A 72,089-nucleotide genomic window follows, 5' to 3' on the forward strand; every position below is an offset into this window, starting at 1 on the left:
AATCACCAGGACAACATGATCCTGGACTGTGCCAGGGGCACATGTGCCAGAGAGCAAGAGCAAAATCAGAGGGTTCAGCAGCAGCTCCCTGCATCCCAGTGGAGTCCTCCTGGTCTCTGACTATTCAACTTCTCAAAGCATACAAAGGAGCTTACTGGGGTGTAATGGCAGGATCACAGACTGTAGGTAACTGTTTCAGAAGGGAATGGTACAGGCTCTCTTCCAGTAGGTGGTTTTCCATGACTGTGGGCAATCAGAAGGAAAATAATTCGTAAACCACAGTTATTGAGATGATGTATATTTGTTTTCTAGCTCCTGGTAGACAGCTTGAGCATGAAAAACCTTGTGCCAAGGCAGCAGATGGATGGATCATCATAAAAGTTGGGGCATGTCAGGCGAGTTCCCCATTGGCTTTACACTACGCACAGTTTTGTCCTTTATTTTCACTTTCACTTTTCCCAGTTCATGGTATTGGCAATAATCATGTCAAAATGCTCAAGTGCAAGTTGCCATCCCAGGGAGCTTGCTTTTCCTTTGGAACTGTAAAATAAGATATTATTAAAAGCCCAACCTGTACTGCTGCCTGACAGTGCCACTAAATAGAGATATTAACTAATTTGTATGCATTTAAAAACCTGTTCAGTGTTTTTCCCAAAGCTCATATCAAATCTTTTGGGGGACATGTTGGGAGAATTTGACAATAATGACTATATATTAGAGAAAATGCATAGCAACAGTATTGAATATGTTAGGGAATTTGTACTTTTTTTTTTCTTCTTCTTCTTCTTTTTTTCTTTTTTTTTTTTTTTTCTTTTTGGGAAAGGAGGTATCTACAGTACATTGCTTTGCTTTATATTCTCCCCAAAGCATCAATTGGGAAGAAGTTTCACAGAACATGCATTTAAGGAATAGAAATGAGAACTATTGCTTTATAATGCAGGCATGAAGGTAAAGAGATAACTGATCTAATTTCTGTACAGAAATGTGTAACTAGAGGAAAAAAAAAAAAAAGGAGGATTTGGAGAGTTTGGTTTAGAAAGACGTTTTTTCCTGCAGGAAAAGTTGAAGATTTGTGCTGGGCTCTGTGTTGTAGCCAAAGAATTTTTTTGGGAAAGCAGGAGTCCACTGAGCTGCAACCTGGATAATCTGTCCATGAACAGCCAGAAGTTAACTGTAACTCTGATAAAACAAGCTTTAAATTGCCAAGGGGTTCAGTGTCCCTGGTTTTCAGTCTTGCAGAAAGATCAGGAACAAGGCTCTAAATGCCATTGGAGGCTTGTCATGTAGTTTTTATTTGTAAGATAATTGTGAGCTGGAGTCTAGTTTTGGACATTTGTACTCAATGTTAACATCTCTCATTTTATTGTTGACCTCTTTTAGATATGAGGTTTTGCATGGATTAAACTAGGATATAACAGTTGTTTAGTCTTCTGTTCAAAATAAGTGTATTTAAAGAAAATAAGCTGTATTTAAATGAAGGACAGTAAGGGGTGTATACCCAGAGGGGCTGTCACTTCAGGTAAGTGTGAAGGTAAGTTCTGTAGCAAGCTAAAAGCTAACACTGAGAGCTGGTTTCTTCATGTGTTAGTTTTGCTCACCACTCAGTATAATCAGGAATCCAGGAACTGTTCAACCTGACTCAGAAGAACAAAAGCTCTTTTGAAGCATGCTGTATAAGAATGCTGATAGCTTTTTCAGGATTTATTATATATCCTGTAATATAAAGGGAAAGAATGACTCCAACCTGCATTCAGCACGTAACAGTAAACACTAATGTTGTTATTTACCATCTTCCAAAAATATATACATTCAGTAATGACATGTAGGCCTGGATGACTGAGTTAATCTTTACACCTGGATTTATGAACCTGTTAACAAGTCTTCCTATTGTCTCTGAAGGAGGGGGCCATAAACACTGTAATTTAATCATAAAGCTTTTGACCTTAGCACTATCTATGGGACTCCTTGTTGCTTGCTGAGGGTGTACAGGAGTACGCTTAAAAGTCAGTATTGCAAAAATATGTTTGCTATGAATTAACATTTGAGTGAATTTTGGCAGCTACTTTATGTCTGGTTTTGTCTGTTCCCTGGTACAAAACTTTATCTGGAATATCTGAGAGGAGTTACATTCATACTCTAAACACAAAAGTATTCAGTGAAACAGAAATACATATGTCGTGGTTTGAAGGGAAGTGAGTTTTTTTGGAAGTAGTGGTCAAACCAATTAGTCTTTAGATCTGAATATTGGCACCTTTGTTGGCCACTAAGAGGTGGACACGCCTCTGAGGACACGAGGGGTTAAAAGCCGGATTTCCCAGCAGGACTCTCTCTTTTTCCTGCTCTGCTTTCGGAGAGGGAGCGTCTTCTCCTCTCCCCTGTCCGGGCCTGGCTAGGCCGGGTGGGGGAGGGGAGCAAGGTGGGCCTGGCTTAGCAAGGTGGGCCTCGGGGTGGGGAACAGAGGGAGCTGGAGTGGAGCTGGTCCAGCTTCCATCTAGAATGGAGGGGTGGAGGGAGAACTTTGGAGGTGCCTTCCGTCCCCCTCCCTGTCCCATCCCGTTCCCCCCCCCTTTCCCCCCCCCGGTCCCGTCTCTCTCCTCCCCCCACAGAGAGAAGGTGCCGAGTTGGAGCTGCTTGTGAGAACTGCAGTGTCTGCGATCGCCTGTGCCTGACCTTGGTGGTGGGAGATAAAGCTTTTAACTCTTTCTAAGGCAGAAGAGAGTTATCCCTGGACGCTGTATTCTCATGGTTGGTGGTTTTGGGAGAGAGAGGACAGCCTGGGACCGAGAGGGTGATGTGAGATGAAAAGAAGCCCCTTCGATTGCCGGAATGAAGAGGAGTGGCTTATGAAGCTGGACTTTTCTTGCATAATGATAGCCATAGACGGACCCTGGACCCTCCTGACTATAAATAAGACTGTGTTTGGGTGGATGTTTTTGGCTCAAACCCAGAGACGTTTTGGCCTGCTTCGTGGAGCCCCCGGCCCCAGGGGTAAATGGGGGGGACCTGAGTCCCAAAATGAGAAGATGGCTGGTTTTTGGTACTTGGCCAAAACATCCTTAAAAAGAGCCCTGTTGCAGTGCAGGTCCATGGACGGCAGTGAGAGTGCCGGACATGGAAAGGAGGGTGTCACCCTGGCAGACCCTTCCAGGCAGTGCCATGGGTGACGTGGGAACACGGGATGGTGGACCTGTGTTTCCTGTGGGGGGGGGGTCTGTGGTGCGAGGGAGACTCCTCTCATCCTGGATGAAATGTGGATTGTCTGAATTTTAAAGGATGATGGTTTGGATTAGGAACCCAGGGTTGTTGAGGGATTAAGCAAGTAGATGAAGGTAATGTGCCGGAGTCAACTGAGTGAGCATGTATGGAATGGAATTGGGGGGAGGAGAAGCAGTGTTTTGGGAGGTTTTCTCTTCTGCTTTTGGGTGGTTGGGTTTTTCTTTCCTTTTCTATTGTCCATTGTTATGTAATATAATAAATTGTCTGTCTGTTTCAAGAAGTAGGCCTGCTCTGCTCTGTTCTTGACCACATCTCACAGCAGTTCATTAGGTAAAATATATCCTCATGGGTGCATTGGCGTTTTGTCTAATGTCAACCCATGACATTTTTGGTTCCCTGGACCGGGAAATCGAGATTTTGTAAGATGAAAACTGTGAGATGGGATCAAAGAGGAACAAGAGCAAAGCATGAAATAGGTGATAACATAAATGTATGAATGTAATGTTGGTGTTAGTTTATAAATATGTGTCCTCAGAGGGCGAGGGGTGGAGTGTCGTGGTTTGAAGGGAAGTGAGTTTTTTTGGAAGTAGTGGTCAAACCAATTAGTCTTTAGATCTGAATATTGGCACCTTTGTTGGCCACTAAGAGGTGGACACGCCTCTGAGGACACGAGGGGTTAAAAGCCGGATTTCCCAGCAGGACTCTCTCTTTTTCCTGCTCTGCTTTCGGAGAGGGAGCGTCTTCTCCTCTCCCCTGTCCGGGCCTGGCTAGGCCGGGTGGGGGAGGGGAGCAAGGTGGGCCTGGCTTAGCAAGGTGGGCCTCGGGGTGGGGAACAGAGGGAGCTGGAGTGGAGCTGGTCCAGCTTCCATCTAGAATGGAGGGGTGGAGGGAGAACTTTGGAGGTGCCTTCCGTCCCCCTCCCTGTCCCATCCCGTTCCCCCCCCCTTTCCCCCCCCCGGTCCCGTCTCTCTCCTCCCCCCACAGAGAGAAGGTGCCGAGTTGGAGCTGCTTGTGAGAACTGCAGTGTCTGCGATCGCCTGTGCCTGACCTTGGTGGTGGGAGATAAAGCTTTTAACTCTTTCTAAGGCAGAAGAGAGTTATCCCTGGACGCTGTATTCTCATGGTTGGTGGTTTTGGGAGAGAGAGGACAGCCTGGGACCGAGAGGGTGATGTGAGATGAAAAGAAGCCCCTTCGATTGCCGGAATGAAGAGGAGTGGCTTATGAAGCTGGACTTTTCTTGCATAATGATAGCCATAGACGGACCCTGGACCCTCCTGACTATAAATAAGACTGTGTTTGGGTGGATGTTTTTGGCTCAAACCCAGAGACGTTTTGGCCTGCTTCGTGGAGCCCCCGGCCCCAGGGGTAAATGGGGGGGACCTGAGTCCCAAAATGAGAAGATGGCTGGTTTTTGGTACTTGGCCAAAACATCCTTAAAAAGAGCCCTGTTGCAGTGCAGGTCCATGGACGGCAGTGAGAGTGCCGGACATGGAAAGGAGGGTGTCACCCTGGCAGACCCTTCCAGGCAGTGCCATGGGTGACGTGGGAACACGGGATGGTGGACCTGTGTTTCCTGTGGGGGGGGGGTCTGTGGTGCGAGGGAGACTCCTCTCATCCTGGATGAAATGTGGATTGTCTGAATTTTAAAGGATGATGGTTTGGATTAGGAACCCAGGGTTGTTGAGGGATTAAGCAAGTAGATGAAGGTAATGTGCCGGAGTCAACTGAGTGAGCATGTATGGAATGGAATTGGGGGGAGGAGAAGCAGTGTTTTGGGAGGTTTTCTCTTCTGCTTTTGGGTGGTTGGGTTTTTCTTTCCTTTTCTATTGTCCATTGTTATGTAATATAATAAATTGTCTGTCTGTTTCAAGAAGTAGGCCTGCTCTGCTCTGTTCTTGACCACATCTCACAGCAGTTCATTAGGTAAAATATATCCTCATGGGTGCATTGGCGTTTTGTCTAATGTCAACCCATGACAACATATAAGCTACACAGTTATTTTTGCTCTCACAGCCAGGGGTTGGAAGCAGTTCCAATCATGACCAATAATAGCTGAGCAAACCTCAGTCTGGAACATTAAGAATTTCTTTGCACTCTTAGTAGATAATTATAAATTTACTTATTGAAATGATTGATAAATTAAACAGTTGCATAGATGTTTGCAGAATGGTGTTTGCAACTAGAGTTTTGCAGAACAAAATAATTCTTTTGGCAGTGATAGAAAACAAAATACATTCGAGAAAACTACAATTGGTCTCAGACATTCTGCAGATGGAAAGAGACTATTACACCATGGGATGTGTTATTTACTGAGAATCAGTTTTTCCAGCTCCAGTTGTGGACAAAAGAGAAAATTTAAACTGATCAAAAATTACAGAGCTGTAACTGTGAGGTTTAAACTGCAAGTAGGTGGAAGCTCAGAAATGAAAAAGCCATTTCCACATGGCTGAATTGAGATAATGACTAGGGATGAGATCCCTTTGACACAACCTTGGTCCAAGCAAGGAATTGCTTAGAGGGGGTTGAAAGAGCCAAATTTATGGAGTGCATAGGGAGAAGGAGAAGACAAAAGGGTAAAGTTAACTGCACTGTTTCAGACCTCAGCAAAACCTCTGGATGTCAAGGAGATGCATTGTGAAAGCTTTGGTCATACCCTCTTCTGCCAGATATTTCTATTATCTCCGGTTTCAAGAGATTTAAAAAGGAAACTTTGGAAATGTTGTGTTAGCTAACACTGCTGACCAAGATTTGTGGGATTTTTTGGTCAAAAATATGGTGAACTTTAAAAGTAAACTTTGAAGGGGGTTTTATAGATCTGTTTGATTTCCACATGAGTTCAAAGATTGGCCATCAGGGACAGATCATGACTACAACAGCAAAGCAGCAAACACTGCCTCTTACCTTGTCTCAGAGGGGTAGGATGTTCATGTTTGGAGCAGAAGGCCTCCTAAGACTGCTCTATGTTCATCTCTTTCAGGACACCACTGTTCCTGAGCCCTTGCAATATTAGAGTATTTATCTTTAAGAAGATCTGATAGAGCAGGATAGTACTCTCATTCTCATTTTACAGGTGGTGGAATCAGGAAGAGAATGTACTGTGGAAGAAGCATGTTTGAGGCAGAAAGGTGAGTCTCATTATTTCACAGTTTGCCCACATGGAACACATGTTCCAGGAGGTAAGTCGTTTGGGGGCTCAGATTAATATACTGATTTAAAATGTGTTTTCCAAAAGAAATGGACATTATTTATTTTCATTACTTTCCAGATGTGCTGGTTCACAGTGAGTAGTTTGGACAGCTTTATGGACTGCTTCTTCTCCAACCCTGCTATACTCTTCCATGAAAATATGCCACCTCTTCCACACTTAACGTCTCTCTCTTCTATCACCTCTTAATGCTTCTCTGCCATTTTTATCTGCACTGAAAATGTTGGTTACATTTATTCCTCTACTAATTACTCCACTTGCAAAAATTTAATTGTGAGCCTTTCCTTAAGTATCTTGGCTCACATGCTTTCAACTTGAGTCCTCACAAAATTACAGGGCTCCTTTCTCCTCAGTCACATGTTTCAGCTGCTTTTTACTCTCACCTCTGTTATTTGTGGACCTTTCCCCTCCAGTTCCTCCCTCTGCTCACTGGGGATGCTTTCTCTTTTGTCTTTGTGAGATGCTGTCACACAGCTCTAGCAAGCCATGTGTGAGAGAGATTCATTGCAAACTAATGATAGTCCCTGTGTTTATTTGAGTTGCTGTCATGTTTAGTCTCCATCAAGGTAGGGTGAGTGGCTGCATCACTGCCTCTCACTTATGAGCTTGTGTTAAATGTTATTTTCAGCATGTGTTATAAAACATCACATGGTGAAGATAAGCCATTTTGTTAGTTCTGAAACTTGAAACCCCTGTCACCAGACACGAGAAAGAAGCCCACATAGGTTGTGTAAATGACTTTGTTATAGCCAACCTAGATGCTGAACCCACAGATTTGTGCCATTGTTAACTGCTTAAGCAGAAGTTCCTGGCAGGAAATTTCACACTGACAGCACAGCATAGCTTGGTTTATTATGAAGTCAGGTGGTAACAGCATCCAGTTTTGTCCAGCAAGCACCCACAGCTCTTCCCTCTCCTGCATATTAAAACGTACTCCTGCTGTAGACAGCAGCTCATGGACAAAAGCCATATTGACTGATGTCCTAATGCATTATTGAGCAGCTGGACAGGGTCATCCCTGGGTACAGCTTAGATATTGGGTGTGGCAATAGTAAGGAGAAGGGGAACTTGGGAAGATTTCATTGGAGTCAAGATCCAGCTTAAAGTAGACAGCTCATAATGATGGTGCTTGTCTAAAGAATCAGATAGTCATGAGAATATGTCAAAGGATATATCAAGGTAGCTGTGGAGCTGCTTTGTCTTCAGTGGCTCATGAGGGAAGGGGACAGACAACACAGCTAAATTAGAGCAAGGAAGCTGTGGTGCAACACATTAATTTCTTTGTAGCTCTCTCTGAACAGAGTAAATAACTCTAACATCATGTTTAGGGAAATAATAATCTTTATTGTTGCTCCAGGACTTCTCTGATGCTGAATGATTTCAAGGTGTCGATGTAGCCTACTCAACTCACTGGGACACTTTGGTTTCACTCCTCAACCTTCTGACATCTTGCCCAGTTTAGATGTTCCTCAGTATTAAGAGGATCCTCCCCATAAAGATGAAAGGATTGGCAGTACAAAACATCTCTTGGGGAATGGCATTACCCTCCAGCAAGTAAAAACTTCCTTGGCAGAACATCAGGAAGCAGACTGAAATTTGGCAATCCTCTATACTTCAGAGAAAAAGCCTTCTGTCCACCTCACGTGTGGGACAGGTAAGGTTTGTATCCATCCTAGCACGCCGTGTTTCAGAAAACCCCTCCTGTGACTCAGGATTGCATCAGTCAGGGAAAGGGCTCCCCAGAGAAGGGGCAGCTGATGGAGAATTGCTTTGCCAACTTGTCCATTTTTGGGGAGGAAGTGGGATGAGCTGCTGGTTTAATGTTGTGTTGTTTCCATGTCAGGCAGGTCCAGCAGAGGGGCCTTTCACACAGAGGAGAGGCAGCCTTGGTGTGCAGCTCCCAACAGGCAGGTGCGAGTGCTCCTGCAGCAGGAAACAGCAGTCTCACCAGAACCCACTTACGGTATCCAGTAAGTAAACACAGCCATGGGTTTATTGCATTAAATTTGCCACGCAGGAGACATTTCCCGTTTTTATTTGTGGCTGGGCCAGTCATCTGATGCAGAATTGTTATGTCTGTTAACAAAACGTTCCTCTGTTGTTACTCCACCTTCCCAGTCATAGGATGTTTCAACAACTGCTATAAAATATGCTCACACTGATGAAATGCAACAGCAGTGATATGATCTTGGAAGAACCAATTATACAAAACCTTGAAGTGTTTTAGAATTACATTTATGCAGCACCTAGAATTGACCCTTTATAACAAAACAAAACCTCTATTTGTGGCTCTGATGTCTTGTTTGATTGTTAAGTTAGATTCCTACACATGGAAAATTAAAACCCCATGAATTAAAATTGTTCATTTGTGCAACCAAGGCCTCAGTGAATAAGAGAAGCTTATGACCTCATTTTTGACTGCTAAACCCCACTCCCTGCAGCCAGCCCCACTATGGGTGCCTTACCATCCTCAGATTTCATTTATATGTCCCAAAGTCATGCTTCACAACAACTGTAGCCAGATATTCTCTGTGCAGAACCATGACCAAGTCTTCCTTGCTTATGACTTGCCTTTATTAGACATTCACCCATTAACATTTTTTTAAAAACTTGGTTATTTTCTTTAATGCAGAGGCATATCTGAGTAGTGAAAAAAAAATTAATGTATTTTCAGATATTTCCAGCATGGTTGAAGGTTTGATATAGCTAATTTTAGGTGCAGAGTGAGAAATGAAAGTTCTGCAAGGTGACTTCTACTGTGGAGCAACCCTGGCTGTTGATATCCAGATGTGATTTCCACTGGCTTTGTCTGTCCCTGTGCAATGTGTATTTTGATCTGATGCTTGTGATTAATTTTCTAAGATTTCTATATACTGATGCATAAACAGCAGTAAGCATTTGTTATGGGTTAACACAGTTTGGTTTTTAGTTGAAAAAGAATAGGGACTATTGCCCTGTCAGGACCTTGGATTTCTTTAGAAAAGCCAAGGACCTATCAAGGGTCAGATCTTGACTACTGGCATGTGGTTTGATCACGGAGAAAACAGAACTGAACTGTTATAAATGCCAATCCAATAGTCCAATTAAAATATAATTTAGTTTATTAAAAGATCAAATTACAGAATTTCGGTAAAAACCCTCAGAGCAGTTACGTTGATGATTGACCCACGGAATCGTCAAGGGTGAACTGGGACGCAGTATCTGGCACACTGCTGTCCCCCCAAAGTTCACAAATTTGCCTGGTTCGGGGCTCGGGTTTTATACACTTTATTTTGCCCCTGGCATAAGATTTCCCCACAGTCTCTTTGTTCCCGGGACTGGTTATTCAAATTCATAGTCGTCTCCAGTCGGCTGAAAAGATTTTACTCTGGTACTGCGAGGTGTCAATTTCGGGCTTCCTGTGGGTGAATGGAAACTGAAATTTATGAATGGAAAGGCATTCTTCTCTAGGGATCTGGGCGATGATGGGGCTCTGATGGCTCTGCTGCCCACAGGAGGAGAACTGATTTCTTATCCTAATGTGTCCTTCTTTCAGATGCCAATCTCCTCATCTCCAGTTCTCAGCACCTTATTGTGTCCCCCAGAATAGCAGTTACTGGGTGGTGCTGCCTAGGAATGCTAATTCCATGGCTGGCTGGAATTTAAGTTACAATTTATTTTATATTTTACCAAACCATGATTTTATTATGTTATTATCCCCCAAAAACACAAATTAACCTGCTACATTTATTACAGAACTTTTGGTAATACCCATATAAAACTGAGGCTTTGTTCGAGCCCTCCCTTTTTTCTCCTGGTGAGCCACCAGGTAACATTGTGGGCAGCAGCAGGGCCCGGCTTAGGCCCACTCTGCCTTGGGCAGCCGGGCTGGGCCTGGCCAGGTCTCCAGGAGCAGTTGCCATGGGGAGCGGGCTGGCTGGCTGAGCCCCTTTTCTCCCCGGCTGCTGGCGGGAGAGACAGGTGGCTCTGGCTTGGCAGGGCTGCCAGAGTGCTGGAGGCCGCGGCAGAGGGGGCCAGGCCACGGCCAGGCCCGGTAGCAGCCGGCAGCGAGGAAGGAGAGCTTGCAGACTATGATGGCAGTCCCAAGCCGAGCTATCATAGATCAGATCACAGAATCACAGAATCAGTGTTTTGGGTTGAAAAATGTAACCAAAAATGTTCATTCTATTTTCATCTGTTGAAACCCATTGGGAGATATTGTTCTTCTCTCCTGCTCCATCCATCCTACTCCTGCACCCATCCTCCTCCGTGGGACATCACCTGTGAATGGGCCATTCAAGGCCTCTCACATGACTGACAACATTACTTCATTCTATAGTGAGATGCTCCACTCAGTGGGAGGAGCCAAAGCCTTTCCACCAGGATAAAACCAGCAATTCCAAACACTAATGCAGCTGGTTTTCCACTGAATCCTTGGAGGAAGACCAGACCCATCTCGTCAGCACTGTCTCAGGGTTATTGATTCCCTGAGATTCTCCTTGGGGTTGCTGTTCCCCAAGGTAATAAGGGTTCTCCCAAGGTTGCTGTTCCCTGGGAGTTTCCTCGGGGTAGATGTTCCCAGAGGTAATAAGGTTTTCAGTCTTCTCTTCGCCCTAGGTGTTTCACACCGAAGCCAGAGACGACAAGTTGAGTCCAGTAGTTCGTGTTATCAAGGCTGTTTATTCTTAATTATCTATCAGTTCTTGTCCAGCTTTGCAAGGCGTCCCCAGCAAAGCAAGACACGCGGCTGGACTGGGGCGGATCAGAGAGCCCCGCACCTTAAGTACGGTACCCTTGACCCAACCACTGTCCGAGACGTATTTTTTATTTACAAAATTTTACCAATACCTACTACCTATACTAACATGTCAGTTCTACTCTAAGCCAATCTCTAAAATCCAACTCAGCACAAGATGGGGGACGAGGGCAAGAACAAGGAGGACAGGGGCCACTCCCCAATTCCTCCATCTTGCCTCTTCAGCCCCATATACTAAGAATCCTAATTTCTATATTTATATTCTATAATAAACCAGCTACTACTTATTTTAAATTCTTAGGGTTTGTGATTCTTCCTGCATGTGAGTGTTCACTCCCATGGACAGGAGTCAGAGTCAGTGTCCTCCTGGGATCTGTGTGGGTCTAACTGACCCCCCTGTACAGATCCTAGACCCCCCTGTCCAGTCTTCAAACCCTCCAGGGCGGCCAGAGGGATATCCTGGACTCCAACACACTGGACCCTTTTCTTTTTTCTACAGAATCATCTCTACTTCACAGAACAACATCTGTTATTCCAGGAGGACCTATTTAGACTGCTTCCAACCCTGACAACAGGGTGTCAGGTTGTATCTCTGACTCTGTCAGGGTTTTCTAGGACTTTTGTTTGTTTGCTTGTTTGTTTTTTGTACTACTTCATTTGTATTTTTTTAATATTCCTAGTAAACAACTGTTATTCCTATTCCCATATTTTTGCCTGAAAGCTCCTAATTGCAAAATTGTAATAATTTAGAGGGAGGGGGTTTTTACATTCTCCATTCCAAGGGAAACTCCAGTTTTCCCTGACAGATACCTGTCATTCCAAACCAAGACAAACAGAATCACAGAATTAGTAGGTTGGAAGAGACCTTCAAGATCATCAAGTCCAACCCATGCCCTAACACGTCAACTAAACCATGGCACTAAGCGACACATCCAGTCTTTTTTAAAACACATCCAGGGATGGCCACTCCACCACATCCCCGGGCAGGCCATTCCAGTACTTTATTACTCTCTCTGTGAAAAACTTCTTCCTAATATCCAACTTATATTTCCCTTGATGCAGCTTGAGACTGTGTCCTCTGGTTCTGTCAGTTGTTGCCTGGAGAAAGAGATTGACCCCCATCTGACTACAACCACCCTTCAGGAAGTTGTAGAGTACGATAAGGTCACCTCTGAGTCTCCTTTTCTCCAGGCTGAACCCCAGCTCCCTCAGACATTCCTCATAAGGTTTGTGTTCCAAGCCCCTCACCAGCCTCATTGCCCTCCTCTGGATGTGCTCAAATGCCTCAACGTCCTTCTTAAACTGAGGGGCCCAGAACTGGACACAGTACTCAAGGTGCGGCCTCACCAATGCCGTGTACAAGGGAAGAATGACCTCCCTGCTCCTGCTGGCCACACTGTTCCTGATACAGGCCAGGAGGCCATTGGCCTTCTTGGCCACCAGGGCACACTGCTGGCTCATGTCCAGCCAGCTGTTGACCAGTACCCCCAGGTCCTTATCTGCCTGGGCACTGTCCAGCCACACCGTCCCCAGCCTATAGCGCTGCAGGGGATTTTTGTGGCCAAAATGCAGGACTCGGCACTTGGACTTATTAAACTTCATCCCATTGGACTCTTCCCATCCATCCAACCATTCCAGGTCTCTCTGCAGAGCCCTCCTACCTTCCAACAGATCAACACATGCTCCCAGCTTAGTGTCATCTGCAAATTTACTAATGAAAGATTCAATCCCCTCATCCATGTCATCAATGAAGATATTGAATAAAACAGGCCCCAGCACAGATGCCTGAGGGACACCACTGGTCACTGGCCACCAGCTGGATGCAGCACCGTTCACTACCACTCTCTGGGCTCTACAATCCAGCCAGTTCCTAACCCAGCAGAGTGTACCTGTCCAAGCCTCGGGCTACCAGCTTTTCCAGGAGTATGCTGTGGGAGACAGTGTCAAAGGCCTTGCTGAAGTCCAAATAGACAACATCCACAGCCTTTCCTGCATCCACCAGGCTTGGTCATAAAAGGAGATCAGGTTGGTCAAATATGACCTACCCCTCCTAAACCCATGCTGGCTGGGTCTGATACCCTGCCCATCCTGTGAGTGCTGCATGATAATACTCAATATAAACTGTTCCATGACCTTACCAGGGACTGAGGTCAGGCTAACTGGCTTATAATTACCAGGATCCTCCTTCCTACCCTCTTTGTGGATTGGTGTCACATTGGCCAGCTTCCAGTCATCTGGAACCTCACCAGTGAGCCAGGACTGTTGGTAAATGATGGATAGTGGCTTTGCAAGCTCATCTGCAAGCTCCCTCATCACCCTGGGATGGATCCCATCTGGGCCCTGTAAGAGTCCGTCTGAAAATCCCTCATTTCTGCCTCACGACTGTCAGAGGCTGAGACCCCCATGGACTCTGAGCCACAGCACAGGCCAAGTTTTCCCTGCACCTGTTGTCACTGGACCAAGACGCCCTCCTCAGGGACCCATGCATGAAACAATGGGGACTGTTACGGTTTCTGGCCATGTTTGCTAAGGGGTGTTTCTGTACTGACCGTACTTGGTAAGACCTGAGCTGCACCGCTCCCCCTATTGTGAAAGAACACCTGCGATACCCACGAAACCGACCCCCCTTCCTGGCATCTTGCCTCTCGCTTCGAAAAGAACTATAACAACCCCACCAGAAGAGCAGGCTTCTGAGGCCTCCCCTTCGGACGACGGCTCCATTGACCTACGTGCCACGGAGACTGCGAAGGTGGTCTGTTGGCAACGACGTCACGAGGACTCCCGTCTGTCAGTTGGTAGCTATACCCTTTCTTTACCCCCCTTTCTCTCCCTCTCTCTCTCCCTCTCTTCTTTCCCCTTCTTTTCTATCGCATAACTGTGTATATCAATAAAGATACAATTGATTTCACTTGAATTAAGTTATCACTGCCTCTTTTGCACTCTGAAATCAAAACGAACCATCACGACCATCCTTTGGCTCGTGACATTAAATTGGCGTCACCGTGACAGGGTCCTGATTGACAGAGGGGTTGCAGGTTGTCTATAGTCTGTACTAGGAAGAGGAAGATTTGCCTCAGCCGCACCTAGCCCGTCACTTCGGTGAACGAAGCTAGAAAGCAAGGGGGGCTTTTCTGATTCTTCGCACACTGTAGACACCTAGGTGAAAGCATCCCTATACTCTATTGAGGTGTATCTGTCTTCAGGATTTCACAAAAGATCTCCTAGTGCAAAAAGAGAAACTGTTTTTTGTGTGTGAACTGTCTTGTTGAGAGAAGGGACACCTTGACGTAACTAAACAGTGCCTCAGCAGACAGGATTTGTCCCTTCACCCACCCCAGGGAAAGAGGTGAAAACAGCGTAGCTGTGTCAAACATTAACTCCCTGTTGTGGTTTTTGATCACCTCCACAAAATGACTGATGATAATACACATAAAACCGCATTTTATGCACTGTTAGCAAAACACAATTGCAAGCCATCTACTGGTGGCGAAACTTGGGCTAAAGAGCATTGGTTTGATCTTGAAAGTGTGATGAATAGGATTTCCTCTTTACAAAGTGAACTCAAATATAAAATTGGCAAAGACAAAGCAGTAATTTGCTCTGTCCTGGGAGCGTGTCTCACAGCTGCAATTGATGATCGCCATAAGCGATATGAGGAAGACAAAGCTGTGATAGACTCCCTCCAAAATTTAGTAAAAATATTACAAAGCCAGCTAAATGAAGAACGCAATGAAAATCACATACTGAGAAATGCTTTAAGAGATGAATATTGCAAAAATCAAATGAATTCTGACTCCTTAAAGGAGACAGAACAAACTGACACACTTGACACCAAACAAATTTACCCACACAAAGAATTGGAAACAGTCAAAAATTGTGGTGAATACTGCTGTCCTCATTTGAGGCCTTTAATTAAAACAGAATTCAATTACATTGGAGATGACGATTACGAGCCACATATTACATCCAAAGAAACCCCTTTTACAGCCACAGAGTTAGTTAGACTGAAAAAAGAATACAGCAGGCTTCCACATGAGACGGAGACAGAATATGTCTTCCGTGTGTCCCTCACAGGAGGAGACCAAATCAAATTAACTGAACAGGAAGCCAGTGGGTATTGGGGCCATGGAGTCTTTTTAACAACAGGAGACAAACGTAATGCATGGTCCATAACCCAACGGGCTGCCTTTTGGGCTGGCGGAATTAATGCCTTGGAAAGGGGTGATCCTGTAGCTATTCCCAGCACCCCTGATAACATACTGGAGAGTGTACAAAAAGCCGCCTGCCTTCAAATGATACATGAAAGGAAATTAATTCCTGGATATGACTCTCCTATGCAATTGCCCGTGAAGCCCGAAATTATGACCCCTTTAATCCGTGGGCTTCCAGAGTTCTTAAAACCAACTGCAATTGCTTTACAAAAGACTATTACTGCACTAAGTCCTGTAGAAAGACTTGAGAGATTTCTTGGCAACCCCAGCGAAAGAAATTCATCTAATGACCAAAATTCCAGCCCGAATTCAACTTCTTCCCATGCCACAACCGCTCAAACCAATCCAGCTACTAATGATCGTAAAGTCTGGGTTTGGAGCGAAATTGCAGTTGAATTGATAAACTACTGTAGACAATATGGGCCAGTTTCCACATCACAAGACACCTCACAGAAAATCAAAGGCATTAGAAATGTTAAAACTGCTAAAAATGAAAACTCAGACAAAGGGAAAAACATCTCTACACGTCAACACTGGTGGCTGTTAGGCATTAAAAGGGGGGTGCCCAAAGATGTCATGGATGGCTTGCCGCTAGACAAATTGCAGAAAATAATCTCAAACTGGCATTTTAAAAAACCAAGTTTGCCAGCTCTAGCTATTGGCAAGAAAACACAACCTAACACACATTCTTCTTCTGATGATCTGGGCAGTGAGCCCAGAAATAACCAAACAATTCAAAGCACTGCACCCCCCGCCACACAGCAAGCAAACGACAAGTCACATCAAAACCCCCCCACTCAAGACCTAATTGACTTCAGCTGTGAACCAAAAAAGGTTTTTCACTAAGACCATTACTTAAAGGTGAGCGAAGTAATGGTTTTTGGATTTACCTCAGAATGCTCACAAAAACAGAAAAAGGAGACCTAATAATCACAGCCATCACAGGTCCCAAAAGAGCACCCATAAGTTACCTAGTTGACACTGGTGCTCAAATCTCTGCTTTAACAATTAGAGATGCACAAAAATGTGGAGTTGTGCCAACAAAAAAGAAATACTGTGTCTTAAATGCACTTGGAATATCTGAAGTTATGAGAGCAGCTCTAGTAAGAATTCTCCTGCCAGGAGATGAAAACATGCTCTCTATAGACATAGTGATAGGAGACATTCCATACAGTCTCCTAGGGCTAAATGCCATCACTGGTAAACAATGGTTTGACACCGAGGGGAATCTCTGGTCTTTTGGCACACCAATGCTCAACATTAGATTACTTCAAACAGCACCACCACTACCACACAGCAAAGTGACAAATGTCAAACAATACCCACTTGCGTTAGGAGCCAAAGAAGGAATAAAACCAGTGATACAAGATCTAAAAGAGCAAGGAGTTATAGTACACACACACTCTCCCTATAACTCACCAGTCTGGCCGGTCAGAAAGCCAAACGGCAAATGGAGACTCACAATTGATTTCCGCAGACTGAACTCAAACACAGAGCCCCTAACAGCAGCAGTTCCAAATTTAGCTGAATTAATAATATTAATTCAGGAAAAAGCTCACACAATCATGGCAACAATAGATGTCAAAGACATGTTTTTCATGATACCTTTACAACCAGGTGACAGAGATCGATTTGCTTTCACCTGGGAAGGTCAACAATACACATTCACCAGACTCCCCCAAGGGTACCGACACTCTCCCACCCTTGCACACCATGCTCTAGCCCAAGAATTAGAAAAAATACACATACCTGACAATATAGGTGTTTATCAATACATTGATGACATTCTTGTAGGTGGAGAGGAGGTAGAAGAAGTGGGAAACGCTCAGCAGAAAATAATTTCCCACTTAGAAAGCCTTGACTTAAAAATCCCACCTGAGAAAATTCAAAAACCTTCCAAGGAGGTAAAATTCCTGGGCATTTGGTGGAAAGCAGGTATGACCTGTATTCCACATGACACTTTAACCTCTCTGGATCAGATTAAAATGCCACAATCCAGGAAAGAACTGCAACAAGCTTTAGGGTTACTAGTGTTTTGGAGAAAACACATCCCAGATTTTTCAATAATTGCCAGACCCCTTTACAACTTGCTGAGAAAGGGAAAAAATTGGGAATGGGGTGATTCCCAAGAAGAGGCTTTAAAATTATTAATTTTTGAAGCAACAGCACACCAGGCACTTGGTCCCATTCACCCCACAGATCCTTTCCAAGTAGAATGGGGTTTTGCTAACTCAGGACTGTCAGTGCACATCTGGCAAAGAGGTCCTGAGGGACCCACAAGGCCTGTTGGTTTCTTTTCCTGTGGTTTCAAAGATGCAGAAAAAAAATACACTGTTTGGGAGAAAGGGTTGTTTGTAGTTAGTTTAGCTCTGGTAGAAGTAGAGAAAATCACACGACAACAGCCCATTGTTCTGAGAGGTCCCTTTAAAGTCATCAAAGCAGTCACTGCAGGAACCCCGCCACCAGAAGGGGTGGCACAGAGGGCCTCAGTGAGAAAATGGTATGCCCAAATAGAACATTACTGTAATATGTTCTCCATAACTGAAGGAGCTGTAAAAAACTTACCCATACAAGAAACAGAAAACTTGGATGACAGCCAAGAGAAACCAGTCTCAGTGATCAAAGTAGCTCCCCCTTTCACACCCGAGCAGTCAGCAAACTCCTGGTTCACAGATGCTTCAGCCAAGAGAGAAGGAAAGGTATGGAAATACAGAGCTGTTGCTATTAACACCTCCTCTGGTGAACGTATTATTACAGAAGGGGAGGGCAGTGCCCAGGTGGGTGAGCTCATAGCAGTGTGGAGTGTTTTTGACCGAGAAGCACAGAACACCTCCCCTGTCTGCATTTACACAGACTCCTATGCTGTGTTTAAGGGATGCACTGAGTGGCTTCCTTTCTGGCAACAGAATGATTGGGAAGTTAACAGGGTCCCAGTGTGGCAAAAGGAAAAATGGCAAGAGATTTTAAATATCGCAAGCCAAGGAGATTTTGCCATTGGGTGGGTGCCAGCTCATCAGGGAGATGAGAACCCTGCAGGAGAGTGGAACAACAAAGCTGATGAGCTAGCAAGACTGAGTCCCCTGAAAAACAACCAGATAGCTGAAGACTGGGAGTACCTGTTAGAATGGTTGCATGTAAAAAGACATCACACTGGTATAAAAGATTTGTACCAGGAAGCCCTTGCCCGCGGTTGGCCAGTCACCAGAGAAATGTGTAAAACATGCATATCAGCCTGCAACCAATGCCGCAAACGATTAGAAAGACACCCTCTGGAAGATGACCCTCTGCACCTCAGAACAGGTAAAGGTTTATGGGACGCTTGGCAGGTAGATTACATCGGTCCCTTTAAGAGGTCAGGAGGTAAGCGTTATGTGTTAGTAGGAGTAGAAATAACATCTGGATTAGTTCAGGCTAATGCATTCAAAAGAGCTACAGGAGAAAACACTGTTTCAGCACTGCAAGAGTGGTTTGGAACCTTTCCCAAACCACAAGAGATCCAATCTGATAATGGGTCTCATTTTACTGCTAAGGTGGTGCAAGACTGGGCAAAAGGTGAAGGTATTAAATGGGTTTTTCACACCCCCTACTACCCCCAGGCGAACGGAATCGTAGAAAGGACAAATGGTCTCTTGAAACGATTTCTAAAACCGCATGAAGGAAACTGGGATCTCCGCCTGTGGGAGGCAGTGAAAAGTGTCAATGACAGATGGGGGGTAAACGGATGCCCCAAAATCACTGCTTTCTGCCCAAAAGCCCCAAGCCTCATCCCCTCACTGCGGGGACCAGATGACTCCAAAAATCCAGCTCACTACCCTGGACAACCAGTTCTAGTGAATCTCCCTGCTGTCGGAGATGTACCTCTAGTACTGAAAACTCCTCTGAATAAATTTGCGTGGGTTGCATCTGATGCCCTAGGGAAGGAGCATCGGATAAACACACGCTGGATAGTCCCTACATTTTAACTGCTCTGCCCCTTAGTGGCAGATTTTTTGTTGTGTTTGCTTTCAACAGATGGCTGAAAGAAGATGACACGGACCGTGCTAAAGCTAGTGATTCTTCTCTGCGCCCTTCTACAACTCCGTGGCCAAGAACCAGCTGAGTGGCCATGGACCGAAGCCACCTACAGACACACCACCACCATGGGGTCTTACTCCAGCCTCGGAGGACGTCGCCCGACCTTGGCAACGGTGGTACTGCACAACTCTGAACCGTATCGGCCAAGTGAATGGAGGTGGGATCGGAATGCTCAATCGCACGCCTTGAGTGGAACCATAGGTGAAAAGATCCAGGTGTCATGCAGAAAGGTAGAAGGGTCTCTTTATGAAAAGGCTTCCCCAGTTACAGTTTCTGGAAAATTTTTTGAGCCAAGAGAAATGAAAGCTTTACACCCCAAACTCACTGCAGAATTTTGTTCCACAACTAAATGGAAATGCATTAAACAAATTCCCCTTAGAATATGCTGCCGTCACACACAGGATCCTAAGGTTGACAATGCAGTAATTACAAAAGAGTGCAAAACTGAACCTGCCGACTGCTGGTATAATTTTACCCTAACTCAAACAATGGATGTATCATGTAGTTGGTTCAATAACTCGGCAAACAGGTTAGGTCTGAGAGGCTTAGCACATAAATTTAGAATAAATGCCATGGCTAGGCCCATACTGAGAACAACAGCACCATCTGTCATAGAAGTAACAGAGAGCACACCCATTACATCCCGAACCGTAGAAACAACTCAGAGCACTCCTATCACATCCCGAATGGTAAAAACAGTAGAAAGCACTTCCAACCGCTCAACCACACCACAAATAGTACACACAATCACACCGCAAAAGGTAGCAACAACATCTCAAAAGACAGAGATAACTACCTTCAACTATTCTGTCACTCCCAACTCACAAAACCTAATTAACACCGAATGGCCATGGTCCCAAGCTTTTACTCACTTTACTGGATCCATGGGAAATGTGAAAGGTTTGAACCTGTTAACTGTTGTTATGCATGATAATCAAGTGTACACTGGGTGGGAGTGGGAACACCGAGATAGGATTTGGCAACTACAAGGGAGGATAGGAGAGAGAATTAGTATAGGCTGTCGGATGATTAATGGAACTGTTCAACACAAAGCAAATCAAATTACTGTTACAACAGACCAGGCAAGGTACGGCAAGGTTTGCACGTCCCCTAGAATACAGGATTGTTGGTATGATTTTTTCTTAACACAAACTGTAGAAGTAGTTTGTCTTTGGGCCAGCGATGATGATGGGCTCTCTGTAAAGTTTAAAATAAATGCTGTAGCTCAGCCTGTTACTGTCAGCCCTAGCACTCAAGCAAAACCACCAGTTGCACTAAGCCCAAAAATCTTCAAAATTGGACCATATATAATCAGGAAAACAGGCCAACAACAATTATTGTTCAATCCGACATGGTCTCTTAAACAAGTTAAGTTATTGGTGCAAACTAACGTCTCTGAAATTCAGCCTGCTTGTTCACCTTTCCTGCAAACTTCTTTTGAAGGATGGACGACATGGTTGAGAAGGCGCAGCCCCCCTGAAAGGCGCGTGCCAAGAGACGTCACCGGTGCCATAGGAACAGGATTGGGAATCTTGAACAGCATTGACTCAGAGGTATTAATGAACAAATTAGCTGCCTCAGCCAGAGATTTGGCTAAATTACAGCACCCTCTACGGTCGTCCTTATTGGCTTTAGGAACGACCCAATGGCTTTTGTCCAACATATTGCCTAATTGGGAAAACGTAAACACAGACGATCACAATTTGATAATTGATGCACTTAATGTTACTCAAAACAATGTCTCTCTGGCTCTCAGCTGTGTCCAAGCTCAATTGTGGATGCAGTCGGTCGCCGCCTCGATCATAAGAGAGGGCGAAGAAGGCATTTTCCCCACTGAAATTCGGAAAATAATTTGGGATAATGCCAATGATTTTGAAAAAGATTTCCAGTCCTGGTGGAACTTAGTAAACTTCACTTACAATTCAGTAACAAATACAGCTACAGCTTTTGTGTTAACTATTAGCAATGCTTCAGTGTACACTATTTTCCCCATCATTGCATTAGGACTGAACCATGACGGAGCTACTCTCTACCCTCTTGAGCATAGGGAGTGGGCCCGTCAAGTCGATAAAAAATGGCAAACTGTTAACTTAGAATCCTGCATCGTCCGAGAACAACAAGGCTTTATCTGTGAAAGTAACGCAATCGCAGCACGAGACATTTGCTTAGATACAGAGCAGAATATCTGTCACTTTGAGGTACACCCTAATGAAACTTCTGAAACAGTTCTTGTGTATATAGGCAATGGATGTGCATGCTTTAGGACTGCTTGTAATGTAGTAACCATAGAGAACGTTATCCTAGAAACTAAAAATCATTCGAATTTTTGTGCTTGTAACTTTACCAAAATAACAGCCTGTGATTTCTCATACTCAGCTCCTGTTACATCTTACCAGCTTCTGCAATCTAACTACACACTGATCCACAAGCTATGGCCTACTCCGATTGGTATGAATCTTACTTTAACAAAACAATTTTTGCTCCACCAAGATCTAATTAGGATTTTAAGGAAAATTAAGAAAAACAGACAAAAGACTCTGATAACTGTCCATCACAATGTGGAAGAAATCCATCGTGTTCTGGAAAGGGTAAGAAAGGATACTGAGCACAGGTGGATGGATACACTTTTTGGGTGGTCACCCACAGCCACGAGTGTCCTGAATAAATTGTCTCATCCCATCGTTGTTCTTTTGATTTTAATTTTGATTGGTTTTGTTTTGTCAGCATTCTCATTCTTTCTGAATTGGAGAGTGATGAGAGAGCTGAAGCGACTAGACTCTGTAATGTATGCACACAATCTGGTGTACATACCTCCCCCGATAGATATACTCAGAGACAATACACGCATTTAGAGATGTTGACACAAGACAAACTTTACAAGTAGGCCATAGCCGCGGACTGTGAAATGGATTTTGCCTAAGTAATACATATATTTTAAGAAAATTATATATTTTGATTTTGGTGATTTGTGTTAATCATTTTTAAATTTGTTTATGCTACATGAAAATTGTTTTACAATAATTTTTTGCCTTGATTGAAAATTGTTTTAATTAATATCACTATAATCCTCTTAAAAATTGTTTTAAGACTTTTTGCTTTGAATACTTGAAAATTGTTTAATTAATAATATTATTTTAATTAATATTGTTAAGATTTTGTCTTGATTATTTGATTTTGTGAATCATTTATCATCATGAAGAGTTTTATTAATCAACAACAATTATTTGTTTTGAAATTTTAATATTATTGGATTTGTTTTGTCATAATGATTTGTTTTGAGATATTAACAATCAATGTTAATCATTATGATATCTCTTGTTTTTCCTTTTTCCTTCTCTATTTCTTTTTTCCCCTCTCTCTTTTTCTCGACTCGATTTTCCGGGGTATACTACTGACACTGACAATGAGTCCTGAAGACTTCAGAACAACGCAACGAACTCGACTGATGGAGCTCTCCTGCCGACCAGTCATGAGTCACGGGGTGGTGTAAGAGTCCGTCTGAAAATCCCTCATTTCTGCCTCACGACTGTCAGAGGCTGAGACCCCCATGGACTCTGAGCCACAGCACAGGCCAAGTTTTCCCTGCACCTGTTGTCACTGGACCAAGACGCCCTCCTCAGGGACCCATGCATGAAACAATGGGGACTGTTACGGTTTCTGGCCATGTTTGCTAAGGGGTGTTTCTGTACTGACCGTACTTGGTAAGACCTGAGCTGCACCGCTCCCCCTATTGTGAAAGAACACCTGCGATACCCACGAAACCGACCCCCTTCCTGGCATCTTGCCTCTCGCTTCGAAAAGAACTATAACAACCCCACCAGAAGAGCAGGCTTCTGAGGCCTCCCCTTCGGACGACGGCTCCATTGACCTACGTGCCACGGAGACTGCGAAGGTGGTCTGTTGGCAACGACGTCACGAGGACTCCCGTCTGTCAGTTGGTAGCTATACCCTTTCTTTACCCCCCTTTCTCTCCCTCTCTCTCTCCCTCTCTTCTTTCCCCTTCTTTTCTATCGCATAACTGTGTATATCAATAAAGATACAATTGATTTCACTTGAATTAAGTTATCACTGCCTCTTTTGCACTCTGAAATCAAAACGAACCATCACGACCATCCTTTGGCTCGTGACAGGCCCATAGAGTTATGAATATCCAAACATCTCAATAGTTCTCTGACTGCCTCCTCCTGAATAACAGGGGGACCATTCAGCTCCCTGACACCATTTACCAACTCAAGAAGACAATTATCCTGAAGGCTAGTCTTCCCACTAAAAACTGAGGCAAAGAAGACGTTAAGCACCTCTGTCTTCTCCTGATCTACAGTTACTAAGTTCCCTCCTGCATCTAATAAAGGACAAAGGTTGGTCTTACCCCTCCTTTTATCATTAATATATTTGTAAAAACATTTTTTATTATCCTTTACAGAAGTTGCCATTCTAAGTTCAAACTGAGCTTTGGCTTCCCTAAATATTTTCCTACATGCTCTAGTAGCCCCCTTAAATATTTCCCAAGAGACCTGACCCTCCTTCCAAAGATGATATATCCTCTTTTTATTCCTAAGTTCCTTCAAAACCTCCATGCCCAGCCAGGCTGGACTTTTTCCTCCTGGACTCCTCTTTCGACACACAAGGACAGTCTGTTCCTGTGCCCTCAAGATCTCTGTTTTGAAGCACGTCCACCTTTCCTGAACTCCTTTGTTTTTAAGAACTACTTCCCAAGGAACTCTTTGGATAATCCTCCTAAATAGGCCAAAGTCTGCCCTCCAAAAGTCCAATGTAGAAGTTATTGATATTCCTCCTGACTTCACCAGTTATCAAGAATTCTATAATTTTGTGATCACTGTGCCCCAACTGGCCTCCAACCACCACATCTTCCACCAGCCCATCTCTATTTACAAACAACAGATCTAACATAGTCCCTCCCCTGGTGCTGGTGGGCTTACCCACCAGCTGTGACAAAAAGTTGTCCTCCACACACTCTAAACATGTCCTGGACTGCCTTTTTTCTGCTGTATTAAGTTCCCAGCAGATGTCTGGCAGGTTGAAGTCACCTACAAGAACAAGGGCTGATGATCTTGAAACATTTTCCAGCTGCTTATAGAATAAGTTGTCTACCTCTTCTTCCTGGTTGGGTGGACGATAGCAGACTCCCAGCAGGATATCAGACTTGTTGGCCTTCCTCTTAATTCTTACCCACAGACATTCAATTTCATCGTCATTAATTTCAACACTCATAGCATCAAAACCTTCCCTAATATAAAGGGCCACCCCTCCACGTCTTTTCCCTTTCCTATCTCTTCTGAAGAGTTTGTAGCCATCCAGTGCAGTGTTCCAGATATGCGAGTCATCCCACCATGTTTCCATGATGGCGACTACATCATAGCACTGCTGCTGCACCATGGCTTCCAGCTCTCCTTGTTTGTTGCCCATGCTGCGTGCATTAGTATACATGCACCTCAGGTTGGCTGCTGATTTCACCCCTAACTCAGGTTTGTTACCCTTGGGCCTGCTTCCAGATAGCCCAGCTGCATCCTCTTCCCCCTTCAAACCTAGTTTAAAGCCCTCTCAACAAGTTCTGCCAGTTCATTAGCTAAAATTCTTTTGCCTTTAACAGAAAGATGGAACCTGTCTGGTTTAAGCAGGCCAGGTGCCATAAAAGTTGCCCCATGATCAAAGTGTTAGAAATGAGACGCTTAACCCGGCCAATATATCAAGAAGCAATTCAATTTAATAATTAATTAATTAGCATGGTAAAGTGTGAGCAAAGACAGCACGCTGGGTACAGTGGTAGGGTTTTCCCTTCCGACTGCACACCGATTGCTGGACTTGCTGAGATTTTATTTGCTATATTCATACATATTCATAAGCTGTTCTCAGCAGTTTCTATTTCCAATTTTTAACCTCACTATTCAATACCTAACAGTCATAAATTTATAGTGGTCATGTTTGGTTCCTGTACAGTTCTATACGCTATTGTGATCTATTTCGATATTTCAATATTCCAGGATGTACATCCAGGATATATATCACTGGTGGTGGGGTCCAGCTTCCAGATGTGGGGGTCCAGTTTCTATTTTCCAGGTCTATCAATCTTCGATAGTGATGTCCAGTTTCCCTCTTCAAGAACCATAAATCAGTGAGCTGAAATCCTTCTTTTGTATCCAGGATATTTCCAACCTTCTGTGAAAAGGCCTGAGGCCATTCTTGCTTCCTTCTTTTGTCCAAAAACCTTTTTACATTCTAAAACTACAGTTAAAAATTCTTTAATACAAAGCAAGCTTCTAAAGTTATAATTATAAAGACACTTATTACAGAATAGCTTGAGATTTATAATAGGTAACTGCAAGCAAAAGATTTATTCAGAAACTTCCTTCCATGCTTTTCTCGGTTGTTTATTAGGACTCATCTTTATAACTGTCCCATGGCCGTGTTCCACAACTACAACTGCACAGATTTTCTTCATTTCCCTGACACGAAACATAACTTTGTATTTCACAAAAGAATCTGAAATTCTGCCTATAACACCAACCTTTGAGCCACTTGTTGATAATGTGAGTTCTCCTATTCCTTTCATCGTTCTTCTCAGCCACCAAAGGGACTGAGGAAAAGACTACCTGTGCCCCTGTCCTATCAATCATCTGACCTAGTGCCCTAAAGTCCCTTTTAATTGTCCTCATACTCCTCTTTTCAATCTCATCATTGCCAGCCTGGAGAATCAGCAGTGGGTAATAATCAGAGGGCTGTATCAGCCCAGGATGTCTCTCAGTAATGTCCTGTACCCGGGCCCCAGGGAGGCAGCAGACCTCTCTGTGGGATGGGTCCGGTTGACATATGGGGCCCTCTGTTCCCCTCAGAAGAGAGTCACCCACTAGGACTACCCTTCTTCTCTTTTTGAAGATCAAGGGGTGGAAAAGAAAGCATCCACCAACCTCCTCTACCGGCATGGCTTTGAGATCTTTGCAGCTGCCGCCTGGCAAGACCACATGACCGCCACAGGCCTGGGCAAGTTTTAACTCTTTCCTGCCAGCAGATGGAACTCCCAGAGCACTGCCTCTTCCCAAAGTGAGAACAGACAAAGTAATGGAACTGTAAAGAGACATAGCATGAAACTTGAAGTCGGTGAAGAGTGAGTGAAAAGACTATTTGGAACAAAGGAGAAGAAGTGGCCTAATTTGGCTGGACGCCTCTAGTAAACTATGGATAATAGACTATTTTTCCTGTAACATATGAATGCTGTTGGGGGTGGATGTAAAGCTCTAGTTAAAAGTGATATGAAGCTCTTTGCTCCTAGGAAAAGGGGATTTTTTTAGTTTTTGAGATGAATATGATTTTAGAAATAGAAGAGAATCTTTGTTTTATACTAGAAGAGGCATCCTTAAACAGTACTCCTAATAAGCAGATATGGCCCATATGCAGTGTTGGGAAAGCTGCTATTGGGAAGGACCTCACAAAGGCAGGTTTCTGGGCAGCTGTCTTTGTGAAAGATGAGACCCACAAGACAACTTGTATGTTGTCAGTGGAGAAATTCCATAGAAGGTTCTAAGAGAGACTCCTTTCCTAAAAGAACTGATGAAAGATTATTTTTGAATGGTGAAACTGAAAATTTCAAGTTTTGTCTCTTTGTTTTATATAAGAAAGTAAACCATTGGGGACTGGGGGAGTGCTTTGAAAGCTTTCATTTTGATTTTATTTCTTTCCCTCTTTCTTTTGGTGTGTGTTAATAAATCTTTTTTTATCTTTAAGTTGAGCCTGTTTTGCCTTTTCTCCTAATCTTATTTTCACAATAAGAAAATATTCAAACTACTACGCTAAATTTAACAAGCAAAGTTCAGCAAACGTGAAACCTCTACATAATTTAGTGTTTCCGCCCGGTTATGAATTTAAAACCATTACAGCATTGTGGGGAGACTCATCTCAACATCTTACTCTTAATTTTTTTGTACTTGATGGTTTAGATTTGTGGGGTTTTTCTCCTTGCTGTAAATGCAGACTTTTGACTTGAACTGTTTTGCAACTTGTACTTATTCCTCAAATAGAATATTGTCAAATAACTGTGGCAGTGTGTTAATTTAATCGGTGATGCTTTGTATACTTTTGTACTTGTTGGGTTCTCTGTACCCCACCCCTTGATTGTTCCTTTGTTTAACTCACATGACTCCTGCACCTGTCATGCGACACACACTTAGCTGCCTGTCATTTCTCCCGCCTTTGCAGTGTCCCTCCTATTTTCCCCTGATTGGTCCAAGTGATGTTCTATTACACCCATATCCCCTAGCAACCTGCCCCGGTTGGCTGGCAGTGGCTGGCCACCCCCTTTGCCCCCCCTCCGAATCCTTCGGACAAAAACCCCCCGCACCCCTCTCCCCCCAAACAGTTTCGGGCTGAGGAGGTATTTGCAATAAACCCTCTGTTCGTCGTGAATTGTTTCCTCCTTTCTTTCCACTGCCTGTCGAATCTCCATCGCTCGCATAAGCCTCTGCCAGGCAAAGAACCCACAGGGTCAGTACTGCCTGCGTTGCTCGCAGACGGACCCCCCTACGACGCCTGTCGCTGTGTCTGGGCCAGCGGCAACAGAGCCCGTTGGCTCTCTGTGAGCACATCGACAGAGGTGTGGCGCCCACCGTCCGGCACTGGAAAGGGGCTTTCAGCGCCTTTACGGAGCCACGGGCAGGATTGGTGCATCTCAGCAAGGAGCTGAGCCCACCTGAAATAATCCCTGGACGTCACATCGGCCCGGGTTGGAGCGCCCTCCGCGAGGGACCACTCCCCGGGGGAGAGGAGGACAGCCGTCTCCGCCGCGTCCCGAAGACGGTCCTTCTCCGGTGGTGGATCTTCTGGAGCAGCTTTGGAGCACCATGCCAGGGGTTCGTAAGTAAGCAGACCCCCCTAGACCGCAGGGCGGGTCAGTGGGGACGGCGTTCCCCTTTGTGGCAGCCTGTGGGGGACAGCCCCCCCCTCGCTGAGGTCACGCGACCCCCGGGATTTGGGTTTTTTGGCCCCTGTCCTGGGCTCACCCCTCCCTGGCGTTTTTCCGTTCCCTCGGTTGATTTAAGGCTTTTATTTTTGTGCGCGAGCGCGAGCTCGCATGGCGCGGCTGCCAGCAGGTGTGGGTTTTCGCCGGCCAGCCAGTTTCGGTTTCGCTGCGTGCGCCGGGTTTTTGCACAGCGGTCGGGCGCGTGAAACATCGGTTTTAAAAGACGCGTGGCGGCGAGATATTTTTTCGTTGCGTTTTTCGTTTGCTGGCTCCAGAAATTATGCAGGCAGAATGGGTGCTTCTCTGTCTGCTTCCCAGAAGGGAGTGTTTTACAGTTGTGTTGCGTTGTTAGAAGCTAATAAAGTTAAGTTCTCTAAGGATTGTTTAAAAAAGCTGGTCCGATGGCTTTTCCTGCACTACCCGACGGCGTCCCCGCCGATGGTCCACACCTCCAGATTTTGGGAGATGGTGGAAAAGAAACTATTACAATTAGGTAACGCCGGGGAAAAGAACACACAGAAATTAGCCTTTTTAATTTTGCAATTAAAGACGGCAGCGACGAAAAAGGGAGTGCAGAAAAGCTCTCAGGAACCCCAGCTAGCCCCGGTTTCCCTTCAACCCAGTCCCAGCCCCTCTGCCCCGAGAAAGGGAATTTTGAGGAAAGCGGCGACTCAGAGAGTTGTCAGCCCAGGCTCTCCGAAAAATTCCTGGCCCCCGAGCCCCAGTAGCCTGGGACAGACTGCTGGGGACCCTTCGGAAAGCTCTGGCCAAGCGGACCGAGGACCTTTCCTTCCCCCTTCTTCCCGAATTGCAAACCCAAGGTTCAGTTTAATTTAAATGCATCACACCGGCCACAAAATGGCGGCGGTGACCCACCTAATGGCGTCCACTCCTCCACGTGGCCGCCACCCTTCCCCCATCCCCTGAACCCCTTTCTTCCCTCCAACCCCTTCCTTCCCTCAGCTCCTCCCTCCGCCCCTCCCATAGCCCCTCCCCAGACCCCTCCCTCCTCCCCAAAGGTCCCGCCCACTCACCCTGCCCCTCGATACGCCCCTGAGGCAGGGCCGAGTCCATCTCCCCGCCCCGGAAGGACACCATCTTGCCAGCAATTTTCCCACGCCCTCATTTCCGGTTCCCACGGTTGGGAGCCGGAAGAAATGAGCGAGGGTGAGCCGGGGGTCACTCTCTCTGCTGTGCCTGTCACCTACCGCAGAACACGTGGTGGTGACACACCAAAACCCAATTGGCATGCTTTTTCCCAAAGCATCATTCGGGATTTATGCAAGGCGCACAAGGATTATGGCAGGGAGAGTCCCTACTTCCATGGCCTCCTCACTGCTGATCTCGCAGGTGTCCATGTTGTTCCAGCAGACCTCCGGCAGCTTTTCTCTTGCCTGATGAATGGCACAGAGTTTAAGCTCTGGGAGGCAGCATTCAAACAGGCCCTGCGAGAGGCAATGCCTCAGTTGCCCTTCCCAGCCATCAATGAACAGGGCAATCCCCTCTCCCTTGAGTTGCTTGCTGGTGAAGGTACCTATGTTTCCCCTGAGTCCCAGGCAGCCCTAAAACCCTCGGCAGTCCTCTCTATTATAAAAGATACAGCCTGCAAGGCTTTCTTTTGTTTGCAGCCAGACGCACCATCACCACCCTATACCACCATTAGGCAGGGACCTTCTGAATCATTTGTTGCCTTTGTAGAGCGGCTCACCAGAGCAGTAGAAGTTCAAGTTAAAACAGAAAGTGCACGGGAAGGTATTATAGGGGAGCTTGTTTTCATTAATGCTAACGACCTGTGTAAACAGGCAATTTTGAGTCTTCCCCTAGATCCGCCCCGCACTCTCCAGTCAATGCTCCAGGTGTGCCAGATGAAGGTGCCCTTCCTTGCCCGGAGGAACCCACCACCACCCTCTCAGGCAACCTTTCCGCCCAAGGCTGTGCGTGCTGCAGAATCATCCCAACAGCCTCGACATCGTCCGCCTCAGCGGCGACCCTCCTTCGGCAATCACCCTGGTCGCTGCTTCTTCTGCAAGGAGGAAGGACACTGGACTGCCAACTGCCCTAAGAAACCTTCACTACAGCGGACTCAAAATACACCTCCAGGAACACCGGTGCCTTCCCAGGCACAGCAAAAAAACTGAAAGGGGAGCGCGGGTCCACCCAGCGCGACGACCCCAATCGGGTGGACCGGGCAGGGAACTCCAAAGGGGGTCAATTGGATGGACATTCTACACCAGACTCAAGAACACCTGAACATGATATAGCAAAACCTATTCTCACTACCTCTTCCTTTTTTGAACCCTACAGGTTGCATCTCACCAGACCATTGTACCTGACGGATAGGGACTTCCATTTTGTGACCATAGACCCAAAGAAGTTACATCAGTGGCCAATGACCGGCGAAGGTAAGTTCATCGTCGTCAGTGATTGCAAATATACTCCGGAGGAGATTGAGGTAGTCCCGGGGACACTTCACAACAACCCCAGGGCCCTCATTCTCTGGCTGCGCTGCACTCATCCGCCCACATTTTTACCCAAGGGCCAGGTCATCGCACAAGCAATTCCTTATGGTGACCCAGAATATCTTACCTTTACTGTAAATGCTGTACATCACATTTCCACCCGTAAGCCCTTGGTGCGATGTACGCTCACTGTGGGAGATGAATCAGTAGATAAAGATCTTGTTTTTGACACAGGGGCAGATGTTACGCTCATCCCGACCGCGGAATGGCTGTCGCACTGGGCCCTAGAGGACGTGGACGGACAGATCCAAGGTGTAGGAGGGTTCCAATCCGCAAAACAGTCAAAAAACGTGGTAAAAATTACGGGGCCAAAAGGACAATTGGCTGCCATCCGTCCTTTTGTTTTAGATTACAAGGAACCCCTGCTTGGAAGAGACCTCATGGCTCAGTGGGGGGTCACAATTGAAATTCCCGACCCCTCGCAAAATTTTCAGGCAGCGGCTGCTGAGAAGCTCCCGACCCTGAAACTGAATTGGACGACAGATAAACCAGTCTGGGTTGAGCAGTGGCCGCTAACAAAAGAGAAATTACAGGCGCTTGAGGAGCTCGTGGAGGAGCAATTAGCTAAAGGTCACATCGTGGAGACCAATTCTCCATGGAACTCGCCCATTTTTGTCATTCGAAAGAGTGACAAAAAACGATGGCGCCTCCTCCACGACCTCCGCCAAATTAACGAAGTAATTGAAGATATGGGGTCTCTCCAACCTGGGATGCCTTCCCCAACCATGCTGCCACAAAATTGGAATCTGGCTGTAATTGACATAAAAGATTGCTTTTTCCAAATTCCTCTACACCCGGATGATGCCCCGCGTTTCGCCTTCTCGGTTCCTTCCATCAACCGAGCGGCCCCAAGGAAGAGGTACCACTGGAGGGTGCTCCCGCAAGGGATGAAGGCCTCCCCAGTGATGTGTCAGCAGTACGTCTCTTCCTTGCTGTCCCCTGTGCGCGCAGCCACGGAGGGGGTTGTCATCCACCACTATATGGATGACATCCTCGTTTGCGCGCCGACCGAAGATGAACTTACGCGAGCGCTTGACCTTGTAACCAATTCGTTAGTTGCTGCAGGGTTCGAGCTGCAAAAAGATAAGATCCAAAGGATGCCACCCTGGAAGTACCTGGGCCTGGAGATTGGTAAGAGGACCATTGTGCCTCAAAAATTGGAAATTCGGACAAATGTCCGTACCCTTGCGGACGCCCATCAGCTTTGCGGTGCCTTGAATTGGGTAAGGCCCTGGCTAGGTCTGACCACCGAGGATCTAGCCCCTCTTTTCAATTTATTGAAAGGGGGAGGGGAGCTCAGTTCTCCTAGGGTGCTTACCGCAGAGGCAAAAGCAGCGTTGGAGAAGGTCCAGCAGGCAATGACATCGCGACAGGCACACAGATGCGATCCCGAGTTTCCCTTTCGGTTCATCATTCTGGGTAAGCTGCCACATCTACATGGGATCATTTTTCAATGGGACACGGGTGCAAAAACATCAGCACACAACACCAAGGGCCAAGGCAGAAAGGACCCTCTTCTTATTATAGAGTGGGTCTTTCTCAGCCACCATCGACCCAAAAGAATGACACAGCCACAAGAGCTTATGGCTGAGCTCGTCCGCAAAGCAAGAACGCGGATGAAAGATTTGGCAGGGTGCGACTTTGAATGTATTCACATGCCAATTGGATTGTCAACAGGCCAAATGACCAAACCCATGTTGGAACACCTGCTTCAGGAAAATGAAGCACTTCAATTCGCTCTAGATTCCTTTACGGGCCAAATTTCAATTCATCGGCTGGCCCACAAACTATTTAATTCGGACGTAACATTTAAATTGGCTTTAAAGAGTGTCCAGAGCAGGAGACCTCTCGATGCGATGACGGTTTTTACTGACGCGTCCGGGAGTTCTCACAAGTCAGTGATGACTTGGGAGGACCCTGAAACTCGGCAGTGGGAGGCAGATATTAAAGTACTTGAGGGTTCACCTCAAATAGCCGAGTTGGTCGCTGTCGTCAGAGCACTTGAGAGATTCTCTGGACCTCTCAATACTGTAACCGACTCCGCATACGTAGCGGGGGTGGTATCTAGAGCAGATCAGGCAATTTTACAAGAGGTGTCCAACACAGCTCTGTATGAGCAGCTCTCGAAATTGGTCAAAATTGTCTCCCACCGAGAGCAACCGTTTTATGTGATGCATACCAGGTCGCATACCGAATTGCCTGGGTTTATTGCTGAGGGTAACAGGAGGGCTGACGCTCTTGCTGCCCCTGTAGCGATAGCCCCATTGCCTGACGTTTTTGAGCAGGCCAAGCTCAGCCATCAGCTGTTCCATCAGAACGCGCCTAGCTTAGCTAGACGTTTTAACCTCACACGTCAACAAGCTAAGGCGATTGTTGGCTCGTGTCCTTCCTGTAAGTCCCACGCTGTGCCTACCCTGCATGCCGGAGTCAACCCTCGCGGGTTGGAGAGCTGTGGACTCTGGCAGACAGATGTCACCCACATTCCATCATTTGGGAGACTGAAGTACGTTCACGTCTCCGTCGATACCTTCTCTGGCGCTGTCTATGCCTCTGCGCACGCAGGTGAGAGGGCCCAACATGTTATCCAACACTTTGTTCAGGCCTTCTCATTCATGGGCATCCCCAAAGGGATCAAAACAGACAACGGCCCTGCGTACAAGTCCAAGGAATTTGCTGGCTTCCTGCAGCAATGGGGAGTGGAGCACAAGACAGGCATCCCCCACTCGCCCACAGGCCAAGCAATCGTAGAGAGGACTCACCAAGAGATCAAGAGGGTCCTTAAACAACAGCAACAGGTGTTAAAGGTGGAACCGCCGGCAATCAGATTAGCCCGAGCCCTTTATGCCATCAATTTCCTAAATTGTTCCTTTGAAAATCCCAATCCGCCCATTACCATACACTTTGGGTGCAATGAGTGGCAGTTCGATCCCAAGCCCCCGGTGCTGGTGAGATCGCCTGAGTCAGGGAAGGTGGAGGGTCCATTTGACCTGGTGACGTGGGGGCGTGGGTACGCCTGTGTCCTCACGCCTACCTGGATCAAATGGATACCTGCCAAATGGGTAAAACCATTCATTAAAAGGAAGAGGGAGCGTGACGACAGCGTCCCGCAGGTGGCTTCGGCGGCATTCCGCCATCGAAGGTGAGTCTCCTCCAGACCCTCTCTTCCCATTCTGTGGGAATGGGACCATGACCTGTCCTTTACCTATTTCGGTGACCCAAATTAATAATTTTTGGCCCCCCAGTTTTGTTTTTCAGACCCGGACCCAAGATGCTAAGCCTCCCGACCGTGCTCTTTCTGACCAAGCTGCTAACATTCACCCAAGCTTGGACCGTCCCACAGCCGCGAGCCAACGTGTGGGCTCTGCTTGCGGAATCTATGGGACAGGATCACATCTGTCTCAATCAAGCATCAGCCTCAGACCCGATGTCCACATGCCTCATGGGGATTCCCTTTAGACAGTGGGAAATGCCTGAAAGACTTCTCCATTGTGCCCACTGCATCAGTAAGACCCCCCAATTTAATCCTTTTATTGGCTGGAAGAATTTTGTGCTTTCCCTGCCAGATATGAAAGAGGAACCCCGAGAGCTGCGGCTCCTCGGAGCAACTACAGCTCCCGCCTGCATTCCATTACCAATTCGGCCGACGCTTTAGACAACCACACCAAGCACGCTTTTCAATCTAAAGTGCTAGACAGAGCCCACTCGTGGTGCAAGAAGTTGGCCAAGGGAGTTCTTCCCCCTCAAATTCACAACCACCCCAAAAAGTTACCCGAGGGAGTCTTTCTGATCTGCAGAGATCGGGCTTGGGCAGGTATCCCCTCTCGTCTTTCTGGAGGTCCGTGCACCCTAGGGAAGGTAGGGCTGTTCACACCCAACAAGATGCAAATTACAGATTGGAAAGAAAAGCAAAAGAAACAAAGTGGTGCACATGGATTGGCAGTTTCCAAAAGAGACCTTAGAAAACTAGACCCGGATTGCGATTCTGAAATTATTCATTGGAACAAAACTAAAGAGGTCGCAATCACAAATTTTGCCCCATGGGTCTCCATTGCTAAGGCCGTGGGGGAACTGGGACATTTAAAATGTTGGGTGGCGAAACAAGCAAATTTAACCTCCAGAACCCTATTCAACCTCCTGGAGGACGAGGAAATAATGAGGCAAGCTTCCCTCCAAAATCTGGCAGCCATAGACTACATCATACTTCTCCACGATCACACATATGAGGAGTTTGAGGGTCTATGTTGTTTTAATCTGTCGACTCGGGCTGAGAGCACTCGAAAACTCATTACACAGATGCAAGATATGATCAGTGACATCAAAAGAGAGACAGGTGATTGGATGAGCAACATTTTTAAAGGTTGGGGCCTATCAGGATGGGCCGGGTCCATTTTAAAAACATGTCTGTTGATTTTGTTTATTATTTTAATTGTTTGTCTTGCTTTCGGACTAATCAGGAGATCGTTAATTAAGTTAGTTTTAAGTTCCACATCTACCCCCTCTCCGGCTGCTGCTCGGGTCGCCAAGGCCACGGCTCCTGAAGACGAGTTGAAGGAGCTTGAAAAGGAGCTTGAAGAAGGAAGTGACGGCGAAAGCCTCACAGACGATTAGTGGGCAGCTCAACAACCTCGATTCGCCAAATGTTACCTGGACTCTGAGCATCTGCCGGACCCCCCTCACTTCTGTTCTTTTTAGTAAAAAGAAAATGGGGAGATGTGGCAGTGTGTTAATTTAATCGGTGATGCTTTGTATACTTTTGTACTTGTTGGGTTCTCTGTACCCCACCCCTCGATTGTTCCTTTGTTTAACTCACATGACTCCTGCACCTGTCATGCGACACACAGTTAGCTGCCTGTCATTTCTCCCGCCTTTGCAGTGTCCCTCCTATTTTCCCCTGATTGGTCCAAGTGATGTTCTATTACACCCTGGCAACCTGCCCCGGTTGGCTGGCAGTGGCTGGCCACCCCCTTTGCCCCCCCTCCGAATCCTTCGGACAAAAACCCCCCGCACCCCTCTCCCCCCGAACAGTTTCGGGCTGAGGAGGTGTTTGCAATAAACCCTCTGTTCGTCGTGAATTGTTTCCTCCTTTCTTTCCACTGCCTGTCGAATCTCCATCGCTCGCATAAGCCTCTGCCAGGCAAAGAACCCACAGGGTCAGTACTGCCTGCGTTGCTCGCAGACTGACCCCCCTACGACGCCTGTCGCTGTGTCTGGGCCAGTGGCAACAGAGCCCGCTGGCTCTCTGTGAGCACATCGACAAATAACATTCAAGAAGGAGAAAGTATGATTTAAGAGACAAGTGTTTAGAAAACTATATTTTAGTGACCAAGTAGGAGGAAAAGAAGGAGAAAGGTATGGGACATCCTTAAAGCTGTATCAAGACAATTGTAGGAAGGCCATGGCTCCTGCAATGTCTAAGTTTTAATTGGGAGGTGAAATCTGCATTTCATGAGAACTTCCCCCTGCAACTCTCTTTCAGAGTGAACATTTTTTTTTCCTGAACATTTCTGTGAATTTGATTTATTATCAGTTTGGCAAAAAATTTTAATCACAAGTTTTTTTATACTGATGGAAAAATCCAGGAAACTACCCAAGAATTTGGAGTCAGGATTCTGCAAGGCAGAAGAATTTATACAAGGGAATGCAGGTGAAATAGGTTAAGTCTGTGAGCTGCTCACACAGTGGAGAAAGGATATGAAGTTTAAACTGAGAGGGAATATCCTTCCTTGGGAAAAAACACTTGAGCAATTTGAATTTTTGGCACACTTTTAAGCATTTGACTCCCTGTGACAGAGTGAAATCTGTATTTGTATGAATTATAGCCCAGCCACAAAGAATCACAAGTTAGCACAGCCTAGTTTGTTCAAGCAATCCAAATCTGACAGTGTTTCTTTCAGCTTCCTTTTAATGGCTCAAATTTTCCCCTCCTACTCAAGCATGTCCAATATCAGTAGAAAAACTCCAAAACTTCATGTGTGATTAAATAAGTAACTGAGCTTTATTCATTAAGCGTGTTTCTTTAATATAGCAAGTTTTCAGTGATGAACAAAGACCATGCATGGTAATTTAATATTGGAATCAATTCTTTAGGTGCAGTCCCATGGTATCAAAATTGTGACAGTGGTTTATTCCTTTGTCTCCACAATAAATCTCAGTGGGAAGTCACAAGATAAACCATTATGTTAAAAATAAAATAGACACTAATCTTAAACTTTACCACTTGCTACTGGAAATCCATATAAATTCTGCTGCCGTCACTGGCTGCAGGTTACCACTGGAAAAATATCAGTTGATTTTTAGAGAGTTACAGTTTTTCTATAATTTGCTGTATGTGACAGAATGATTGATTATGCTTTTAATACCATTTTGCCTGGTAGCTGCTTGAAGACTTCTTTTGGCCTTTTTCTGCAAGTTAAGTATACTTTCTTGGTCATATATAATCCTCTGGAATAAAACCCATCTGTTCCTGTTTAGAAAATGAACTTTTACAGCTTTATTACTGACTATACAACTTGATAATTGTGAGTTTTATGTTTCTTAGCAAATACTTTGTACAGCTCTAGCTTGGAAAAAATAATTGAGGAAAACTCATTGAGGGTTGCAATAAAAAATCATAGCAGAACAGAGTTGAAAGGCCAGCCAGTAGCTTGCCTGATTCTGTCTGCTCCAGGATAAAAATAACTAACTTTATAAAAATATTGTATTCTATTATCATATTGTATCTTCAACTGCAGGGGGATATTGGCCACTGAATAGTGAACCAATATGATTTCACCAGAAGCCGTTTATTGTTTACAATACAACTCCAATTATAGATTCTAAGTCTCCGGCCCACGTGGGCACACATCTCTCGGTTGGCTAAGTCACTTGCTCAAGAGGCAGATGCATCTCCTTCAGGACACCTAACTGGTCAAATGTCCATCATCACATCACGCCTTCTGTATCTAGGGTTTACATTCTTTGTGGACAGTTTCTCAGGCTCTCTGTTCTCACTTCAATCCTGTCATTTTCCCAGTGACCTTGATGAATCCCTGAGAACCCTGAAAACAAGACTGCAGGTGGCTTTGTTATAAATATGAGCCAATTTTAATTATTAAAATTTTTATTAATTAAAGAATTACAGATCAAAAATTTTGGGCAAACCAGCAATCGAAAGTAGTATCGATGACGCAGGGATCGGCACTGGGTGAACAGTAGCCACAGCCTCTGTGACCTTCCCCTGTTCACAAAAGGGAAACTCATCCCACGGTTCCCCTTAAATACATTTTATTTCACCTGCAGCACCCAAAGTTCTTTGTCTTATTCTCCCGCCCCATCTTCTGAATAGGCTCTTCGGAGAAAGATGAATAATAACTTTGGGTTTTCGGTTGGTCCTCCCAGCTGCAAAATAGATTTTCTCGGGGAGAGATGAATAATAATTTTGGTTATTTAGGGTGTCTGAACAGGGAGTCGAATTGATGAATAGAGGTGTGTCTCCTTTGGTACTGCTGTTGAGATCGGTATCTCTGGGCACTTAACAGTCCTCTTTGTTCAGAAAGAGTTGCTCCTCCTTCCTTTCTTCTGGTTAAGGGCCGTACTTCTCCCTATCATCTCCACCCGGCCATGGCTTTTGTTCTCCCTAAAAAGCAACTTCTACAAGCCTGGGCTTGCCCGGTTTCCCATTGTAAACCCCAGCTTGCTGGTTATATTTATTTTATACACATATACTTTTACAAATATATTCTTAAAACACAAATTATCCCATGTCATTTATAACAGCTTGATAAGATTTCTCACGAACAGTTTGGCTTGTGCATCAGAATGGCCTGTTACACAGATGCATGGCTACAATTCCCCCTTCTTTTTTTCCTTGCACCAGACAAACACTCTTTACTGCATTTTTCACCAAGCGAGTCACCAACTCCACAATGCATGGAATAACGCAAAGCAACAAAACAATGACTACCAGTAACAACAAAACTCCCTTTGTTATATCCTTCAATCATCCAGTGATTCCCCATCCCTTAAACCATTCATCCAACCCCCAGTCAACAACAGTCAACTTCTTCATATTATCCTGTAGTTGTCTGATTTTTCCTGTGTATGGATGCAGAATGGTCAGAGAGGTTCATACAACACATTCCTTCAAAATCCTCACACACGTGCCCATGTGATAATAGCAAAACTGTAAAACAGCTTTACTTTACAGTGTGTTGTGTCTAATACTATCTACATCAGTGAGCATCTGATTTGAAATAAAGTTATATTTAACTACTTGGCTGCCTAGCATCCCAACTTATTAAGCATAGCTAAAGCTGGAGCAGCAACAACACCTGGAGTAAGGAAGGATGCTACATAAAAGCCCAATTACAATCAACAAAAACTTGTTAAATCAAATCATGTTACTGACACAGGGTCTCACAGCATGAGAAAAATAAAAATAATGTCCAATATCTCTAGGCGAAATCGAGACAAATGTTCACTATTTCAAAGTCCAAATAGCTGAGACTCAGAAGAAAGTCTAGTAGCTGGAACTGTTAATCTTGACATCACTGAATGTCTTTTTGGGAACCTGGAACAGGAAATAGCTGAAGAAGGTTAGGAGGAACACTATACCATGATGATGACAAAAGGCTTTTTCTTGGCAAGTTTCCTCTGTAAGTCTCTACAAACAGCCATCTTCTGGCAGTCCTACTTCTGCTCCTGTTCTGATCACAAAGGCTGGGTGGCAATGAAGTCATCCCTCCTCTCACTGAACCTCATTTTCTCAGAGGCAATTGATGTCTGATCAACTGAATAGATGACTATTTTTAACCTGTTGATGATAAAAACACTGCACCTCTTCTCTTTAAGGTAATGAATCAATTGAAAAAATTATTTTGAAAAAATTTGCCATCTTGATAAAGTGGATTTTCCTTTAAAAGCCTGGAAACTCTTTTGGGAAACTTCATACAGCTAGTTTACAGAGTGTTTTTTCACTTACTTGTTTTCTAACTGCATATAACTTAGAACCAAAGACTTGATAGATCCGAACACATAGAGCCTCTGGCAGATGTGATCTGAGTTCAAAATTGAAATTTAGCTTTGATAACTCTTTTTCCAAATTTCCTAATATAACTATTGCATTATTCCAACTCTTTTTCCAAACTCCTAAATATTACATTATTCAAAATTATCTGTTGTCTAAAGTTCTAATGTACATCTTGCATTATTCAACCTTCTTAAGGCCCTAAATTCCCCCTTTTTTGTTGTTTTTGTTTTTAAAAAACAACATGCATGACTCTTGCTAAGAACATAAAGGGAATAACAAAACAAAACTACATATGCAATAAAACAAAACTGACAGCAATCAGGAATAAGTCGGGTACAACCATTAGGAATATTTCAGATAATACACATAATCCTTAACACATGTGAAATTAGGTAATTAGCAATCTCTGAAATACTGTACCATCATCCCAGAGTCCGTAAACAGCTGATAGACCACAAATCAGTGAAGATTTGAACAATCATTTTCCAGCTAATGATTCTCCAGACTCTTGTCCAAGATAGGTCCAGCTGTCATTCATAGGGTTGAATTGCCAAGTCAAAGCAACTTGAATACTGTTTTGATACAGAAAACACCTGGGTCTGTTGGCAAATTTCCCCTCCACATGGAGCTAAGGCCTGGCCACTGCCCGAGCTCTAAGCTGGAAGAGAATTCCCTAGACCTGTTGGAGTCCAGGGCACCCCTCTGGTCTCCCTGGAGGGTCAGTGACCTTGTCAAAGGGGCCTGCTACCCAGGCAGGGGGGTTTGGAACATGTACAGGGGGGTCTGGGATCTGTACAAGGAGGTTGTAGACCTTGGCACAGAGCCCAGAGGGACACAGTCTTTGACTTCAGTCTATGGGAGAGACTACCTACATTGCAGGAGGAATTACAAGTCACCAGGGTGTGAAATAGATAGTTAGCTTATCACTGGGGGTGCATGTATTTTTGGTGTGTGGGCTTGAGAAGAAAAAATGGAGGATTCGAGGCGTGGTCCTGTCCTCCTGCTTCTTCTTCTTGTCAAACATTTCTGCTGTGAAAGTGGCACGTTTGGATATGGTCAAAGTAGATATGACCTGTCTAGCATAGGTGTTGGGTATTGGTGATTAATTGTAAATAATAAAAATGTAATATGTAGTATAAGAGGGCAAGACCCTCCCAGACAAGAGGAGTCCATGTGTGACCCTGCTGCTGCATGGAGCTCCCCAGGGCACTAGAAGAACTCGAGACATAAGACATAATAAACAAAGAGCAAGACCTTGAAAAACTAGAAACCTGAAGACTCCGTGTTTTTATTTGCATCTGGCTTGCAACTCCTCAAAGGGCAGAGACATTTTACCACCCCAATCTCAGAGGGTTAAACCCGAGATAGACGTCTTTCAAAACAAGACTTTTAAGAATCTTAGGGTGAATAACTAGTTGAACCATCTAATAACTGGTCTCCTCCCTCCCTGAAATTCCCTCTGGAAAGGGATACTTTAAATACAGCAAACTGTCAGAGTGCTTCTGTAACAAGAACTAAAGGTCACAATACCATCAGTTCAGAGGAGGTCTTCAACGAAGCTCAGATATCATTTCTTGGAGCTCTGATAAATACTTTAAAATTATGAAACAGCACTGGGTCAAACCACAGAGCTAGTGCAGAAACTAGCATAAACAGCTAGAGAACAATTTAACACCTATTTAAAACAAAGTCCTTAACAGCAGTTATGAAATACTTAAAGCAGTTAAAAATAAATACATAAATAAATAAAATCTTGAAACAACATGTGTTTTCTAAGAAGTTTGCTATAACACAAAAATATCACTTATGAATAATGCCTATTAGCAATCAGTAAGTTCACACCATACAATTAATATTCTGACCTCATGTTTGAGATAGAAACAGTCAAACCACAGACACTTGTCTAAAAATGTGAAAAGGTCCTGGTTTATTCTCCTTTATAGTTCAGCCGTCCTGATCCTAACTATTCACTGACCTTTGACCGCAGTAAAGTCCCACTGTAGGGTTCCTTTTGGAGACTCCAGCTACTGGTTATTTCTTACTAGAATATGACTGTATTCTAGTAGGTGTCACGGTGCCTTTAGAGAACTCAGTCTCTCTGCCTGCCCAGGCTAGCTCAGGCTCTGCGGCAAGCTAAAAGGTACAGCCAGGCGAGTCACGCAAGCCGGCTGATCCCTGTGAGTTCTTGTCTCCTGAGAGGCTGTGTGAGGTGGTGGAGAAGTGCTGACAACGACGGAGAGAAACGAAGGGAGGAGCCAGTAGAGTAAACTAATAGAAGGTTTATTTGGCAGTCACAGGGGACCTCCTTACCACCTGCCAAATCCTTAGACTGCGCCCCCTAGGCTCTTGTAACATGATGTTTTATATAGCAGTGACGTGGGGTGTGGTAAGGAGGTTACAACCAATGGGCTTCAACCAAAGAGGTGGTAAGAACATGGGGTGTCATTACAGAAACCAATCAGTAAACTTGGGGAGGGGATTCACATAGAGTTGACAGATAACTGACGGTTACATAACTAGGGAGATTTCAGGAGCATACCAACTGGGAAGAACAATGGGGTACAGAGAACAAACCATTCTACAAACAGAATTCTATAAATTTTATGTAAACTTAAATCCACATTGCCACAAGTAGGAATAGGACAATAGAATACGACTAGTATTCCCTTGCCGCCTCTGACCATAGGCCTTCACCCAGCTCAACTGTGACTGCAACAGACTCCCACTGCAGGGTCCAACTGCAGACCCAGACTGACCTCACAACAGATTCCTCACCGCAGTAAGTGTCTCTCCCATTTGGTCAGTCTTCCCAAACCGTTCTTGCAATACATTCAATTCCTTCTTCCTCAGGATCTTCTCCTGACTGGCTATCCTATTCTTTTATCACACTCAAAAAACAGCTGTGACTTATCAGGGGTGAAGTCCATGGTTATTCAGACTGTGCCCCTCGTCTCCTTGGACGCAATCTATTTCCCGGCTCTCGGCCGTCCCCCATGGCTCAAGGCTGTGCTCTCCCACGATTCAAGATCATGTCCACCTGTAACCTTTCTCATAAAAATATATCAGTTATCACTATTTGAAAAAGTTCAAGTAATATATTCCAAACCTTCATGCAATTAAAACAATAAAATTAAACAAGAAGGAAGATAAAACTATGAGCTCTTTCACCAAATTAGCTGGAATCCAAAAAACAGGATAGAATCAAAATGAGACTGCACTGACAACCCAATCCAAAGCTAAGAAGACACACAGCATCCCACAGCAAGGATGAACAGCAGTCTCCCACAAAGAAAAAGACTAGAGAGTTTATCTACCACTTAGAAGAAGGTCCTTGAGAGCTTCCACCCTCTGCTCAAGTTCAACAACATGAACAGACCCAGAGAACTCCTAGAAAACACAGAAAAGCTCAAACAGCCCTGCCTCCTGCACAGCCTGCATGGCCATAACCCATGGGTATCAGGAAGCATGAAAAAGAAAACACTAAACAACTCACCAGTAAAATCTACAATAACTCAGACTGAACAACACCCAAACTTGGTGTAAACAAATTTTGACAGCAATAAAGCTGACCAAAATGAACTCAATAAAACTCTGCCCTAAAAGGACTTCAAATTAATAGCTCGATTTTTACCTCAGTAAAACAGAAGGTACCTTTAAGAAAACTCAAAGTCAACCATTATACTGAATACATCTGTGATCCATATAAAAGTGAAATAAAACCTTGTCTATACTTACTAATACTGAAACTTAGCAGACATGAAATCCACTAAACCAACCCATTAAAACTTAGCCTTGCTCAATTTAACAGAAGCATTACCCCTTGGACCTTATGTAAACACAACTGCAAATTGTTATCTCCAAAAGTTATCGATACAACAAGATGTAGCTTATTGTATTGTTATAACACCAAAAAAAAAAAAAAAAAAAAAAAAAGGAAAAGTAAACAACCCGTAAAAGAAATGCCAGCATGATGATGTACTGGAGGGATACATGTCACAACAAGCATATTAAACTCATAAGTAATCTGGTTATGAGAAAAATCCCTGACAACTGCAAATTTCTTGGAAATGGAAATTTTGTAAGATTTCTTAAGAGTGCAGGGTTACTGAAAAATTAAATATAACCATGAGTAATTTGGCAGACTGCTGACCAGCCAAATAGCTTCTTGTGATTGTATTTTGTGTAATTTCATCTGGCAAATTCATTAGCATTCTTGTTAAAGAAATCAGACCTATGTTAAAATCTTTGATGTGAAAACAATGGCTATGTTTATAGAACATAGCTGGTGTTTACATGAAAAGAGCATGAGAAGGTACAAACTTCTACTTTATATGAAATGCTCAGCTAGCTAGGAGAATCTCGTGGCAACACCCAGCCACCACGAGAGATACTATCAGGGGGACGCCTCTCCATTCAGAACTTTGTCTCCCATTCATACAATGGAGGGAAGAAATTAACACCCATCCTTTTGCGGGGAAGCCCCATTCAGCAGGCTGGACTGAGGAGATGAATTTGAAAAAAAACCCTCGAAAATAAAGAACTGTGAGGAAATCCTCTGCTGCGGGCCAAATAAACTGTATAAAACTAGGACCCCAAAAAAGACCAATTCGTGAACGAGGGGGTTACAGTGCACTAGAGGCTGTAACTGGTTCACCCAACGTCAATCCCGGGCATCGGCACTGTACTCCCGATTGTTGGTTTTGCCTAAATTTCTGTCTTGTAATTCTTTAATTGAATTTAATTGGCATTTATAAGAATTTTGGTGCCCAATGTGGGGCCCGATTTGGGGGTGTCTGGAGTCCTCCTTTTTTGTCCAAGAGGCTCTCCACTATTCTAGCGGCTTGGCGGAATCGGGATCTCTCGGAACCAATCTGGCCTTCGAACCAGCCAAAAATTTTAAAGCCACAATTGGAAGGGTAGGCATACAAGCTAGCTTGAGCAGGGCTCTTGGGAACTCAGCGGGGACCCAGGGAATGGGGTCTCCAGTAATTTTTTTCACTTGTAAAACTCGATATGCACGAAGAATCCACTCAAGAAGAGGAGACCGTAAGTATTGCATGCTTGAGTGGGGTGACCGGGTGTGTGTGTGTTTGTGTGAGACGTGATACTATCACTGAGTGAGTGCAGACCCCAAGGTCGCAGTTCCATTGTTCTGCGAGGAGCGTGGTTGGCTGCGGGGGAAGCGTGTGCCATTTGTTTGTGTGATTCCCCGAGCCTCGGTGGGTCAGGGAGGAATCAGTTACAGAGGATTAGAAGGGAAGGGTACATCCTTTTGACTTCGGGGACTGGTAAACCTTCTTGCCCCCGACCAGGGAAGGTCCATTTAATCTTCTTAGGAAATAGGGAGCCTATCGCCAGACGAAACCCCACGGGACGGTCCTCTGCTGGATAGCAGTCTGACGATACCAAGTCTTTGACCTAGGATTTAGAGTCAGTTCATAAGAGACGGCCCAGGAATTTCCTTTTCCGCTAAGGATGGGGTCGTATTTTAGCAGAACACAGGAGGACCCCTCAGGAGGAGTCTCCGGGGAGGGGGTCCCCTTGATCCCATGGGGAAGCCCCTTGGGATGGCTGCTGGAATGCTGGCAGGATTGTCCAGCAAGGAGAAGGCGGTCTAAAGAAAGAATGATCTATTTTTGTATGGAGGTTTGGGGAGGGAAGGAGATCAGGAAGCATGTAGTTTGGCCAGTGTTTGGCACATTCGAACAATGGACTTGCCAGGCTTTGTGCGCCTACGTAAGGAATAAGGAGAGGAGGGAATTTGACGAGTATGAGTATGCGCAGCTATGGGAAAGATTGCGCAGTAGATTATACCCAGTGCGAACTGCAAGGGGAGAAGAATGGGAATCCCTGGAAAACCTCCCTCCTCCTTACCCCCCCCCCGCCAGCACAAGCCCCTGCTCTTCCCTCAGGGTCTGCACAAGACCCGACCCTGCAACCAGCCCAAGCTCCCCCGGTGGTGGCATCAGCGCTGCCACTAGAGAGCCAGGTTCTCCAGGTGGAGACTCGAGCCCTGCTGATGCCCCCTCCACTTCCCTGGGCTCTCCCATCCCCTGCAGCACCACCTCCTGAAAGGGATGCGGCTTCTCTCCCCGGTCCCAGTCAGTGCACCCATGCTGATGCATCCAAGCCAGCACCCACACCCCGGGTTAGGAGGACAAGTGTTGCCATGAGTTTTTCCCGGTTTTGCTGAGCGCTCATATTAAAGGAGAAGTTCGTACCTTCTCACGCTCTTTTAATGTAAACATCAGCTATGTTCTATAAACATAGCCATTGTTTTTAGATTCCTTGCCGGGACAAACAAGACTGTGTGACAGTCCCCTTCACCAATGTGGTGTGGAGGTGGGAATTCCTTCCTCCAATCCACAGGCCTCATAGTAAAAGTATAAAAGTAGGTTTTTGTAAATAAACCGGGGCTTCTGCCCTGCTGCTGTTGTTGCACCCAGATCTGTGTCCTCAGTCTGTTTTTCCTGGTTGGGCCTCCACGGTGATAGACAAGGAGGAAGGGGAGGAAGGCTGGCTAGGGGGAGAGCAAAGCCTAGGAGGACAGTCCTAACTTGTTCCCCTTACCGGAAGTGCCCACAGCTCCTGGCATTATTGGATACGTGAATGTGTCTATTAACACCGTAGATGTTAGGGCCTTCAAGCGGGAAATGGGGAAGTTAATGGACAATCCGCTTGGAGTGGCAGAAAGAATTGATGAGTTCTTAGGAACCAGCATATATACTTATGATGACATCATGGCAATTTTGAGGTCCTTGTTCAACCATGAGGCAAGAGAATTGATCAGGCAGGTGGGGATGAGGGAGGGGAAGCATAAAAATCCTCAAGGGTTGCCGGGAAATGTAAAATGGTCCAGCCAAAACTCGGAATGGAACCCACAGTCAAAGGACAGGCGAAAGAGCATGATAGACCTAAGCAGCATAGCGCTCCAAGGTATTAGGGAAGCTGTACCCAGAGGTCAGAATATTAGTAAAGCTTTCAATGAGTTCCAAGGAAAGGATGAGACTCCCTCAGAGTGGTTAGATAGGCTGCGAAAGAGCCTGCAGATGTATTCGGGGACGAATCCTTGTCTTAGTTTGAAAGACAGGTATCTTGCTAGGAAGGGGGCAGGACCTCCCTAGAGATGGAGAGTTCAAATCCCCTCCCTCCAAATTATTCTAATTTAGAAAATTAAAGGGGCTTTCAGGCAAAGGTATGAGGATAGGAATAACAGTTCTTTACTAGTATATATGACAAAACAACAAACAACCAACAACTACAGCATTAATAATAAACAAAACCAGGAACCTTGAGGGCTTTCTTTCACAAAAGCCCAGGGCAGTTTGATCTCGGTGCCCCTGCAGGACTCTGAGAGGCCAAGCTAGAAGGGTGGAAAGTCCCAGGCTGGTGGATGAGATGAGGAGCTCTGTGCTGGTAGCTGGAGTGGCAGGGGTGTCCCGGCAGAGCTGGGCAGTGCAGGGCTACAGAGTAGCAGGAAAGCCTCAAAGCTCTGAAGAAACAGGGGCAGTGGGGGGAGGGCTGGAGAAAACGAGCTCAGGATTCCTGGGTACACAAGCAGATGACGGTAGATTTCCCAGGACAAGACGGAGTGATGGCTGTGAACTCTTCCTGCAGCGAGGGGCAGCTTGACTGTCCTCCTCAATGCCAAAAAGCAAGAGTGAGCAACTGCCCCCACCGCTCTGTCTTTTACCTTTCCCAAAGCTGGCATTATCTCTCCCCTCTGAGGGAAAATCCCAGAGACTCAAAAACAATAGGTGTAGCCTTGTGCTGCCATGTCCTTCAACTACTCCCTTTGTTCTGGCTTAGTACTGTTGTTAAGGTTTCTTAGCAACTTATGGGAAAAAAATCTGTAAGTGAAAAAGAGGCAAATCTAACCCCCAAAAATCCTAATTCCCCAGTAGGAGAAGTATTACTCAAGACTCAATTCAGAGCAAAATCCTGGGAGGACATAAGAAGGAAATTAGAAAAAATAGAGGATTGGCATGGGAGGGAGCTGCAGGAATTACTTAGGGAAGCACAGAAGGTGTATATGCGGCGGGAGGAGACGCAGCAAAAGCACAGGCAAGTGTTGGTGACCACCGTCCGGGAAATGCAAAGGGAGCCGCCTCCAAAACAAGGGAATGCTGGATGGGGTAGCACCAGGAGAGGGTAGTCTCCTCCCGGACGAAAAGATTCAGGAAAACCCAAGGAACAGCTAAGATGTTTTTACTGTGGGAGTAAGGGACACATGGAAAAGGATTGTTATTAACGAATAAAAGATGAAAACATGTTTAAAGAGGACCAGAGATGTCTTGGGCTCTTTTTCCTGGGGTCTTGTCCATCTAATGAGCCCAAGATAAAATTAAAAATAGGACCCCACAAGGAAGGGGTGTCGTTTCTGGTGGACACAGGAGCAGAACGCTACACGGTTCAGAAATTGCCTCGAGGTTGATTTAAGAGCGGGGATACAATGATGGTGATAGGGTCAAAGGGAGAGCCTTTCCGAGTACCAGTTATTAAGAATGTAATTATTGAGTCAGAAAATAAGGTGCGCATGGGGAATGTATTGCTGGTAGAAGAGGCTGATTATAATTTGCTTGGAAGGGATTTAATAGTAGCTTTAGGAATTAACCTTATCATCAAGGGAATGGACATTGTAGTAAGTCTGTACCGACTGACTAAAGAGGATAAGAAAAGGGTTAACCCAGCCATATGGCATACCTTGGGGGAAGGGGGAAAAATAGAAATGAATCCCATATCCATAGAAATTCAAAGACCCGAAGAGCCAATTAGGGTAAAGCAGTACCCCATCTCCCTGGAAGGGAGGAGAGGGTTGAAACCCATAATTGAGGATTTGGTAAAGCAAGGGATCCTTGAGCAATGCCTGTCCAGGCACAACACTCCAATACTGGCAGTAAAGAAGCCAGATGGGAGTTTTAGGTTGGTCCAGGATTTGAGGGCTGTAAACCAGAGAACAAAAACAAGCTTTCCAGTAGTAGCCAACCCTTATACCCTTTTAAATCAAATCTCCCCAGAGGATGTGTGGTATAGTGTGATCGATTTAAAGGATGCTTTCTGGACGTGCCCCCTAGACGAAGATAGTAGGGATTTCTTCGCGTTTCAATGGGAGGATCCCGACACAAATAGAAAACAGCAGTTTAGGTGGACATCTTTGCCCCAGGGTTTCACGGACTCCCCAAACTTGTTTGGCCAGGCCTTAGGGCAATTGCTTAGTCAGTTTGTCCCAACGGAGGGAACAGGAGTGAAACTTCTGCAATATGTGGATGATCTGTTAATTGCCAGGCCCAGGGAAGACGAAGTAAAGAATGGTACTATAGAATTGTTGAATTTCCTAGGGGAAAAGGGATTAAAGGTGTCAAAATCCAGGTTGCAGTTTGCCGAGTAGGAGATAAAATACTTGGGGCATTGGCTGATGAAAAGGAAAAAGAAGCTGGACCCCGAGCGAATATCAGGAATTGTAGCCCTGCCATCCCTGCGTTCCAAGCAGGAGGTCAGGCAATTACTAGAATTTCTTGGGTATTGCAGACAATGGATTGAAGGCTATAGTGAAAAAGTGAAGTTCCTCTATGAGAAACTCACCACAGATGGAGTAAAATGGAATGAGCAGGACGAAAGTTTGAGGAGTTTAAAGGGAGCCTAGTAACCGCCCCAGTGTTGAGCCTCCCAGACGTAAAGTGGCAGTTCCAACTGTTTGTGGATGTCAGCAACCACACGGCATATGGGGTATTGACGCAGAACTGGGCAGGGATCAGGAAACCGGTAGGATATATCTCAAAGCTCTTAGACCCCGTGAGCCGAGGGTGGTCAATTTGCCTACAGGCGATAGTAGCAGTGGTTTAATGGTTGAGGAAGCCAAAAAGGTTACTTTCAGGGCCCCGCTACTGGTATGCACCCCTCATAATGTTAGAAGTATTTTACAGCAAAAGGCAGACAAATGGCTCACGGACTCAAGGCTGTTAAAATATGAGGCAATCCTAGTACATTCCCCTGAGCCGGAATTACAAACTGCAGCAGCTCAGAACCCCGCCCAGTTCCTGTTCAGAGATAGATCAGAGGAATGTAGCCACGACTGCTCTGAAGGTGGTGTGTCACCATGAGATCTTCCTAGTTTGCTGAGAGTTCATACTAAGGTAGAAGTGTGCAGCTTCTCACACTTGTTAATGTAAACAGAAGATCGTGTTTTGTAAATATTGACATTGTTATGAATTCCTTCTCCAAGAGAAGGGGAGGTTGAATGACAGCCTCCTTGACCAATGTGGGTAAGAGGTGGGAATGCCCACTCTCCGATCCATGGTCACCTTGCTATAAGTATAAAATAGGAAGGAATAAACAAGGCGGGTATTTTTCTGCCCTGCTGCTCTGATCAACCCAAGCTCCGGCTCCGTGTGTGTCTTTCTGGAGAGACTCACAGCGACAGTGGTGGAACTGAAAACTAGAATTAGACCAGATTTAGAAGAAGAGGAGCTGGAAGGGGGCAAGAAATGGTTTGTGGACGGGTCTGCAAGAGTAGTGGAAGGTAGAAAAAAAACAGGATATGCTATTATAGATGGAAAAACTGGGAAGGTAATAGAATCAGGGCCACTGAGTGTCGGTTGGTGTTGTTGTTTAAATTTATGGGGGGTCCCCGGGGAGTGCCCCCCGGAGACCCCCGGGGTCTTTTGGGGTCGTGGTGTTCCCGGGCTTGCAGGCAAGGAGACTCAGATGCCGGTGGGATGCTGATGAGGTGAGGGTTTATTCACTGAGGGAGAGGGGAAGGGGGGAGGGGGAAGGGGGGGAGAGGAGAGAGGAGCGTCCGGACGCCTCCAGGGGTAGAGGGGCAAGAGGGCAGAGCCTTCTGCCTTGGCATTCTTATCACAGAGGTTCAAAGGGGCGCGGTAACATTCTCCAGCCAATGAGGTTACAGATACACGATACTGCAGGGAGGATACAGACTGGGGATAAACCATACATTTTCCAAGGGTGAACTAGAGCAAACCATTTCCATAAAATGCAATCCCACAAGTCACCCTTTTTTTCTTTAAAATGTGAGAAGAGAAATATGACATATGACAATTAACAATTTAAAAAATGAAACAGTAATTACAGTTTTGCAGCATGAAACCAAATACAATTGCAGTAAGGATTATGTTATACTGTGAACTTTTTTCTGACCTTGTAATTGCAGTAGACGGGTTATGTGAGTTTATATTGCAAGATTTGAAACAAGTTAACAAATTTGTTTGAGCCTTTCCAGCGTGACTGGCCTAATAGTGTCTAGTCTTTTCCAACTGGCTTTTCAGACCACCACAGCCCCCAGCTCAGGCTGAGGCGCTGACCTCTGCTCCCATTCCAGGGACAGGAAAACACGTGGAGTTCCCCGGGCTCCACACACGGCTTCAGATTCTCCAGGTGGCCTGCTGCAGTTCCCCCATTGGGGCCGGGCAGGGGCAGTGAGGAATTTAAATCAACTCAAGCTGCCATTGATCTGTCACGGAATTCCCGTAAGGCTTGAACAGCAAGTCACCGACACTCACGGATCTGAGCCAAACCACTCCTTTCACTTTCCAACTGGTTCAACCAAAAGACCCCCAGTTTTAGGTCATCAAAAGAGAAACAAAAGAAAAAAACTACAAAAACCGTCAAATACTTTCTCAGACACCAATTTAGGTTATCAATCACCCTCAGAACTAACTGAGGACAGCATAAACCCAAAAGCGTTACAGATTCAACAGTCTACACTACTGAATCGCGCCTTACAAGAAGACAATTCAAAAACTGCTTCTCTTGGGTCTACACTTGTGACCTGAAAAGGCCTCTGCTTTCTAAAACAGAAAACAGGGGAATCTGCAATATTTACACACACAAAACTAGAAAGGCATAATTGTAAAAACTACTTCATGGGGATGGGAAGGAAATGGAGGGGTTTGGGACACCCTGCTGTTTGGCCAGAACAGCAAGGGACAGGGGCAGAAAAACAGGGAAAGGGAATCGAAGTAGCATTAACAATTATACAAGGCTGCAAAACTGGTATTACAAATTCACTTTAGCTTTGGGGTTTGGTTTCTTAGCGTTTACCTTGTGGGACTTGAAAAGCGGAAGATGGGACTGAGAGCACGTGGCCATGGTGGCCATGCGGTCACAGCGCAGCACGTGGTGTCAGCCGTGCCGTGCCGGGTTTAGCAGGAAAGGGTTAACTCTCGGGGGTTTGTTAAGGGAAAGGGGGTTAGGGAGAAGGAGCAGCGAGGGGAGGAGGGGGTAAGGGTAAGGAAGGAGGTTACACAATTTACAAAACCGAGTTTTGGAAGGTGCGGGGCTTGGGCACAACTGAAGACTGCTTTTTCCTTCTCTGATGGCTGTCTGGCTGAGTTCCTTTCGCTGCTGTCCAGGGCTGCTTGTCCGTGCGGCTTCTCCCGGTGCTGGGGCCCGCGCGCGCTGCGGCGGGGCCGGGACCACGTGTTAGCTCCGCCGGGACTGCCCCGCGCCGCGGCCGCGCCGGGGCCGCTCCGCCGCCGGGGCCGCGCCGGGCCGGGGCCGCTCCGCCGCCGGGGCCGCGCCGCCGCCGGGGCCGCTCCGCCGCCGGGGCCGCGCCGCCGCCGGGGCCGCTCCGCCGCCGGGGCCGCGCCGCTGCCGCGCAGCCCGCGCCGCTGAGCCGAGGCGGACCGGGGCCGCACCGCGGCCACGCGCCGCAGCCACGCGCTGCAGCAGCGGTCCCGCCGCGCCGGGGCTCACGCCGGAGCCTCGCCGTGGCGGAGCCGTGCCGCCCGGGCCGCGCCGCCCGGCGGGGCTGCACAGCCCACGCAGCGCTGAGGCGGGCCGAGGCCCCAAGGGACTGGGACCCGGGCCCGCGCCGGGCTGGTCGGCGGTGGTGGGACGGCCGCGTGGTGGCTCACGAGGTCTCTGCGCGGTGGGGGAGGGGCCGCCCCGGGCCGCGATGGCCCAGAACGGCCGCTCCACCGGAGACGGCACTGAAACGGAGTTACCATGGTCCATCTGGTCTCAGGGTCGCTGATGCTGTTGCCCGACGTTGGTGCGTCACCTGTTGTTGTTTAAATTTATGGGGGGTCCCCGGGGAGTGCCCCCCGGAGACCCCCGGGGTCTTTTGGGGTCGTGGTGTTCCCGGGCTTGCAGGCAAGGAGACTCAGATGCCGGTGGGATGCTGATGAGGTGAGGGTTTATTCACTGAGGGAGAGGGGAAGGGGGGAGGGGGAAGGGGGGGAGAGGAGAGAGGAGCGTCCGGACGCCTCCAGGGGTAGAGGGGCAAGAGGGCAGAGCCTTCTGCCTTGGCATTCTTATCACAGAGGTTCAAAGGGGCGCGGTAACATTCTCCAGCCAATGAGGTTACAGATACACGATACTGCAGGGAGGATACAGACTGGGGATAAACCATACATTTTCCAAGGGTGAACTAGAGCAAACCATTTCCATAAAATGCAATCCCACAGGTTGGTCGGCACAGGGTTGCAAACTCTACGCTGTTTTGCAAGCTTTGAAAAGATTAAAAGGGAAACGGGACAGTCTTCACCAGCTCCAAGTACGCCTTCGGGGTAGTCCATACCTTCGGAAAAATCTGGGAAGAGAGGGGGCTGGTCAGTACCCGCGGAAAGGGGCTGTTACACCAAGAGTTAATGAAGCAAATCCTGGAAGCTGTAAGGGGACCCGAGGCCATTGCAGTTGTGCATGTGAAAGGGCATCAGGTGGGGAGGCAGTTCAGAACTCAGGGGAATAATCTCGCAGACCAGGAAGCGAAAAGGGCACCCCTCTTGACCATGAGTGCCCCGGAGATAAGGGAGGGAAACCCTAAGGAGTATCTATCTCAGCTGTCCCCTCAGGAAATAGAGGAATACAAAAGGCTAGAAGCTAGGTGGGAGGAGGGAAAATGGAAGTTACCAAATGGCAAAGAATTAATATCGAAGGAATATACCAGAATTATCCTCAGGAGACTGCACCTACAAACCCACTGGGGGGCTCAGGCATTGGATGAGCATTTTTTAAAATTCTTTGTGTGTAAGGGAATTTGCAAATTGGCGAAACAGGAGGTGCTGGGTTGCATGATATGCCACAAGGTAAATAAAACGAGGTTGAGATAAAACCCCTTAGGAGGGCGACCTCTGGCATATCGCCCCTTTAGGAGGGTATGGATAGATTATACCAAACTCCCCAAGGTGGGAAGGTATAGGTACTTGTTGGTGATAGTGGACCAGTTGACCCATTAGGTAGAGGCTTTTCCAAGTCCCCGAGCAATGGCTCATACTGTAGAGAGGATTTTATTGGAAGAAATTATTCCCCGCTAGGGTATCATAGATCACATTGACTCAGATCAGGGGACTCACTTCACATCAAAAATCATAAAACAATTGGCCCTAGGGATCCGCTGGGATTACCATACCCCATGGCACCCTCAAAGTTCGGGAAGGGTTGAGAGAATGAATCAAACCCTAAAAGCCCAATTATCTAAATTAATGCCAGAAACAAAAATGTCCTGGGTTAAGTGTCTGCCCTTAGCTTTATTAAATATAAGGACCATGCCAAATTCGGAAAGCAGACTATCCCCATTTGAATTATTATACAGGATGCCATACGAGCACGGGATGCCTGTAGGGCACCCTAGATTAGAAGACTCACAAATTCAGCCCTACCTGGTAGCAATTAATAAGAATTTACAGGAATTGAGGAAAAACGGAATCTATGCAAAGCACCCCCTTGGGGTTCGCTATTCACAAAATACAACCCAGAGACAAAGTGTTGGTAAAAACATGCAAAGAGGTATCTTTAACCCCTCATTGGTGTTGGAGTCTAGAACATCCCTCTGGCCACCCTGGGGGGTTTGGAGACCAGACAGGGGGGTCTGGGATCTGTACAAGGGGGTCAACCAGCCTCACACAGAGCCCAGGAGGACATTGCCTCTGATCCCTGTCCATGGGAGTGAATGCCCACGTTGTATGAAGAATCACAAGCTGGGAGAATTCAAAATAAGTAGTATTTAGTTTATCATAGAATGTAAATGTAGAATCTAGGACTTTTAGTATATGGGGTTGAAGAGACAAGATGGAGGAATTGGGGAGCGGCCCCTGTGCTCCTTGTTCTTGCTCTTTTCCCCCATTTTCTGCTGAGTTGGATCTCAAGGATTGGTTTAGAGTAGAAATGACATGTTAGCATAGGTAGTAGACATTGGTACAATTTTGTAAATAAAAAGTACTTTGTGGATGGTGGTTGGGTCAGGTGGTTGGGAAAAAGAACTGAGATAATGAAGAATAAATAACCTTGGAAACATGCACTGGCAGACTCAGCTTGTTGTCTCTACTTCTGGTGTGAAACACTTAGGGCAAAGAGAAGACAGAAAACCTTATTACCTCGGGGAACAGCAACCCCGAGGAGGCTCCCAGGGAACAGCAACCTTGGGGGAAAACCTTATTACCTCGGGGAACAGCAACCCCAAGGAGAATCTCAGGGAAAGTTAACCTTGAGGCATTGGGACAGTCCTTTTCTTGTTCTTCTGACAACAGATGCAGCAGTGAGGACATCCGAGAAGGGGTGGACTCACGCCTCCAGAGTTAAGAAGATAGAAATACTGGAAGAGGGACCAGAGTGGAGAGTTACCTATTCTCCCAGGCACCTGAAGATCAAACTTCACTGAGGAGGCAGATGACAGGGGAGCTCCGATTCCCTGCTTGGAATTGGGGTGCCCCTCCAATCTTTATATCCACTTCAAGTGCGAATGCTGCCTAGGGATCTGGGTGGTCCACTGTAAATGGGGGCGAAGGCCATCAGGGTTGTGTTGGAAGTGTTTTGAAGAAGAAAAAGTCCTTACTGTGCGATTTTTAGAAAACGCCACTCGTCTGGGGTTGTTAGAGTCAGATTCTCCTGGGTGGTATTTGTTGTATCAAAGCGGGTTAAGGGGAAAGTTGAATTTGAAGGCCCAGGTTCTGGCCACTGAGTGCCGGCAGACGAATAAGGTACCTTGTATAGAAGAGCCAGTAAAACTATCCCGGTGGGGGGGGGGGGGGGGCTTAAAAAAGGAGATATGCAGCTCGAATCACACTGAGGATCCGGGCAGAGAACCCTTGCTGTCGAGAAGATGGCTTACCACTCCGCTGGCAGCAACCCAACGGGCGATGGCACAGACAGAGGGGCGTATGTCTGGATCGCTCTAGTGGTTCTGGGTCAAGCTGCGTGCCTGATAATGGGCCAGCTCAATGAAACCGGTCTTAGCCTAAGGCCACCTGCCATAGAAAAGCCCAATGCTCAAGCTCTGTCTACTCGGGAAATGTTAAACTGTCCCTTTAAGAGCACTCAGGGCCAAGGGATTGAGGTAGCCAAGAACCAAGCAAACGAACAGGCGCTGTCTGGGGATTGCCGGTCAGATTTGCTCCCTCCAGGGAAAGACAACTCCTGGAACAAAATATGTGAAAGGGAGGTCTTAAAACAGGTAAAGGATAGATTGGAATCATTGTGGTCTTATAACCCCACCATCTGGGCCAAGGGAGGAAGAGGGATATGCGAGCCCCTGACATTCAAACATGAGAAGCTCATAAGACTATGGATAGCCATAGAAATAATAGGAAACTATACTATAGAAAACTTGATAGACAAAAATCAACCAGAGATCAGGGACCTCATAAATAGACAAATAACCACAGTCAGTAATACTCTAACAAGGGGGGAGGAAAGAAGTAAATATGAAAAGGTACCAATTCCAATCCGAAGGGGAAGTATACTCCCAAATGACACATGATGGGGGTGGATGCTTGAGAAAGGAAAGGAAGGGAGGCTATTCGGACTCTTTATACTGGGATCAATAATGGGAATCCTAACTGTCCTGCAACTAGCACTCAAGCGTGTGGGTCCTTTATGTTGGATAGCACATGGAGTTCAAGTCTTGAAATTAATGGTTTTAAAAAGAAGACAAGAAAATAGAGCCGCATGGGCATTGGTAAGGTTTGAGGCTAAAGCACGAACCAAAAGAAATTTTAATATTTCCAGATGGGAAGATAATTGGGATTAAGACACGAATTAAATGATGAAGTTAGAAAAGGGGGAGATTGTAATAAATATGGTACATTAATTCATGTTTTGGTGTATGTAGAATGTAAAAATGTTCTGTAAAATAAAAATGCAAGCAGGTCAGGCACAGAACCAGCAACACCCAGGAACCACTATTCAGAGAAGGACAATGCCTTGCCGGGTATCGGGACTCCGCTATTGACATCAGAATGAAAGGCAAATCAAGATCGAAATCAGTCCTCCAGGGGCAGCAGAACTGTGAAATGCCCAGCCACCACGAGAGATACTATCAGGGGGACGCCTCTCCATTCAGAACTTTGTCTCCCATTCATACAATGGAGGGAAGAAATTAACACCCATCCTTTTGTGGGGAAGCCCCATTCAGCAGGCTGGACCGAGGAGATGAATTTGAAAAAAACCCTCGAAAATAAAGAACTGTGAGGAAATCCTCTGCCGCGGGCCAAATAAACTATATAAAACAAGGACCCCGAAAAAGACCAATTCGTGAACGAGGGGGTTACAGTGCACTAGAGGCTGTAACTGGTTCACCCAACATCGATCCCGGGCATTGGCACTGTACTTCTGATTGTTGGTTTTGCCTAAATTTCTGTCTCATAATTCTTTAATTAATAAAATTATATTTTATTAATTTGAATTTAATTGGCATTTATAACAGCATAATAAAAAGCTGTTCATTTACTATATCAAAATCTCTCTCTTTAATAGTTTTTCACCTCACCTCAGTACAATTAATTGATTTTAAACCTTTCCCTGAAAAATTTTGTGATTTAAAATCTGAGGGGTCTCTTTCCGGCTTCAGTGAACCTGCATCTTGCAAATCTGTCCCTTTTGCCGAGATAAAATCATCTCCTCGCTGTTGTATTCCTTTCTATCCATGTATAACTTCTGTTCGTTCCACTCCCCCTCCCGCTCCTTGCAATAATAGAAGCGGCCAGAAGTGGCACTGTACTTGGAGGCTACGAGCCTCGGTAGTCACAAAATGGCATCGGCAGTAATACGCATGCTCCAGATACGGCGTGGGCATATTGTTGTATGGAAAAGGACAAGAAGCAGCCCTTCTGTTGTAAGAAAGGTCTTTGAAGGGCTCTGCCATTTTGTTGTATGGACGGCTGTGCTGCACAAGTGCAGTGCTGCTGAAGGACACCACCCGATTCTGAGCCATGTTCAAACTCCGTTCGCTCAGGGCGGCTGCCTGTATGGCCAAGGGAGACATCTGCAAGCCTGGGCAAGCCATGCGCAGGGTCGAGGGAGCCAGGAAAAGTTCTGTGGGAAAGGGCGTGGGGTTGGTCACAGCTCAGTAGAGCTGAGCGCAACTCCGATTTCAGCGGGGCTGCCTACGGTTACTGCGGGGGGGGGGGGGGGGGAGGGGCAGGGGGGCAGTGACGCAACTGCCCACTGCGACCTCTGACTTGCTCATAACTTCATTAAATACGCAGCACGCAGGGAGCCAAGAAGCTGTAACGCAATCTTATCAAAGTCTTTAAATTCTAACAAACATCCCGTCCTTATTTCAAGAATTTTTGACTCGATCTCCTGTCACCCTCTTCCCGCAGTTTCCCAGGGAGCTGTGTTTGCTTCTGCGTGTCTCGCGCCATCCACAGCCCCTTGCGCTCCCACTCGGCTGATTCTTGCCTTTGCATATTTTGTGCTGTCCCGTGGCCTGCTGTAGCTGCAGCCTTTCTCCACTTGTATATTCTCTGCCTGAATTTTGTTTCGCTGCAGGCTGTTCGTCCTGCATTCTCCTGACCCCATTTCGGGTCATATTTCACTTCTCTCTCAGAGAGAATAAGTTAGGCGACATTTGGTGTGGCCTGTGTCTCATTAGACAGTGCCTTTCCCATCCCCTAGCCCCGGCCTCTCACCCGTATTGGTGAATCTCACTGCAGCTTCAGAAGTTTTTTCTTCTTTCTTCTGGAGTGTTTCTTGGGAGGTTCGTGCTCCCGTACTCCGAGCAGTCTTGAGACTCCCACTGCCCACCGCAGAGGCTGTAGGCCAGGCCCCCTGCCTTCTTCCTTGCAGACCCCCTCTGCACCCGAACAGAGTTCAAAGAGCTTTGGTCTGCAGCAATCTCACGCATCCTTCTGATGTCATGGGTCACCGTTATGCAGGGGGATGTGGGCCACTGAATAGTGAACCAATATGATTTCACCAGAAGCCGTTTATTGTTTACAATACAACTCCAATTATAGATTCTAAGTCTCCGGCCCACGTGGGCACACATCTCTCAGTTGGCTAAGTCACTTGCTCAAGAGGCAGATGCATCTCCTTCAGGACACCTAACTGGTCAAATGTCCATCATCACATCACGCCTTCTGTATCTAGGGTTTACATTCTTTGTGGACAGTTTCTCAGGCTCTCTGTTCTCACTTCAATCCTGTCATTTTCCCAGTGACCTTGATGAATCCCTGAGAACCCTGAAAACAAGACTGCAGGTGACTTGATAAGATTTCTCACGCACAGTTTGGCTTGTGCATCAGAATGGCCTGTTACACAGGTGCATTGCTACATTCAATACTTCCAGTGATGGAAGCACCACACCACAGCCTTGCCTGCAGTACACACTGCAGTACTCATCTCCTCTTCCCACTACCCTATGTCTCACCTGTTGCAGTGCATTAGGGGGTTCCCGGGGGCCCCCTAAGCTGTAGGTTCGTTTGTAGCAGCAAGTGGGCAAGGAGACTCCAGATGGCTTCTGAGGGTGCTAGTTAGATGAGGATTTAATGGGGGTCCTATTCTGGGGAGCAGCATGGTTTCTGGGAGGAAAGGGGGAGGGAGGTGGAGAAATGGAGAGCCTGGAGAGAGAGGGGACGAAGAGAAAAGGCAAGAGAGCTTCTGGTCTCCCCGCACAGCTTAACAGGGAGATTCAAAATGGGTGTGGAATAAGACTTGGGCCAATGGGATTGTAGATACATGATACTTCAGGGGAGGGTTACAGGCTTGGAATAAACCGTACATTTTCGAGGGGTGACAGAGCATACCATTTAACAAAAATGTAACACTCACCTTGAGACAGTGTGAGCTATAAATTCTTCACTCAGTCTGTGGATGCTTTGAAATATTATAGATGAACCCCAAAAGGTCAAGACATGTCTGTTTTAGAACAAAACTTTCTGACTGACCTTCCTCAAAATGGTGGGTTTGCAAACCAGCAGCACTGAAACTGGAGCTTTCTGATTTATGAAGAACCAGGAGTCTGATCAATAAACATGATTTCATTTTAGCTTATGAGTGTGAGTGGAGAAAAATGTCCCCCCAAAAGCCTTTATACATGCCATGAAATTGATAGCAAAATGGTAACTTGCATATATGTGCATGTTTATGTCTGAAAACAGGATTAGTTTCCTCCAGAGCAGGAGATGCTTTGTGGTTTGCATTTCAGAAAAAGCTGTGAGTGATATTCCACAAAGTTTTGAAATTACTTGACAGTTCTGAACAAGATGTTCTGCTGTTCCAAATCATTTTGACTGAAAGACACTGGAATATTAAAAGTTATTGCTGCCCCTGAAAATTTCTGCCCATCCCCAGAACAAGTTTGTAAAGAATTAAAGGAAGCAGATCGCTATGAAAAAAAAAAAATCAAATCTCAGCTGATACATAAATAGTTATTCCTACAGAGTTAATCTGTAACCTAGGAAGAGCAGCAAACCCCTGATCCCTGTTTGCTCTTCATCACACTGAGTAGTGACTGCATTTGGACAAATGGGAATAACTTTGCCAAGATTTCCTATAAGCTGTTTTGTGGTTTGATACTCTAAGGGAAAAATTATACCACAGTGAATTAAGAGAAGAGCTCAGGCTGTGTTATGTCTTGGTGTGCTGACAAGGGGTAAAAATGAAATGTGTTGAAAGGATGAAACTGAGAGTGGTCTACCCTCAAAGTTTTATGTAAAACCAAATAGCCTACATTTGGGCAACTAAAGACCTGACCACCTTGCAGCAAAGCCCAACCAGCCCTACATCTCAAATGAGGTTTGCAAATGCTACTTCAATGCAGGCACGAGGCATCTTCAGCACCTCAAGGTTTTCTGGGCAGTGTGCCTAGGGCCAGAAAGTCCCTTCTGACTAACCCCCCCCAGCCTGGCACTGAGCCAAGATGCTGGCAGAGGAAGAACTGAGAAATACATGCCCAGAGCCTGGCTGAGCTGGTACAGCCCTGCAGAGTGGTGTTGCTGTGTACTCCCTGGCTGGATTAAAATTGAAGTCCCCCCTTACCACTGCCCCAGATTACCCACCAAACTCCCACACCAGTGTGCTGCAATACCTATCTGCTAGGAGTAATAGCAGGGGAGTAGATAGGCCTAGGAGTCAGATCTCCTCTTTCTCACTCTTTTTCTCTGGATTAAAAATAAAAGGATAACAAACCACATCTAATTTACTGTGTTTTACACATAGGTACTGTAGTTAATGCTGTGAATTCAGTTCTAGTGATGCTCTTTGATCTTTCTCCACTGGCAAGATTTTTAGTCTAAACTGCAGTTGAGTGAATTGTCATAGAATAAGGATTCTTTTGTCAGTTTTTAGCATTGCCATTTAAAGCAATTTTTTGGAGCAATATTTATTCTAGTCTCAGTGTGTCTGTCTTCCCACTGGGCGTGCAGGATTACAGTCCTAGAGGATTAGATCACTTTTGTCTTCACCATTTCCTAAGGGCTAGTCTGTCCTTTTGGGCTGCTGACTTTCTGGATGGCTTCTTCAAGGACAAGGTTTCACAAGGCCTTATTACAGCCTTGTTAATAATGTAATATTATATTGTGTGTAATATTGATTGATGAAATATTGTGTATATAGTGTGTAATATTGATTGATGAAATATCAAGAATTCTAATTTTTTTTTTTTAAGAGAGAAAGTGACACTGGAGCACTTAGTCCTAGTGAATGGAAAGATTAGCTTTTTGCCTCAATTTAATTTTTTGAGTCTTCTCAAGGGGATGCTGCCATCTTTGCCAATTTGCATTGAGTAAGTAGTTCCCCACTACTTTCTGACTGGCTTGTATTATTTATGTGAACACCTCCTACTCTGTCAAACATTCCCCCAAATCACAGAAGCACCACATTTAATGTAGAGAAAATCCTGGGGCTAGTTCATAGTTTGTAGGTTTGGGAGATTAACTCAAAGCACGAGTGATGTCTGAAATGTTGTTCTGTGCATCTGATGAAAGAAGAGAACCACTGGCTTGACCCATCTACCATCTATGTGCAATCATGCCCTGGTCTGCTTGCCTGGGCCAGTGGAGGAGTGAGAAGGGAGCTAGGAGGAAAGGGACAACAGGTGGGAGTGAGGATGTGCATCTGAAATGCACAGATTTAGTAGGAGTCATGGAGGGACCTGACTGACACACCTGAGAGTGTTTCACCATGCTGCCAGCTCTAAGCTGATACAGGTTACCTTGGCTTGCAGTTGTCCCTCTGGTGCTCTGAATGCTGCCAAAGAAATCAAAGAGCCATAGTTGTCTCTGGAGAATGGTTTTATCCATCCCCTTATGGGCAAGCAGGCCACACTTTTTTCCATGTCCTACTGCCCTTTTCCTTAATGGGCCAAGGATGCTGGTTGGGGCGGCACCAAGGATGTTCCCACTGCCAGAGCTCTGCCAGGTGATCCATCTTCTCAAGGGGCACCAGCAGAGAGGAGTTCCTGGTATTCTCACCTGTCTGGTCCATCTTCAAGGAAAGGCAACACAGGGCTGTTGGTGCGACTGAGCAGGGTGAGAGCACGGCTGTTGGGCAGGGCTTTCCCAAAGGTGTGGGAAATGCTGCTTCCACACCCTGCTCTGCTTGATTTATATCAGGACTGATAAGGGAAGGCATTTCTTATCACCTGTTCATCAATCAGACAAGGTCTACTAATTGAAGAGAGAGTGAACAGAGCAGGTTTTCTTCACAGCTCTTGCATTCCTTTTTATATAAAAAATATTTTTATGGGAGCAGGAACGTGAACTATGGCCATTTACACAGGAAAACCAGATCCACAAGGTTACTGAGTGAGCCTCTCCATTGCAAATTCTTTCTGGTTTTCCTAGAAACAAATTAAACTATCCATCAGGAAGCAGCTAGTTAATGCATGTAAAAGAATGGAAATCAAAAGTGCTTAGGGAAACTGTGGGACAAGTGGCACCAAGCCAGCCCTTACCTGGTTCTGTTCTCTGTATTTGTCATTTTCAGTGCTTGTCACCTTGTACAGTTACATCAGGATTTAGAGAGGTAAATCAGTTTAGTTAACCATTTTTTTCCAGCAGATCATCTGAAAACTCGATTAAGAGAAGTCTTCAGACTGCAGGAGTAACATAACTTTTTTTTAATTTGAAGGCTGTAAATTTTTATTCAAGGGACTGATGTTTTACTAGGTAGTGAAGCAGCCTGATTCGCAAATTCAGGAGTCTTGCCCTTGTGGAAAACAAAAACAGAGCAGCTGTCACTTTTCAGACCCACATTAACTTTTAGCAGGATCTCTACACACAGGCTGGTGTCCTACGGAGCATCCAAATTACTTTTGTGCTTTCTTTTGCACTTCAGACAGGTTGGACATGGCAGCAGGACTGACAGTGCTGCTATAACAGAGCAGGGCTGTGGCTGCACTGCAGCTCAGATAGGTGCTTCTCACCTTTCTTGGGGAGAGCTGTCAGGTGGCCACCAGGCTGTGTAAGACAGGAGCCCAGAACTGCAGCGTACATCATCCACTGGTTTTAATTTTTAATTTCCATGGCAAAGTAAAAGAAAGATTCCTTCTCTCTTGAAATGTCCCCTGTGCTCCTCTTGAGGGCTACCTATGTGGATGCTTAAAGAAAGCCCCAGAGACATTCACTTTCTTCCCATGATATATGTCTTAGCACAGATATTTGTTATTCACTCATTTGCAGTCACTTCCTCGTTCCCACCTGATCTCAGCTCTCTTGTTTAGAAAGCAGGAATTTTTGGGAATGGGAGGGTTTTCCCCTTATTAGACCAACTGAGAGGGTTGCCAAACAGGTATTTTTCCCCTGGAAGCTATGCAGCATTAAGCAGTCAGGTACCCTGCCACTCATTTTCTCTCCCAGTTTTTGCACATACCTTGCAGCAGGCTTTGCTTATGGGTCACAGAGCCATGGCTGCATGGTGGATATGTGCTCAGAATTATGTCTCACCCACACCCTCACAGGACAGCTTCATCAAAACACAGTCCTGGTGGAAACTTGTTTCTTTACTTTCCTTCAGATTCTAGCCAGAAAACCTCAGACAGGCTTACATGTGAAGGAAGAAAAGGAACATATGAGAGAAAACACCCCTTCTTCCCTGCTGTGTTCCCAGGGAGTATCCATATTTTCTTCCATCAGGGCTGACTTTTCACATGAATATCCCTTTACCTACCTGAAAGCTTGTACAAATGCAAACATATGACAATCCCTTTCCAGATCCTAAGGAAGTCTTCTTTCCTCCATCCTGTAACTGAGTATCATGAGACGGAATAAGAAATTCCATCAGGGTAGGACAACCAAAGCCCATTTGATACCTACTCCAGAGGCTTCTGCATGGGGTTGCTTGGTCTCCCCTTGCAGGCTGGCCTGCCCAAGCTATTCAATTTCCCTCTCTCTCTACAAACCCTGGCCTCCCAACCCCTCCACAGTAACTACCTCCAAAGTTTGGCTGGAGCACTAACAGCCTCTCCTCCTGAGCTGCCATAGCAAAAGCCTAGGCACACTATGATTTTAGGATTGGTGCTCTCTGCTTTTAGCCTGGAGTTTAGTAGCAAAATGTATTTCTAGGGAGAAAAAGTACTGGCTGATAAAACCAAGGGCTGCTATTCCAGCCCACAGCGATCCTCACAACTGCAAGGTGCCCAGCTGCTGCTGCTCCTGCTCCTCCCTGCTCAGGGACTCGGTGACACAGGCCCTGCTTGCAGGCAATGGGCCAAGAAGCAAAGCTTTCCAAATGCCAAGGCGTGTATTTGTGTTGACCTGCTCATCCATGTGCTGCCAACAGATAATGGAAGGCTGGCACAGAGGTTTCACCTTCATGCTGTGTGGCAAAAAGGAAGCTGAAGCTGGGAAGGGCATGGTATTTCTCAGTTGGAAAGCAACTCAGAAAAAAAATATATCTTGGAGGCCAACTTCTTCCACATACTTTGTGTTTGAAGTGAGTCCTTTGTCTACAGATCTATCACTCTGGTTAGCTGATCACCCAGTCATGCTCTCTTCTGGCAAGGAAATCCCAAGAGCTACTTGATGATTTCCTTCATGGGAATAAAGTTTGTTCCAAGCAGGAGTAGAGACTGGTTTTCCTTCAATTTTAAAGAAAGATAACTTTTTCAAAGTTTCTTTTAAACCCAGATGCCAGAGAAAGGGGAAGAAGAGTTACTACAAGAACAAAACTAAGCTTCTCATAAAGTTCAAGCTGAGAAAGTTGAAAACCTACTAGCTTAGGATCTAAGCTTGTGATGAAAGCTGGGAAGTATTTTTCCCAAGATGGCACATTCCAGAAATTTTTAAGGTGAAAAAAATTATTTTATGTTTTCCAGGTCCAGCTGGTAGAAGGAAGGTAAATAACCCCTCATCCCTCAAAATACCATCTCTGGAGAGAAGGAACTTGTGAAGAGCAGCAGTCACTGGTCAGCCAGGTGCAATCCAAAGGTAGGATCACAGGCCATTGCAACACCCACAGTCCTCTTGGCTAAGCATGTGAATAGGCAGATTGCAACAGACACAGTGCCTTTGACCCTCAAATCCCATCTTTGAGAGGATGGGAAGAAACAGAAAGGCAGGTCAGTAGAGGGTCTGTCTGATGGACAGTGCATCTATGGTAATTTTGTACTGCAGAGCAGAGACTAGTTACATCAGCATGGCCTCTCATAAACCAGGAGAGGTTCTTCAAGGCATTTCTTCTGCACATCTGACTCCTCTCCAAATGGAGAGCTGTCAGGCTAAGTGAGGGCATTCATATCCACTTGAAACATGAATAAAGTAATGAGTGCCAAGAACTTTGTTAAAAGATGGTTCATGCCTAGAGAGTAGGTCACACAAATCCCATAAATATGTACTATCCTCTAATTATGACATCAAGATTTTCATTTTGTGTCTTTGAAAATGTTTTCAGGGTTCAAGGGTTATGATGCAATAATTACCCAAAAGCATAGAATTCATAACAGTCCTGCTGGTGAAATATCTATTTTTAAGAAAAACACTGGCTCCCATTCTACCACTGACATGATCAGTGGAGAGATTAGCTTTAGCTAAAATACAAAAAATATGTTTGTCTGGATCTTTCTTTATATTTGTTTTGGAAGCTTTCCCAGTTAATTATAGCAGTATTCAGCTGAAGTTGTAAATGTGGACTTAAAGAACTGATGAGTCATTCCTTACTGAATACTACCTTCTGAAGTTAAAGGTCTGTAGTTCAATTTGATTTTTTAATTCTAACTATTCCACCCTCTACAGAGCTACAATCCCTGTAAGGTATATATTGTTTAACAGCATAAATAGTCTTTGTGGATTCCAGAAGAACTATTTGTATACCTCTTGCACAATTTATGACTATTGCTATGGAATGGCTCAATCAAATAGCAAGCAGGACTGGAAGTTTCACGCTTGCAGCTCTTGTACAGCATTGTGAAAGGTGGTGGATAATATTATCTTACTTTTTGAAACCAGTGAAAGGCATCTATTTGGAGCATGCCAACAGAAAGAGTAAAAAATGATGAAACAAAGAGGTATCTTGTAGATACCTGAGCAGAACTTTGAGGAAAAGTTAAATAAGTAGCTTAAGCTCTGGAGACATGTAGAATGACTACCACTGCTTTACCCAGATGGTGTCTGTCTTATCTAGGCAATATTAGTAAAAAATAGAATTTTTGCCTGTCTAATTAACACTGATTGTGAGGGTACAGATTAGGTTCAGTACACAAACAGGACCATCCATGTTGAGAGCTCATCAGCAGCTGCACTTAAGCCCAGCGTTATCACGGGGAGAAATAGAAAGAAAATAACACACAAATTAAATCAACAAACATATTGTGCCTAATAGCAGGTTCACAACTGACCAGCCACAAGCACTTACAGGCATCTCACCAAGTAGTCAGTCATTAAGCAATGGATATTAATAATCCTAAATGGAGAGTTTGGTAAATGAACTGGTTCAGTACATCACAATCCTACAGTCACATCTCTGTAGGCTACTGCGTGTGCAAAACCTTTCCTTGTTGTTATTCTTTGTGCTTCCATTTCAGTGGTTTGTTTGGGGACATGCCTAAGAATCACATTTTCTAACTCTTGCAGCAGAGTGCCTAGCCAGCCTGAGCCTTTGGCAATCCTGGAATCGATAGCAACCAAGTGACTTAGAGTATCTCCTCAGACATGTGGTAAGTTAAAGTGACTCTTTCACTATTTCACCAGGCATCATTCTGGAAAAATAATTCATGTCCTTTCCCTCTTTTCTCCTCTTCTAGGCTTGCCAGTGTATTAGAGAGGAACTACACAAGGAGAAGGATTTTCTCAAAGTAATGGACACAAAGCTAAAGGTAACCTGTGTATTTCACTCCAGAAGGGGATGACTCAGGAACAGGAGGCCATGTGTAGAATTACAGCAGGTAAGAATTTACAAAAAAAATCTATAAAAATACATTACAGATCTTAAACCCATATTGTCTGCCATACTGAAGGATTAAGCTTATCAGTTTGAGTAAAGAACAGTTTGCTTCAAGCATTATTGCTTAATTTCAAAATTGAAAAGTGACAGCTGCAGAATTACCAACTTGTTGGTGTCTGATATACACACTTCACTCTGCAGGCAGCTGACCAGCACTGTGGGGTTTTGACTGCTCAGAACTTTCCCACTGAAGAATGAATTCGTGAAGGACTGGCAAGTGCATGCTGCATACGGAGTTATACAAGTCATTTTTGAAGGCAGAATCAGGAACAAAACTGTATTATCTAAACTTACTTTATAGTTGGTTGCCATTTCACAGCACTGCTTATAACAGTGCAAGTTCAAAGTTTGCATGGGATACTTTGAAGCAGTGAGCTGTTATTCATAATGAAAGTTATATGTTCTTTTAAAAATCTCCTGATTTTAAGAACATACTCAGTTGCTGCCTTTTAAGAAAATAACTACAGAAAGTTCTATACATCAAATATTCACCTATGAGACCTTTGCAGTTAAAATATTGGTCTCTTATATATATAAATGCCCACATACTTTTGATGAATTTTCTAGATTTCTACAGAATTTAAGCAGCGAAGTTAGCTCCTGGTTCCTCTTACTGCCACTATCATACACAAAGGAGTTTGAGAAAGCAAAAAAGAAAAGAAAGAAAATAAAAAATATTCCACACAGTTGAGAGCAATTGAATTTTCTAGAGACACTTGTACAGTTTGGACTTACTGAAGCTGTACATGATTGAAGTTCACTCCTTTACAAGAGTGTAAAGCTCTCCCTGTCAAGGAGCAATGCACATCCACCAGCCCTGGGCAGGCAGAGAGCCCAGAGAGCTGCTCAGCCTCTCTGGGACTCACAGGTGAGCAGGTGGCTCTGGCTGTGCTGATGTGCCAGAGACATCACAACATGTCCTGGTTTGCCAAGCTGTGGCAGAGGCTTTTGGTCAGATTTGCAGTATCTGCAGCTATAAAAAAGGCTTGGGAAAGTCTGGCTGGGTAATGATGACAACGAGTTTGTCCTCTTTCAAATACCAGCAACTTTTTATTTGTTTTACATCTGAAGTTAATTTTTTTGAAGTTAATTGCTTTTATTTTCCAACATAAGACCCTTAAGCTCATTAGCTCTGCCCTATTGAGGGAGGTGGAATGGAAAAGAGCCTTTCTGTTGTCCAATTTTTGCTGTCTCCTTTACTCCATCCTCCCTGTGGTGTTGTATGATTTTAGAAGACAGAGATGTCTTTGTTCCTGAGGCTCCTATGCACTGTTGCCTTGCCAAACTTGCTCTCTCTGAGCCATGCCATTTTGTGTGGTGGCCTGGAGCCCACACCAGTCCCATGGGCAGCAGGCAGGACCTGCCAGTGGCATTTCTGCTGCCCTCCAGGACAGTACACAGCCTCAACACAGCAGCTACCTCCTCCCCTGCTACAAACGGATCATTTCCTGTGCTCAGGGAAAAGCCCTTTGCCTCACTCACTGATGCACAGACTGAGGCCACACCATGGGGTGACAGAGCAGGGAGTAAGAAGTATTTTGTCAAGGCAGTGCAAGAAGTGAGCAGCTCCTGAGTGCCAGAGTGCTGCTGCACGTTGCCTACCACCTCCTACGGCACCAGGGATGGGTAGTTTAGTGAAGGAAGGTCAAAAGTGCTTACAGCTGAATGGAGGAGAACAACCCAGTGCCAAGGCTGTGTAAGTCCATGGTAGTTGTTTATTTGGGTTTCTGCATGGTTTCCTCACACTGAGCAAGCCAGGAATTCCCAGCCTGTGGATGCAAATCTGTACAAGCCACCAACATTATACATGCATGCAATGGTCCTGGCCAGCCATCACATCTCATTTCTTGTGTTCTTCTTTTGCTTGAAGGAACAGGTGCCCTGATTTAATTCAAACAAGTCTAGGATAAAGCAGGGAAAACAGCAGCTCAAAGGTGTTCTCTCAAAGAGACATATATTGCATAGGAGCAGATATTCTGGAATTTTGTTCCCTGGGTGTAGTTCATACTTAAAACTCTTTAACTCACGGAAATTTTTCTCCTGGCCCACATGCTCTATTGTACTGGATGGTTTTGTACTGACAAGTCTGGCTGCAAAAGCAGGGTGGAAGTTCACAGAGGACCTCAGATAGAACGAAGATCTTAAACTGGAGTCTTTGAGATTTTCCCAGTTTTCTCTTGAATGTTTCATCAGCTAAAAGCAGCAGATGTTTTTCAGAAGCCAAGTTTCCTGCATGTTTTATCCTTCTCTGTTTTAAATTAGCCCTGTGAAGTTATACTATCCTTGTATGACTTTGTGCACTATGCTCAACATTCTACGAGAATTAACAGCCACACACACTCAAACTGCATCTGCTAGCTCCAGGCACTCTGCGTGGCTGGGCCGAGGTCCTCTTCTGCCAACCTAAAACCACGGCTGCCTGGGGCAAGCCGAGGGGCAGAAAACCCACCAAGAGTAGCCCACAGACCACATTTTGTGGTCATCCCATGGTCCAAGGCTGACTAGGCCTTCTCCAAGTTCCCTGGGAGCACTGGCACCCCCTCTGTGGGAGACTCACTGCCCAGACAGGGCAGGGACCCCCCAAGATGGGTATTTTTCACAACTGCAGGATGCCAGGCCCAGCACACCTGCAGATGCATTCTCCAGCTTCTGTGTGTGGGTACAAGCCCCATGCCTGCATCATGCTGATTGCCATGTGGGACAAAGGAGTTCATATCTGCTTGGGGCTCGCAAAAGCTCCACCTGAAGCAACAGTTTCATAATATACGCTTGAAGTGATTTAACATCCTTCCAGCCTAAAACTCTATGGACATCAATAGCCATGAATTAAATACTGAAATGGTACAGAGTTGCCATCATGAAATGCATAACCCTCTTAAGAGATAACAGGCCTGAGTAGCTTTTATCTCCCTAGACAAAGATGCTGTTACACAACAGAAAAACCATTCCCATGCAGGTAGCACACCCCCAAATAACCATGACCTTACCTGTCTTGCAGACAGATACCCTTAATCCTCATAAGCCTCTGTGGGCTCAGTTTATCTTATAAGGATAAAGCCATGTTGAAAGAAAAGCTATAGCGAGAAAGCAGAAGAGGTAAACAGCAAAGCCTTTGTTAACTGTATTTTGCTGCCTGTCTAACAAATACTTAGGAAAAAGGTTTTAAATGCTCTTAGCAGACCTAATGTCACCATTTGTATGCAAGTGCCAGCATTGCATTGGACAAACCTCAGATCCCTGGCATTTCTAGTAAAATTTTAAAGGAAAAAATACTGACCCAAAAATCCTTTACATTTGACCTTTAAGGTCCTTCCAGCAAAAGTAAATTATTCTAATGTTCAAAGCCTGGTATTTTCCATTACTGTTTCCTTTACTGTAACTTTACCTCCTGCCATTTCTGTGTTTAGATTTTCTTCATCACCCACCCTGTGGAGGTGCCAGCAGTGCTGGGGGCAGCAGCTGAGATGCACTGGTGATGCATGAAGAATATGAAGAACTACAGTGACCACAGCAGCAGAAAGGATTCGAGCACTGAATTGCAAACTGCAGCTGGCAACAGTGGGATGGGGACTGGAGCAGGTGGACAGAAAAGTCCTCCTCTGTTACACAAAACAATGGATTTCAGCCGGGGCTGAATAGACAGACAGTCAAAATCCTTGAAGTAGCAGGACCTGGGGCTGTGTAAAGAAGAGAGGAAATGTGAAGAGCAGTGTAGACGAGAGGCAAGGCAGAGCACTGTGCCCCAGCAGAATTCATCTGGCTTCATCTGTCTCCCCTAGATCAGTAATTTAGGCAACAGAGCCTGCTCCATCGCTGTGAAAGTCATTATAAATAATCCCTTTTAAGTCTTCTCTGGTGAGCTTCTGACAGAGCACCAGGGAGGGTTTGCTGCCTGACAAGTTCTCAGGCCTCCAAAGGGCTGGAAAGTGGCAGCGCAGGCACAGCTGAAGGCATTTATGTGGGGGTTTCTGGCAGGGATTTTGTGGGCACATCACTCTGAGGGAGCACAGAGGTCGCCAAGCTACTTGGAGAAGAATGGATGAAGAATGCTTATTCAGCATTTTGACATGTGGCAAAGACTCAAGAAACTTCTTGGCCAAGTCCAGCATCACTGTAGATTTTCTTTGCTTGCATGGACTTGATGTGAACTTTGTGAAGTGTTTCAGCTTTGTCTTCGAGGCAGTCACTGTGCATGAGGGACAGAGCATGGCTGAAGATGGGGCTGTACCCTACTCCCTGCACAAGCTGGCAGCTAGGGCTCCACAGCTCCCCTCCACTGTGGCTGGGCTCCTGCATGTGCTCAGCTTAGGAAAATGTTTCTTCTTGCTGGGATGGCAATACACAGAGCACTGCTAGAGCCACATGGTGATGGACTGAGTACTGAGGGACAAGCATGACATGATTTCTTTAATCCTGGCATCATCTTTCTGGGTAAGCAGTAGCCCATGTTTAGTGGGATGCCAGGATGACTCATTCTGCTGGGGACTTCTAAGCACAAGCTCAGTGCAAGCCACAGCAGCTTGACAGAGGAAACA

General features: G+C 45.5%; 1 protein-coding gene and 1 long non-coding RNA gene across 4 annotated transcripts; both read left to right on the forward strand.

Annotated features, from left to right (window-relative positions):
- Positions 1 to 2,442: 2,442 nt before the first annotated feature.
- On the forward strand, positions 2,443 to 5,090 carry LOC134565172 (uncharacterized). The gene is made up of 2 exons (XR_010083796.1): positions 2,443 to 4,029; positions 4,201 to 5,090. It is a non-coding gene; the product is annotated as an uncharacterized LOC134565172 (long non-coding RNA).
- An 8,414-nt stretch (positions 5,091 to 13,504) lies between these two features.
- On the forward strand, positions 13,505 to 23,499 carry LOC134565168 (uncharacterized). 3 transcript variants are annotated; one of them, XM_063424627.1, is made up of 3 exons: positions 13,505 to 13,952; positions 19,380 to 22,030; positions 22,167 to 23,499. In XM_063424627.1, exons 2-3 carry the CDS (start codon positions 19,394 to 19,396, stop codon positions 22,182 to 22,184), a joined length of 2,655 nt encoding a protein of 884 aa, XP_063280697.1. In that variant the 5' UTR covers positions 13,505 to 13,952; positions 19,380 to 19,393; the 3' UTR covers positions 22,185 to 23,499. The 3 variants fall into 3 exon arrangements, with proteins under 3 accessions (XP_063280697.1, XP_063280696.1, XP_063280695.1); XM_063424626.1 differs by having other exon boundaries at positions 19,347 to 23,499; XM_063424625.1 differs by having other exon boundaries at positions 19,380 to 23,499.
- The last annotated feature ends 48,590 nt before the right edge of the window (positions 23,500 to 72,089 follow it).

This window comes from Prinia subflava, assembly GCF_021018805.1.
Source record: "Prinia subflava isolate CZ2003 ecotype Zambia chromosome W unlocalized genomic scaffold, Cam_Psub_1.2 scaffold_37_NEW, whole genome shotgun sequence".
Taxonomy (NCBI): domain Eukaryota; kingdom Metazoa; phylum Chordata; class Aves; order Passeriformes; family Cisticolidae; genus Prinia; species Prinia subflava.

Excerpts from the sequence above, each read along its gene's own strand:
- LOC134565168 (XM_063424626.1), top strand. The coding sequence starts at position 19,394 with ATGACACGGACCGTGCTAAAGCTAGTGATTCTTCTCTGCGCCCTTCTA.